Genomic DNA, 72,089 nt, shown 5'->3' on the forward strand with positions numbered 1-72,089 from the left:
TGTAGTTAAAGAGATCCAATTTCTCAAAACATTCATGGTATATTCTTATGAATGATCGCACCAACATACTGTCTAACCAATATAAAACTAAAAGCCCCCACCTAGATTACATACATATTAGTTCAAAAAGAAAATCCCAACATTTGAAACAGCTGTTCACTGTTAGATATGTTCATGGTAGGTCTATAAGTTCACACATGGAACTTCAAACTCTGCATATTCATAAACACTCCCCATTATGAGCAGTTCGGTATGAGGATAAGATAAAACAACCCATGTATATCGATAGATGGCAAATTCCTGTGCATCTCCTTCTCCAACCAAGCAAAAAGCCAAATCTCACGGCAAATCCGCAAGCATGCGGAACATGACAACAGACTAATGACCATTCAAACAAACGATGAAACAACAACCAACCAACTTGATACAGAAGCAAACGATAAAAGAGAAACAAAACCAACCTCACTGGGAGCAGCGCAGAGAACCCTCTTCCCACTCTCCATTTCCCAGACCAACCTAGCGTCCTCGGCTTCATGAATCCCAACTTTATCCCCCATAACCATGAAGAACCTCTCTCCACTCAAATCAAACCCCACCAAGCTCGCCTCCTTCGCCAGCCGGCAACAGAAGCTCCTCCTCCCCCTCACCAAGTTGACCATCGCCAAGCACTCGTCCCTCCCCACCGTCAGCGCCAGCTTCCCCGACGGATGCACCGAGAGGCTATTGACCCCGCCCTTCTTGTGAACCTTAACCGTCGTCAGGTGCACGAAGGGATCGGCGTCGAAGATGCACACCGAGCCGTCCGCCGAGGCGGAGAGGAGGTTGCGCGGGAACGAGAGGTTGGAAGGGGTGTAGAAGCAGAGGGCGGTGACCGTAGCGGAATGGTGGTGGAGGGAGCCGAGGGAGGAGGCCGCCGCCAGGTCGTAGAGGTGGATGGTGTCGTCGCCGGCGCCGGAGGCCGCGACGGGGCCGGCGGCGGCGACGGACGAGATCGGGGAGAGGTGGGAGGGGTAGCAGAAGAGCTTGGTCAGGGTTAGGGCACCGCCATCGGAGGAGTGCTTCAGGGGCTTGAGCTTGAAGCCCCAGATGAACTTCTCGTACGAGCCCGCGATTAAGCTCATGATAGCACCACGATTCGCGACCTTCAGAAACTGGGAATATTGGAGAGATATCTGCAGAGACGGTCAATTTATAATCCTCCTTGACGGCGGCGGCGATGGCGATGGCGGCGGCGGCGGCGGCGGCGGCGGCGGCGAAGTTAGGGTTTTAGGGCGCCGACACGGCGGTGCTATCAGGGTTTAGGATGGGTACAGGAGCGACTCCCGGCGGAAGAAAATTTGCGCATAGAAGAGAGGCAGGCAGAGTTGGAAATTTAAAAAGAAAACCTAGTCGCGAATTTGGAAATTGAATGATACTCGAACAAGTAAGAAAGAGCGTAAGGATAAAGAGAGATCATAGAAGTAATTGCAAAAGTAATCGCAAAAGTTAAGAAAGAAAAATGAATAATTATACGAATGTTTGATGAAGCTTAGCTCAATATATAATGTAATTCATAAACTTTAAATTTGTTGAATATGGATCATGAAGTTTGTTTTAATTTATAGTATCATTGCGAATTTTTTAATTTATTCAATGTAATATCTCAACTTGTAATATATAATTATGAAAATATTTAATATCATCCCTATAAAATAGTCAAAATTCAGAATCACATTAAATATTACTCATTACATTTGAGTTGAAGAATCATATTTAATAAATATAAAATTTAAGGATTGCACCAAAATTCACAAATAATATGTGTCGCTTACTTAAAGAAAAACAACAATTCATCAAATCCTAGTGTGATTTTTCAATTTTCTGTGGATATTATGCAGAAAAAGTCTCACGTCGTGGACATGGTGCAGTGCAAAGTGAAACAAATAATATATGCCAGATAGTGTAAATCTCATTAATTTAAGATTTTAAATGAATATGAGTCTAATTAAATATATTCGCAAGCTTGAATTTAGATTTTTTAAAAAAAAATCTATGAGTAAAGATATCATGCGCCTTCCATCCAAAAGCCACCATAGATTGTCTTATCTATCATCATCTTATCATCATTATCAGAAAATTTACATTGACGCATGTCATATGGTTAGAATAAATTTAGGAGTTTACTATTTAATTGCCAAGGAACCAATAACAAACATTATGATATTCTTTTTCCTTTCCCTTTCATAACTTCGTTCTATCACTTAAGTACAACTATACTAAATCATAATATTCACTATCTAGTATCAAAATGAAAAAAAAAAATAGAAATCATCAATAGTGTGATTACCCTATCCAAGCATCCGTGCTTCGCATTTCATTATAATACCAATTAATATATAAACAGATTTATTAACTTTTGCAGTACTCCAAATACTAATGTTTAATTTGATAAAAAGTAACAACAAAGTAAATGTAAGAAATGAGTGAAATATACAACATAAACATTAGAAAATACTCGATAAAACGCATAACTTCTCTCTCATTAAAATTCAATTTCTGTAGGAAAATAAAATGGCGTCCGTTCTTAGCAATGCAAGAAACGGCCCATTATCCACTGCTCATTTTTCTTAGTAAATCGTACTTGTTGTGTTGTCATTTTTTATTTCTTACACCAGCTAATAACAGATAAAATATTCGGCAGTGAACTACATAAAGTTTTCTGAACAATAATTTTGATTAACTCCATTTATTTCAAGAAAAATGAATAATTTAAAAAATACTTTTCAAAAAATTATTGCTTGTATTGATTGAAATAATTAGCTAATGAATAATATTCCTATTATTGATAACATCTTATGTTTAGATAATTTCATGAACAATGAAAACATTTTTCTTTCATTCATCATTATAAGTGATTAAGCAATCATTTTTTGGAAATTATTTTCTCTATCATTCATTTTTCTTGAAATAAGCAAACTGTACAAGCCTAAGTTACTGAAAAAAATCACAAAACCAAAATCCTGAGATGGTTGTCTATGTAATGCTAACATTTTTCTGGTTTAATTAGGTCACGTGCAAGAATCATCATTTTTTTTCCCCTTCTTCTGTGCAAGAATTCAAAGCTACAGTTGTCTATGTCAATTATGTTGTAAATACCAGGTAATTTATTTTTAGACATATGTGATGGGAGTGTGATTTATATTTTTACTTTTGGGGCTGTTAAATGAATTTTGGATCTACTATACCATGTGATAAGAGTGACTTAGCTTTAGCTTGATCATGCGCAAGACTCGTGTTCCTTGTTTGATGCAAAACAAGTGTCATGGACGAAAATCTCCTAAGGACCTATAATGTAAATTTTCAAGTATCACAGGATATTTACAAAATTAACTAAAACTTAATATAATGCAATTGTGGATGTAATTTCGTTGAGAAAATTACTAAAAGGTTATACACTTATTACACTTGTGTCAATTCAGTTTTAAATATTTCAATTATACCAATTGAGTCATCAACCTTTTGGAGATTTGCTAATGTAGTCCATCAAGACAATTTTAATCTAAATTATTGATGTGGATGCTGGCTATTTTACGTGGAACCACTAGTATTAATGTGAACAAATTTTTTTTTATAGTTTTTAATTTTTTTATGATTATTTATTTATTTATTTATTTTTACAACTTTGGGCAAATGAGGTCATCGGTAGACCCTCACTTAGTTTAGGCAAGGGGCTCATGGCCCTCGTTGGCCACAGTTGAGGGCGCATGAGGATGTGGTTCACAGGGTCACAAGTCTAATTAAAAGGGAAAGAAAAGAAGAAAGATAGATTTTGAGTAGTTTTGTTAGATCATTTACATCCAAAAAGCTTAATGCTTTGGAAAAAGCTTTTATAGTTTGGGAAATGGTTTTGATTGATCAAAAAGAGGAATCTACTTCAAGTGAAAATCTTTTGATAAAAATTGGATTCAAAATTGAATAAGTTCTTAGTGCTTTACTATGTAGATTTTTGAATGCTATTGTTTTTAGAGACAGTAGTAGGTCATGAGAGCTTGATAACTCCATTGTGAGAAGAGGTTTTCTTCCCGTAAGATTCTATCAAATACATCATTTTTTATTGGTTGCAATTCTATTTTAATAGAAAATTAGATGACTTTGAACAAGTCTTTCGCATTACTATTTGCCTTTTGTTCATAACAATTGAATAAACATGTGCTCCAAGTATTTTCTGATGTCATTTGTTTGGAAGTTTGATGAGTTTGCTCAAATAAGCATCCCAACTTTAGGTTTGCCTTCATGTTCAATTGTCTTGTCTTTGCCCATTCCACCAAGCAATATTTGCTCTTCTTCTTTCAACTAAAAAGGCTCATATTCCGTGTGCACTTGTTTAGGATAATGCCCGAAGATTTACTGTAAATATCCTCATATTGTGAGTTATAAATTAGTGGGATTCCCTATTGTTATTTATAGCCATTCATCTTTGACTAAATATTATTACATTGGATTTTCTCTGGCCATCTTAAAATATCTTGATAAATTATTCTTACAAAAGTCTAACTTTATCCAAACATGAATTGTTAAGGATGCATTTGATAATCATTCTATTTTTGGGAATAATTTCTGTTAAAAAATATTTTTTTCTAATTCTGTTCTCTAAATAAGTTTCTAAGCATTTAGAAGCGTTTAGTAACTATATAAAATTTATATTCCCCAAATAAAAATATGTTTGATACAATTCTCAATTTTTTTTGTGACTTAGAATTTCATTTAATTTTTTAATAATTTTTTTCCTCTTCTTCTTCTTCTTCTTCTTCTTCTTCTTCTTCTTCTTCTTCTTTCTTTAACCTTGTCGAAGTGTTGTCGGCCTTGATGAGACCAAGCTTGCCTAGTCACAATGAGGCTCGACCTCGCTAAGCCACCGTGAGGTGAGCATTGCCAATGAGTTTACTGGCCTTTGTCTTACCGGCGAGGCCGATGACCAGCTAAAGAAAGAAGAAGAAGAAAATGAAAAGTAAAAAAAGAAAAGGCTCGATTTTAGAATTGTTCCAAAGAATAAAGAAACAACTTTGTTTTACTTATTGATTTTGTTTTAAATCTATTCTAAAGAACCAAAAAAAAAAAAAAAAAATTTACCAAATGGATTATTTTGGGGAATAAAAGAATAGAATCAAGCATTATTTGGCATGTTAGCAAACAGGTGCTAAGTCTTCACTAATATTTTTATATTAAATGAAAAAAAAAGGGAATGGAAAATTTTTGGGTCGTACTAAACACAATTTTATTCTAGAAATAAAGATTTTGTGTAGTTATAAAATGCATTCTTCTGCTTAGAAACTTATTTAGGAAATAGAAATAGAAAAAAACAATTTCTAAATAGAAATTATTTTCGGAAATAAAAATGCTACCAAACGCACCCTTAACCTTTGAAATGGCTTAGGACGGCCTCATACTAATTACAAAGAGTAAAAATCATACAAAAAAAGTCATAAATTATGCCAACCAATACACATTTACCTAAAACTTTTTCTGTTATATAAGAGGTCTCAAACTTGTGTGTATGTGTGATATATTTACCCAAAATTTGTACTCGTATGACATATTTATCTTAATTTTTTTCGTGACACAAAAATCTTACACTCATATTCATATGACATATTTACTCAAACTTATTTGTCGTGAAACCCAAAACTTAGACTTGTGCCACACATTTATCCTTCATTGAGATCTTTTTTTCCCTTTTTCGTTTTTCCATCCTCCTTCATCTTCACCACCCTTGCCATTGCCATCGTCCCTCATTGTTGCTAAATCAAGAAAGAAAACCAAGGAGGAAGTTTAAAAAGGAAAAAGAAAACGAGAAAAGAAAAATATACAATGAGTTGGCGTATTTTTGCCATGTAAGTGCCACGTCAACATTTTTTACTTTCCATCATTCAAGTAGGCAGCCACATAAGACTTTTAGTAGTATTTTGTTAATGGAATTTTGACAAAACGTAAACGTGTCACACTAGACAAGTTTGGATTTTTATTTTTTTTTGGATAAATGTGTCATGGCGAGTATAGTTTGAAGTGTTTTGTGACTTTTTCTCATTAACGAATCGTGAATTATGGACTTGTACAAAAGAGTTCACCCAAAGGGCTCATTCAAGGCTATACTCATTACACGGAGAATATCTCCAATGTGTAGTACCTACAAAATAGCAATGAGAAAGACGATTCACGACATTAGTTGTTAACACCCGAATTTTGTCGACCGCTTGAGTGTCCTTTTCTTGCAAAAATATAAAAATGAAAAAAAAAAAAGATATATAAAGAAGAGAAGAAAAAGGAAAAGAGAGAGATAGGAAAATTTTAATTTATTTTTAATAAATATAAGAAGAAAAAGGGAAAAAGAAAAAGAGGATACCAAAATAAATCGGGTGGGCTGGCCCTGCTCAGCTCACTTGGCAAATTCGGCCCCTAAGCCCATTCGTCCTACCTAGCTTTGTTTCTTTGTTTCTTTGTTTTTAGGCCCACCTTTATTTCCTTTCAATGCCCATCAGAGACTAAAAAGAGACGAAAGCCCAGCCCATCCATTCCTCTAATCCTGCTTCAATAAGAACCAACGTGCTTGAGGAGAAGAAGGGGAGACGTGGCTGTGACGCGGGGAAAAGGACTGAACGAAGGGCAGAACGCTGAGGGATGGACTAAGGGAGTGCCTGTGACGCAAAGGAAAGTAACAGCGCGTGACGTACGAAAACTCAAGTGTTCTACAAGATGAGCTAGCGCATGAGAGGTCGAAGGCTGGCTCGAGGGGAAGCGCTCCGGAGACGAAGCACGATCTCACCTTCTCCGTTCATCTCTTCTCACCTCACGGTCCTCCCGATGGTCTTCAGCCCGTTCACCTACGATCTCTCTTCTGAAATTCAGCCACCTCCCAAATGCCATCTGCTCATAACCATTCATCGCTAGTGCCGTCACTCGCCTCATCCTCGAAGAATATTTAGACACGCTCTGTTCGTAGGGCTTTGCAGCGAAGACTCCTGGAAGCTCGTGGCGTCTCCTTCGAGCGGGGAGAGCTTCAACGAGAGAGGAGGAAAGCTTCGGCCATTGGAGAACCTCTTTGCGTGACACCCCATCCCTGGACGTGAAAGAAAGCTGTTCATTGTCTGTCAAGCTTTTGCTAGTGACTGCACGATGACTAAGATCCCATCCCTAAACTAATAAGTGACTTTCTCGGAAACAATCGGTCGTTACCAAGTCTACACCGTCGCCGGATGTCCATTCCCTCTGTTAGAAACCTCTCCCTAGCCAAGCCAGTGGTTCGATACCACCCCAATTAGGCTATTCTTTCCTCATATTAACATTTTCATGCTGTTTGTTTGATGGAAGGTTAGTTTTAGAAATTTAGGTGGCACATGGGAACGTTTCTGTTCCTCTATTCTTTTTTTCTTTTGCACTTCAGAATAAAAAAAAAAAAATTCATTTGGTAACATCAATTAATTTTTCTATTCCTCGAAATAGAAAAATAGTTGGAATAAATTTGGAACATCAAAGTAACTTCTTGTTCCCATGAATAATTTCTAGAAATAAGTCATTTTTTTTCTTCTTTTCTTTTCTTCTTCCTTGTTGCTCCTCGCAGGCTGCTGTTCGTTGGCTGTTGTCGCCACTCGCTCATTGTCCGTCGCTTGCCGTTGGCCAACCACCCGCCATTGGCCTATCGTTGCCACTGGCCCCGTGTTGCTGCCCACTACCGATCGCCACCCATTGCCACCGCCAATCGCCAACTATTGCCGACCACTGCCACCACTGTCGATTGTTGTTGCCTGGTGGCAATCCATGGTGGTGGCGGTCAAACGCCTTCCTATTCTTTTTGTGAATCATATCAAATGCATTCATATTCTTTTTCTATTATGAGAATAGAATTTTTATATAATTACAAAACACGTTATCTTACTTAAAAATTATTTCGAAAAGTAGAAATAGAAAAGAACTATGTTTTTAAAAAAAATTATTCTTTAGGATAGAAATGTTACCGTTTGCATCCTTAGGATCCATAGGATTTTACTGTGTTAAATTTTGATGTTGCCAGAACGAGTGACCGGAGTTGGTGGACATCGGTCGGGGCAGGTGACCGGTGGTTGGCGGTTGTCCAACGGTGATGTGTATGCCAAAGACCACGTGCGTATGTTGGTGTGTCGTAGGTAGCTCTAGTTTGGTTAAGTTGTAGGTTGAAGACCCCTTCAGGAAGGAGATGGGCGGAGGTTAAAACGATTGAAGAAAAGCACAAAATAGGAAAATAAAGAAAAGACAAAAAAGAGAAAAAAGGAATAAAAGAAAGGGAAAAGAGAAAAAAAAAAAACTGGAGATAAATTAAATGCTAAAAAAAATGAAGAGTGGGCTAGGGGGCTCTTTTGTTGTGGACTTGGTTCTTTTAGAATTTGGGCTAAAGAAAAAATTTAAAAAACGAAAAGTGTTCATAGGCTTATTTAATTAATTTCGAACAGGCTTTGGGGTCAACCTGGCCTTTTAGCCCAACCTGATCCAATAGGGTTCGAGTCGTTTTAGTTCAGTTGGGTCTCTGGACCCGGTTCAAATATAATAATAATAAAAATAATAAAAATAAAAATAATAACAATAACAATAATAAATTTTAAAAATTCAAATTTAAAAAAAAATTATAAATTTTTTTGAAATGTTTAGGAAATAATTAACATTTTATAAAATTTGAAAATCAATAAAAAAATTAGAATTTTTAGAAAATAGTTAAAATTAGAAAATCTGAAAATGATTTTTAAAAATTTTTTTGATGAAGAAAATCCTTATAAATTAAAATCTAAAATTGGTTTCTTGTTTTTTTTTTTTTTTTGTTCTCATTTATAGGGACGATATTAGGATATTTATGTGCTTTCTTTATGAGTATAATTAATTGCGTCTTTCAATATTTGGATGTTACTTTCTTGTTTTAGAATGGTTAGGATGAGCCATAGATTTTTTTCTTTTGATAGGATGTCATGGCATTAGTTAGCACATATGATTAGATTAGATATTAAAAGGGTGTTAGCCTTTGAGCTAATATAATCAAGTTTTTGAATTTAGAATCACTAGTTGTGCAAATAGTAAAACATCTTCTCGTATTTTACTTGATTTCTAACTCTAAAAAAGCTAGTGGTGATTCCTTAGAAAAAATTTGCATAGGTTTAAATCGATTAAAATTTTGAACGTATAATATCGCGTGAGGTAAGAACTTAAGAGAGTCTGAATTAATAAAAGGCCGTCGGCCCAAAGTTAACAATTTCCCTAAATCTAGCAAATTCTCTCTTCCGCCGGGGGTTAGGTCACAACTCTCGTAGAGAAGGAAAAAGAGGGCACGTAGTAATGCTGATCGACTATGACCCTATTATATTAGTTTTTCAATGGAATCATCTATAATTTTGGAGAGCATGAAATTTCCTTTTTTATAATATGGTTAGCTTGAGTCGATGCAAAAAGGATCACGCCATATGCATCGAGTCAAGTTCCAATCACGTAGCGACAAATGTGGATCCTAACTTTTTTGTAAAAGTATGACTTTTCTAACATAGAATATATCGTACGTTTAAATTGAGGGATGGACCACTTGAATCACGTGGATAATGAATCACGAGGGTAAGGAATATTTTCGAAAGTAGTGGCTGTAGGTGCTTTGAAACTTAGATACGAAAACTTGGGATCATTGACCTTACTTTCTACATCACGTGGTAACTGCAAACCTGAACTTTCCATGGCAGGCATTTCCCATTCGACTATCTTAATTCTTAATGTGGAAATCGAGCATTTTTTTTTTATTAAAACGAAATTGTAGATAAATCCTCGTGATGTGTTGTCATTTTATTGGAGGTCACGAAGTACCTTTCTTAGGTGCATTGGATGAAGCCACATCCTATGGACAAAATTTTTGCAAAAAAAAATAGAAAGGATGAGGAATGTTCATGCTATGAAATTGCACGCAAATTAATGGATTTTGCAATTTAAACTTAATATGAGAAAAAGAAATTATATGAGAAATCAACAAAGAATGATAATGACACTAGAGATTTATGTAATTCGATTGGTGCATTTTGCACTACATAAGTAAAATTTTTTGTGGACTGCTCAAAGCTTAGAATATATTAATTTTATTAGGTTGATGTGAAATAAGTTATTTCATTACTCTTCATATGAAAAAGGGGGGAGGCTACACCTGCTCAAAGCCCATGATGAACCGAGATAATGAGTTGTAGTTCCATAGGATACTCCACTTAGACGACAGGTACAGCCTAATTTCCTCTGAACTTCATTACAATATTAATAATCAGTCAGAAAACAACCCAAGCATCTGTTCATCCTTATACCTGCCCATGCAAATATGATAAATCGCACCAAACTACTGAAACTTTCGCAAAATACCGTGATAATTATCAGTAATTTTACTTAGTTTACATAGACGCCTGCTACTTAGGTCGATGTTTTTGGGATGCAATTAGCATTTTTAATAATCCTAGAACGTGGAATAAAGTGATGAGTAACCTACGTTATACGCTCTCATCTCCTAATCGACTAACATGATCAAGTTAGGTTTTGTGATGTTACCCCTGCTGTTCCAACACCATTTGTCGGGAAAACTTTTTATGTATTTTGAAGATGATAAAATATTATTCTCGAAAATTTGTATATTTGAGTATGCAAATGACATGTTCTTTACACATAGATAATGTTAACAATAAGACGTTTGTGCTAGTGGAGAGTTTCTTTATCTGCAAATGAAGAATAAGATACTAGAGGAAGATTTAGAAGGACCTTTTGGATTTTGGAGAACGAGCGAGGATGTGAGATGGTGAATGAGCTTGGATGGACAAAATAGAAGGAGCACAACTTAGATAAAATAAGCACATCGATATGCTTGAAAGTACCTACATACAACAAGTGAACATATTTAAACTTGAAAAATGATCAATTTTGGAAGGATCGCAATATAACATATATTCACACTACAAACGGAGTGCACGATCACCAACAAACCGGGAAAATTGTCCAAAAAGTCCTAAACCTATTGCACTTTTGCCAATTTAGTCCTAAACATTTTAATTTGCCAATTGAGTCCTGAATCTTTTACTTCTTGCCGATTCAGTCCATCCGGTCAATTTTGGCCGGAAAATACTAACATGGACGCCGGCAATGCCACGTAGGACTGCCAGCGCTAACGTAGACAATTTTTAATAATATTTTAATTTTTTTTCTGTTTTTTTTTCCTTTCTTTTTTTTTTTTTGGGCTGTTGTGCGATAGGAGAATGGAAACCATCGAAACTTTCACTCCCGATCGCCATTAACGCCCACCTTCATTCACCTCCACGGAACCCCCCTCGCCGCCTCACCTCCGCCGTCCTCCACGCCATCATCTGCCGCCGGCGTGTTCACATCGCACTGTGCAATTGCATTGTGCGTCCAATCCCCCCAACTTGCTTTCGATGACCTGATCGGGGCCTCGCCACCGCTTCTCGCCGTAGCAGCATTGTCGGGCCTCTAGGTCAGAGGCTTCTTCTTCTTCGATCCGAGCTGGCTGAGCCGAGCCGAGCCGGGCCGGGGGGAGGGTGGGGGCGTTGTTCTTTGGTTGGCGGGGGAGAAATGGAGGTGTTCATCGAGCTCTGCGACCTCATCACGCAGAATCCGGCGCAATTCGCCGATAAGTGGCGTGGATTTGCGGCAAATGCCCCCAATCCGAGTCCATCCTCGCCGAATCTCGTAGGGTGGTCTCACGTTCGCACCTCAATGCGGTTCTCGCCGTCGTCTTCTTCTTCTTCTCCTCGTCGTTCGTGATTGACGTCGTCGCCAGGAGGAGGAGCCCCCCGCGGGGAGCCCTCGCCCTAGCCTAGGCGAGGGCTCCCCTGTCGAGGCTCCTCCTCGCTCGGTCGGAGCCTCACTTGTGGGTGGGCAAGGCCAGCCGGCTATGGCTGCGGCCGGCCACCGGCAAATGCCAAGAAAGCCAAAAAAAAAAAAAAAAAAAAAAAAAAAAAAAATTAAAAAAAATTAATAAAATTCAAAAAAATTCAAAAAAATATTAAAATATTATTAAAAATTTCCACGTCAGGCGCCATCGAGTCCTACATGGCACTGCTGGTGTTCACATCAGCATTTTCCAGCCAAAATTAGCCGGATGAACAGAATCGGCAAGAAGTGAAAATGTTTAGGACTCGGTTGGCAAAATTAAAAAGTTTAGGACTGAATTGGCAAAAGTGCAATAGGTTTAGGACTTTTTGGACAATTTTCCCCCGACAAACCTGAAAACGGAGACAATTTAAATTGGGGCTTGGAGTCAATTTCCTGCTTTAGAATCTACGGAGAAACATTTCAGGAGAAGCTCAAAGGGGTTTTCATTTTTTGCCAAGTAGAGAAAGTATCCGACAAGTTAGGAAGGTAGTAGTATGGTTCATTTTGGGCAAAAATTAATTAATTAGCTCCATGTGAACGTTTTGAGTTAAGAATGGTCTTTACAATAGCTACTTTGACCTATGAAGACTCCAACGTGCAACCAAATTTAAAGGGCTATATATATATATATATATATATACATCGAAATGGGGTTGAAGTGTGGCCGGAATGATTAAAAATGCTTTCTAGCTTGTTCTTACTCCTCTTCCTTATTCTACGAGAGAAACCAAGTGATTCTGATTGTAATCTTTTGAGTGCGTTCGTGTGGTCATTGGAAAAGAGTGCCCTGACCGTGGAGTGAAGTGTATTTACTTATAGTGCAAGCTGAAGTGCTTCGTGGGGAGGTAGCTTCATCCGTAACCTGTCATAGGCTTCGATGGTTACACTAGTGGATCCAGTCTTGATTTTGGGTTGTTAGAGCTGGAGGAGTAGGCCGATTGATAGAAGATATTTGTTTTACATTGCATACTCCGTCACAAACCCTGTTTGATTCTCTACATGTAAAGTTTCTTTCGTCCCTGATAAAGATGATCTTCCTTTTATCTAAAGGACCAGATGTGTCTTTCACATGAAAAAAGTAACATACTTTGCTGCTTTATTCCCCGTCATAGGCTTGATTTCTCGCTTTATGTGGAAAATCAGTAACCTCTGGACTCGTCTAGTCGTTGTTTGATAACTTCATAAGGACAGGTGTGGCCAAGAGAATGACATGCTTCTTTTCGATCCTTATCTATTTAGATTTGTGAATATTATAGGATCTTCAAAAGAGGAGAGAAAATCATTAAAAACTACATCTTTACTCAATTGGCTTGACTTTAGGAGGGTATTTATACAGAACAATAAAGGAAAGGAAATTAGCTATCTTAGAGAATCACGGAATATTAAATAATAAGGAAAACACCACCAAAAATCCCAAACTTTGCTCAAAGTGACAAATTTACCAAAAATCTTTTTTTTTTTGTGACATGGAAACACCAAACTTTGCCAATCTTGATACATTTACTCTAAACTTTTTTTTCGTGACATAAAAAACCTTGAACTTCTATCCATGTGACCCATTTATCCTAAACTATAGGGCATTTTGGTCTTTTACTTTTACTTTTACTTTTTATTTTTATTTTTTTTCTTCTTCTCTCTTCTCTTCGCTGGCCATGGTGGAGGGAAGTTGGAGTCAAGCGAGGGGCTGCCCTTGCAGGGTCGCCCTCTCGGCATCAAGATGTAGTTTGTTAGATTTGTGAATATTATAGGATCTTCAAAAGAGGAGAGAAAATCATTAAAAACTACATCTTTATTCAATTGGCTTGACTTTAGGAGGGTATTTATACGGAACAATATAGGAAAGGAAATTAGCTATCTTAGAGAATCACAAAATGTTAAATAATAGGAAAAAAACCACCAAAAACTCCAAATTTTGCTCAAAGTGACAAATTTACCAAAATCTTTTTTTTTTTTTTTTTTTTTTTTATGATCCGGGAACCCTATACATTGCCAGCAAGTAAATTTTGGGGGACACGTAAGTGGGAGGAGCCACCAATCCTGGTATCCCACTTAAGACCCCAAGCGACTGTGAGGGGATTCGAACTCTTCCCTTTCATGAGGGAGAGAGAGCCTAAACCATCACGGCCACCAAGGCGGTGGTTCAAAAAAAAAAAAAACCCTAAACTTTGCCAATCATGACACATTTACCCCAAAATTTTTTTTTCGATGATATAAAAATCGCTGAAGTTTTATTCATGTGACACATTTATCTTAAACTATAGGACATTTTAGTTTTTCACTTTTTACTTTTTTTCTTCTTCTTCTTTTCTCTTCCCTCCATTGGCCATGGCAGATGGAAGCTGGAGTTAGGCGAGGGTTGCCCTCGTTGGCGTCAGGCGAGGGTCACCCTCACCAGCGTTGGATGAGGGCAGCCCTTGGTTGGGTCGGGCGATGGCCTAGCGAGGGCAGCCCTCATCTGACTCTGGCTTCCCTTTGCCATGGCCAGCGGAGGGAAGAGAGAATGAGAAGAAAAAGAAAAAAAAAAAAAATAGAAAAATTAAGACAAAAATGCTATTGGTGGGGTAAATGTGTTATGGTTTGCAAAGTTTAAGGTTTTTCATATCACAAAAAAAAGTTTGAGATAAATTTATCACTTTGAGCAAAGTTTGAAATTTTTGGTAGTCTATTCCCTAAGTAATATCCCTAAAATCTAATAATATCTCTAATTATATTCTCTAACAAGAAAATCTCTAATCTCCATAAATATACTTAATCGCTCCCCCTCAAGCTAGAGCATCCAACTTGCATATGATTGATGCAAATTTCTTTGAAGGTATGTGATCAAGCACCCAATAAGCTCTAGCTTACATTAAACAAACTGGAATTGACAAGTGCTAAAGCAACCATGCTTCAAAAGTTGACATATCTTTCTCATATAACCTTAATGGAATCGTGTGGAAACCCAATTTAAATTATGGCAAACTAAACCACATCATCCCATAACGCTCATCTTGGGCTACTTGATGAAGTGTGCTTGACTCTGATGCTCACAACTACCTAGATACTTTATGACATCACCCTGCAGTGCTCATCTTTAGTTGTCCATGAAGGTGTGCTTGACTCCAATGCTTAGAGCTACCTGGATATTTGACGATGACTTTGCTCGTTGATATTGCTTATGGTTAGAAAAGAGTACCACAATGAATAAGTTGCTGAAGATGAGATGGCTAAAGACAACATGAAGGAAGGAAAAGCTAAGGTTTGATTTAATTTATTCTGTGTTAGTGTCTTTGATACTATGTAAATATTATAGGACCTTCAAGAGAAAGAAGAGAGAAATCTTTACTCAATTGGTTTGACTTTACAAATTATTAGAGGAGGGTATTTATACCAAACAATATGCATAGGAAAGGAAATTAGCTATCTTAGAGAATCATGAAATATTGAATAATATGTTTAATATCTAATAATATCTCTAATAATATTTTCTAACAAGGAAATCTCTAATCTCCATAAATATACTTTATCGGGATTAATTGATCTTGTTTAAAACTTTATGCCAAGTCTTTTTGATAGCCAAGTTTTCGTCCATCCTTTATTGAAAAAAATTCCTCCAACCATACTTCCGATTGGTGATTTATAATGCCATTATGGACATTATTTCTTTTAGTTTTAGTTAAGCTTATAAATGGTTCAAAATCTTAACTTGCTGGGGAATCGTTTTTCTTGAAAGGGGATGCAAAAAGAACAAAAAAAACACAGACAAAGAAAGAGCAAAAGGGATTTCATAGGAGTATCAATTGCGTTGGCCTTGTTTAATAATTCAAGTTTCTTTATGTTTTATTTTCTGCTTTCCTTTAGATGACCTTGGTGTTCATGTCCGAATTAACTATTAAGTATGCAAACTAAGTTAATAAACGACGTTTGCACATCAATTATGCACCGTTCACGCAGAGAAACAAGTCCTTCAGACATGGGACATTCAGTGAAATATCAAAGCAGAATTGTTGGCTTCATGTGACAAGGGCAATGTTACATCATTGGCAAAATAAACGATGCTTTTTCTCAATTGCAATGGGTCTTTGAGCCACATTGATTGATTTCAAAATGAGTAGACTTCAGAACTAGAACCTGGAGCCAATCCTATAAGTCCCGATTCAGTCATCATGTCTTCTCATGTCCCCTTCTGTCCTATCCTTGAGTTACCCACGATATATCATATCCCCATCCTGCCAGCCATCTCTAGTCCTCATTCTCCTTTCATGTTGCGCTAGTAGCGACCTTGCGACTACCATTAGGGGTAAGCGGTTTAAGGTTCCTTAAAGGTTTCGCCTGGAACCTAGAACCTAACCTCAAGTATAAGTTCATCATATTTTGGAACCTGGAACCTACTTGTATGGGCTAAGAACCTGAAACTTATCTTGTCACAGGTTTAAAGGGTCGGTTCCAAGTTCCAACAGTTTTTTTTTTTCTTTTCGATTTCATTTTTAGTTAAAAAAAAGGGAAATGAACACAATAATAATAAACAAGTTTGTCATACATCAAAGAGAATATAAAATGAACAAAACTATCAACATAGGAAAAGAAATTCTTGGCAAGGAACGCACTCATGGTAAGGGATGACTTTTTTTCATTTTCATCACTAGACAATTCCAATTCTGTGATCGGAGTCATCTCCTCACATTCCTCCACCCCCATTAACATGTTATCTTGATATATTAACTTCACACTACAAAACGATAATAGAATATAGTTAGAAATTTTAAAATAAATATCAAACATTTATAAAATAGCAAAACCAACTATTACTCGTGCATTTGAATTTGGAATGATATGTCAAATTTCAATTTGGAATGATACGTCAAACATTAACAAGAAGGTACAGTGGTTTAAAGCCTTGAACTAAGCAAGATGCAAGAGCAATCTCTGTGCCATTAAGGGTGGATTTTTCTTCTACTTCTTTCTATGTACTTGTTCATCTAAATTAACATAAAAAGTGTTGGAATTCAAGTCGGCAGAAGACGACTTACCTTTATCCGATGTACAAACTTTAATTAGCCCCGGAACGAATGTTGAATTGCTGATGAAACACGAACAGTATTACCTCACGTTGGTTTGGATGTAATCATGAGGAAAGCACCCGATTTCCATGGCGTAAATGCAAACTGTTTTCGTAAAGATGAAAATGGAACACCTTAATGGAAATGGGAGAGAAATGAGCGTACGTTCTCTCTAAACGTACTTTTTGCCAACAACAACAATCAACGGTTGTCTTCTAATAAGTTTTTATATATCTCACTTCATACCCTTTCAATAATGTCTCGCACCCCATTATGGACGTACCTTTTAATTACAACAAAAAGAAAGGCACAAAAGGCACCATCTGGCACTGTTAGATCTGAAAACATTTGTGCCCAAACCGAGGACCCTAGTGAAAAACAAGCGAGTGCGATCATGGGACAGTAATAGTCAAGTGCAAAACCATCAAACTCTCACCTGGGGCTATCTCTCCTGCTCCTTCAAAACCTCATTTTTCCACTATGAATAGCACCCGCCCATTGTCACTTCCAATTCATGCAAAGCCTTCAACATCCGCAAGCAAACTTCTCCCAAGAAAAATATCTTCACCTTTCCTCTAAACCTAGTTCTTTTTCAATTGATTTTGTGATAATGGCGAAAAATGTAGCTTAGTCTCCCCTTGAGATATCATTCGGGCACTTTAAACTTCTCAACATTTTAGCCCAAAAAGCATGCTTGATTGCTTGGGCCATCACCATGAATTGAACAAATTAGTCAAGAAAGAACAGTCATGATCAAATCAAATATAAACTTTCTCTACATTTTCCCCCCTAAATGAGCAAGTAAACGATTCCATTGCTAATCCTATCAACACAAGCTCTAGATCCACAACTAGAAAATATGAAAAATCAAGAAATGCATATCCGACATTGAACGGGCATCATCTATCATATGGACGTAGACATTATCCCTAGTATTGCCCTGTTCCTTCTCTGCTTGCCCAACCTTCAGAATATTCTCTAGAGCTTCTAAGTAAATAGTTACAATCTTTGGATTAGGGCACACAAGCATGACACTCCCACATCTCAGAAATCGACCAGATAAAGCAGCTAAAATGTAAATCTAATAGTGAAGAGCATAAATGACAAGATGGCGAGATCGGACCTGTGATAGAGGCGGTGGTCGAGGAGGCAAGTTTTTCGAGGTTGAGGGTCGCGAGTGATGTTGGGGGGGCGAGTGGTGTCGATGTCGAGAGGAGAGAGCCGAGTCGTCGTTAGAGATTTTAGAGTGATAGAAAGGGGAGTCGGGGAAGGGAGAAGAGGGTGAAAGAAAACTTTGAAATAGAGAGGGGAGTCAGGGATAGGGAGAAGAGAGAGAACAAGAAACAAATTGAAAATTAGCATTTTCACTTTTTAGGGAAGGTTCGGTTCTGGTTCCAGTTTTGGTTCTTATAGGAACCGCGAACTGAACCGAGCACTGCCGGTTCTAAAAAAAAAAGAATCGGGAATTGGAACCTCTCTATTTGGAATTGAGAACCGAATCGGACCCATCAATCCAGTTCTCTAGTTCCCGGTTCTACTTGAGAACTACGATCACCCCTAATTGTCATGGCTGGTGACACCATGGCTAGTTGGAGTTTCATTATTGTGCAATAATTTCATTATAAATAAAATAAACATACATATCTAATATCGCTATCTTTTTTCTTCTTCTTCTTTTTTTTTTTTCCAAAATCGAGTTTATTGCTCATATAAGTTTTGAGAGAGACGTCTTTAATGCATTTTTTTTTTTGGCTTTTTTTTTTTTTCTTTCATGGCAAAATAAAAGGATACAACCCATGTGCTTTGACCTAAGAAGTTTTGACAATCCAAATCCGCGTGTTTGAAAAATGGTGACGTACACGGACACATATCCTCTTTCTGTTACATTGACTTCTAGTTGGAGGAATATTTCCCAAATGTCCGGTCAATGCACTAGCAACATCTCAGTGAAACTACAGTGACAACTCAATCACTTGAATTTTCAAACCATGAATGATGTAGAGCAAGTACAACTCGATAGGAAAATTCGTTATCTGGTGTGTAACCCTTCTAATAATGTTCGGAAATGATCATTAACGTCAATCGTGCTTCTCGATTATGAAGTATCACTGCGTATGGAATGTTAAATAGATTTAAGTATTCATGTTCGTGTATCACAGGGTTTGTGAAAATAAATGGCTACTTCCCTTCCGATCTAATGAGAATTGGGAAACTCCACATTCTTTATGTCTGCATCGAAGCAAGGTTAATGAAGAGTCTTTGCACTGCACATCCCTAGGATGAATCTAAGTAGATGAATCGAATAATTTGTTGCCTTAAATTATGGTCAATGGTGGAGACTTACTTTTGTCGCCTTTGGTGTACATAATGGTGACGGAAAAATAATAATCATTGTTATTCTGATGTAAATCAAAGGCGACAAATTAGTAGGTTTCTCGCCGCAGGATCGATTGTATCTAACCATCATTATCAATGTGCCTCGGATCAGAGGTGGTAGCACTCTAAGGACTCGTTCATTAAATTCATTTATTCCACCAAAGGAAGAAACAAGCAATACTTCAACTCACCAATTTAGACTATTGATGTAAACACATTTGGAAATCAAAAAAGGAAGCGAAAGACAACTTTCTAAGCACTTACACTGATGAAAAAAAGGGCCCTGGCTTAGATTTTACCAGACAAAGGTACCCCAATATTTGCGGAGGGCCCGTCGTCCCCAAACTTTAGTTGAATGCGGAACATTACATGTGAGTCTCCTTGTCGAAATGCTCCCCTCCTACAAGTTGGCCATGACTACTTTTGCTATTTTCTACAACAAAAAAAGAGTTAATGTCATGGAAAAACCCAAATTGGTACATCTATAATACATTTACCCGAAACTAATATTTTGACAATAAAAAACCCCAAATTAGTATACTCATGACAAATTTAAACCAAATTATTTTTTTGATCACTAAAAATCACAAAATGATATATTTGTGACAAATTTGCACTCTATTAATTTCCATTAAACTTGATCAATATCATGAAAAACTACAAATTGATACACTTGTGACAGACGAAGGGTGAAATTTCAAACCAGTATACCTGTCAACTATCACGTATTATCTAAATTAGCCATTTGACTATAAACTTTAATAGAAACTAGTAAATGTTAAATTTATTCTAAGTTTTGTGATTAAAAAAATAGTTTGAGGTAATATGTCACGAGTATACAAGTTTAAGATTTTTCATAATATTAACTAAAAAAAATTATCTATTAATATGGAGTTAATCCCACTTCAAAAATCATGGGTAGGCCTAGTCTCGTTGCGACGTGCTATCTCCACATGGTCCGATGTGTAATTGACCATGTGAAAATGGTTGGTCCAAGAAAAGAAAAAGGTTGCGGTCCGGTTTTTGCTTCTCGACTTTTCCATGTTAAAGCAAAGACATCCTCAAGCATTAGACGTCCCTCATTAGGATTCTCGCACATGGTCTGCTTGGTCATGACTTGTCAACAATTAGGTTTTAATCAAGCTCTAATTTAACTGTAATCAACGATATATAGCTCTCAAAGATGAGGGATAGAGCTGATAACTATAATCATTTATTTTATTTACTATTAATCATCAATTGGTTATGATAAGATTCAAAATGTACCCAAATCTTTTCCATATAGGACTTCTTTGATTCTTTTCAAACGAAGTAATTATTAATTGGGTTAATACCCTAAAAAATCCCAAACTGGTATACTTGTGACAAATTTACCAGAAATTATTTTTTTGACCATGAAAAACCCCAAACTGGTACATTTATGACAAATTTACCCCGACTGACCATAAAAAACCCTAAACTAATACATTTATGACAAATTTACCCTAAACTAATTTATTCGATCGCAAAAAACCATAAATTGATAAATTTGTAACAAATATACCCTCCGCTAAATTAGATTAATACCACAAAAAAATCACAAAAATTTTAAAGCGTGACAAACGACACATAAAATCCCAAATCGTATACTAGTCAATTATCACGTGTAATTTAACTTAATAATATGACAGTAACATTTAACGAAAACTAACAACGGGTAAATTTGTCATAAATGTACCAGTTCGGGGTAAATATGTCGAAAGTATACTGTTTGGGGGGTTTTTGGTGGTCAAAAATATAGTTTTTGGTAAATTTGTCACAAGTGTACCAATTTGGGGTTTTTCAGGGTATTAACTCTTTTGAAGAAAAAAAAGGACCTAAAATCAAAAGCCATCTCCATGAAGAAAAACAATAGGATAACTATTTTTCTTTGATTTTTTTTTTCAAATAATGCATTGAAACTGCTTAGATCTTCGGTCATGTGGAAGATGCATTCTTCGTCCGGTCATTACTTCAGAAAGAATTGCAAGAGTTGTCCTTACTTTCATTGACTTTGTTGAGGATAAGTTATATTGCATATCCTTGACATAGTTTTCATTTAGTGACAATTCACGGTGTCCTATCAGTACCACAACGACATAGAATTTCTTCGAGTTAAGTGGTTTGAGGTATCCCAGCAAATCTTGTTCTATGAACAATTATCTAATTTTGTACATTAGTATTCTTAAATGACCTACCAAAGTATAATGGTGATTGATGACTTTAAAGGTGAGAACAAGAGAAGTCAAATGACCTTAATGCATCGTCAGGTTGACTAACTAATTGAAGAATACAAGTTAAACACGCCCGGAATCATCTATTTATTTATCATAATCACCGCATATCACAATCATCCTGTCATAGCATCAACAAGAAGAATTGTGACTTTGAAGTCGTGTTGGGGGAACACGTGGACATATTTTCAGACATAGAAAAAATGGTATTTTCTTTTTAGTGGTTATTTTTATCTGTAATTTATTTATTTATTTATTTATTTATATTGTTGAGCTAATCCATGATGAGTAGGCAGACGACAAAGACTGAAAAAATTTCTGACCGACTTCATGAATATGTAGAGGGTGCGTTCTCTCTCTCTCGTCTATCTCAAAATCATTACCTCCGTCACTCGCCCTGATATATATGCTCATTCCAGCACTTGGAAATCCACATCACAAAGACGATAAAATTTCTGACCGACTTCATGAATATGTAGAGGGTGCGTTCTCTCTCTCTCTCGTCCATCTCAAAATCATTACCTCCGTCACTCGCCCTGATATATATGCTCATTCCAGCACTTGGAAATCCACATCACAAAGACAGTCGAAGAAGCCACCTGCGAGAGAGAGTATGGAAGGAGGGATTAACCCAGAAGCAGCAGACGCGACGGCTTTCAGAGAGTGCTTCTCTCTCGCATGGACGAATCCTTATATTCTCCGCCTCGCTTTCTCTGCCGGAATCGGCGGCCTCCTGTTCGGCTATGACACTGGTCTGATCTCTCTCCCTCTCCCTCTCTCTCCACGCTACTTATTTCAAAGAAATGAGGAATTTCAGATGATTTTATTAAGTGACGAAAGGCGTAAAATAAGGATATTAAGCCAGACCCAACAACACCCTTTTGAGGTTTAAACTCTATTGGGTGGGCCAAATGAGGATTAAAATTAGATTAATCACTGTTTTCCTCCGTTAAAATTTGCACAGGAGTCATATCTGGGGCGCTTTTGTACATAAGAGATGATTTCAAGTCTGTGGACAGAGAGACCGTTCTTCAGGTAAATACCAATATCATACGTACTAATTATCTTTTTTTTCTTTGAAATAATATCTGGTATATTCAGCTGGGGATCATGATTCTTCTTCTCTCGTAATCTGCTCATCTTTGTCAAATATATGAATCGGAACTCAAATCTCCAAAACTCCCAACTTTTAAGTTCAATACCAATTTTACTTCGAACTCTTCTTTATTTCAAAAGATATACAACTTTTATTCTAGTTCTAAATCCATCCATGCTTCCAAAAATTTATGATATTATTATTCCATACAGGTTTTGATGATAAATTACTAACTGGCTCTAGATTTTTGGATATATAGGCAGATTGATCCAAGTGAAAGTTAAGAATTATTTTGGATAAAAGAGAAATTCCATGATATGATTGAAATTGAATATAAAGTTGGGGGTTTTACTAGGAAATCAGGCCGTAAGAATCGTGATATACATGATCTTGATGTTTACATGTCGTTTTCAAGGCTCCATGTGCAAATACTGTCTTCTAGTAGGAAAGGTATTAAATTAATTATATACGTTAAAGCCATCTTCGTGTGTCTAGTGTTGACCGCTCAAATTTCCCTCGTGCTTTATCTTATCCTCTGCCATTATTGGTAGCAAGTCGGACCAAATGTAGCCATCACATGTAAAGATGATCTTGTCCGCGTACCAAAATCTTTTTAATGGTTTTTGTGGGGATAAGAACATATATGCAAATCCTTTTCTGGCAAAATACAGCATTGCACTATGTAAAATATTGATCTTTTGGCGAGGATTGATATAATGAAAAATCTCAATTTGGTACATCTTTTGATAAATTTACCTTTAATTAATTTTTTGACCATTAAAAAATCCAAACCAATGTACCCATGATAAATTTATCCTAACTTTATTTTTTTACTACCAAAAACCTCATGCTGGTTATTTGTGACAAATTTACACTCAATTAATTATTGTTAAATTGGATTAATATCATTAAAAATCACAAATTAGTATAGCTGTAACAAATAGAGGGTAAAACCCTAAATTGGTATATCCGTTAATTGTTACACGTCATCCAACTCAAATTTGATGATAAAATTTAATGAAAACTAACGAAAGGTAAATTGGTTAAATGTTTATCAATTTGAGGTTTTTTATGGTAAAAAAAAATTAGCCTAGGGTCCAAGTTTGATAGTTTATCTTGGCTTGAGTTTGCTGCATCTATTCTCATGCATGATCAAAGTTTGAAATGTAAAGCCGAAATGGGTTTCCATGTATATAATTACATTAAGTGTTCATGGATTAAATCCAGTGTTGTTTTGAGAATTGCACTTTTATAGCTGTCTTTTTCTCTCTCTTTTTAAAACTTTTCTTCTAATTTTTTTCTTTGAATTTTTCAATAGTAATACTGCAAAGTTTGGTTTATTTACCTTGTGGCATGACCCTCTTAAGGCAGGGAAAATCTCAACCAAATTTGCCTCCTTATGATATTAATTCATTGGTCATGGCACTAGCATTGAACTCACAACTGCACAAACTCAGAGAAGAGAAATGATTATACCTCCAAAATCAGAAATTAAGTTTCATACTAACAAATATGCTATTTTTCACTACCTCGGCGGTGTTACGAATGACAGGAAAGCATAGTGAGCATGGCGGTAGCCGGTGCGATCATCGGGGCTGCGGTCGGCGGATGGATGAATGATCGGTTCGGACGGAGAAGCACAATCCTGGTCGCGGATGTCCTCTTCTTCATTGGAGCGGTTATCATGGCTTCTGCTCCAAATCCGGCTCTCTTGATCATCGGGCGAGTCTTCGTCGGGCTCGGGGTTGGCATGGCGTCGATGACTGCTCCACTCTATATCTCGGAAGCGTCTCCAGCAAAGATCCGCGGGGCCCTTGTTAGCACCAACGGGTTCCTTATCACTGGTGGCCAATTCCTGTCTTACCTGATCAACTTGGCTTTTACCAAGGTGAGAAATGCATAAGAGGGACTTCTTCGATGAATTTCAACTTCAGGAAAGAATGAGGAAGATAGGAAAACTTAGGCCTAAGGTAACCCTTGGTTTTGAACCAACTTTCTGTTGAATTTTGACGATCCAGGCTCCAGGAACGTGGCGGTGGATGCTCGGAGTTGCCGGAATTCCGGCCCTATTGCAGTTCATCCTCATGCTTCTGCTCCCTGAATCCCCCGTTGGCTTTTCCGCAAGGTTATTTGATAATCACCTGTTTTTTTGTTACCCTGTTCACAATGTAATCTAATGTTCAGTTATGTCTGATCGACTCTCTCTACTTTTCAATTCAGGGAAGAGAAGAAGAAGCCAAAGCCATACTAAGGAAAATCTACCCCACAAATGAAGTGGACAGAGAGATACAAGATCTCAAAGAATCCGTTGAATCCGAGATCCAGGAAACCGGATCTTCCGAGAAGATAAACATCATGAAGTTACTGAAGACGAAAACAGTGAGGAGGGGGCTAGTCGCCGGGGTTGGACTTCAGGTCTTCCAGCAATTCGTGGGAATAAACACCGTCATGTATTACAGCCCCACGATTGTTCAGTTGGCCGGATTCGCCTCTAACCGGACCGCATTGCTACTTTCACTCGTCACAGCCGGGCTCAATGCATTGGGTTCCATCGTGAGCATATACTTCATCGATAGAACCGGGAGAAAGAAACTCCTCGTGATCAGTCTGTTCGGGGTGATAATATCTCTGGGACTTTTGTCCGCAGTTTTTCATGAGACGAGTTCTCACTCGCCGCTGGTTAACCAGGCTCAAACTTCTCAATTTGCAAACTATACATGCCCGGACTATGGTTCGGCGACGAATGCGGCTTCTTGGGACTGCATGAAATGCTTGAAAGCCTCTTCTCCTGATTGTGGGTTTTGCGCTTCACCTGCTGATAAGGTAAAACACCTATTGCTCACTCGGTTTTGTGCATGCACATTGCCTAGGGTAGTTTTTTTTTTTCAATCAGACGTGCATAATGTAGTTAAAATTGAAAGGAAGTTCCGGTCTGCGAGGTCTTATGCATTGAAGCAGCTAACCAGAACCACCTACATCACATTACTGCAGATGTCTCCGGGGGCATGTCTGATCTCGAATGACACCGTGAAGGATACGTGCCACGCAGAGGACCGGCTGTGGTACACGAGGGGCTGCCCGAGCAAGTATGGGTGGCTTGCACTTATCGGCCTAGCCTTGTACATCATATTCTTCTCTCCCGGGATGGGCACCGTGCCTTGGATCGTCAACTCCGAGATCTACCCTCTCAGGTTCCGTGGGGTTTGTGGAGGGATGGCGGCCACGGCGAACTGGATCTCGAACCTCATCGTGGCCCAGTCCTTCCTGTCTCTGACACAGGCAATCGGGACCTCATGGACGTTCCTAATATTCGGCGTGATCTCTGTTGTGGCGCTGATCTTTGTCCTGATTTACGTGCCGGAAACAAAGGGGCTCCCGATTGAGGAGGTGGAGAAGATGTTGGAGCACAGGGCATTGCAGTTCAAGTTCTGGGAGAAAAGCTCTAGCACATCAGGAAAAACCAAGCTATGTAAAGACACTACCAGAAGCCTAGGAATTAGCCCAAGGAACTTTTGGGGTTCAAAGTGGCTTCCAAATGCCACTCCCAAACGGAAGTACATGGTTTGTCAACACCAGGGATTAGTAGATTTCAATTAAGCTCGGGCTTAGGGTCTTGAGAAACGACCGCAGACGTTGTATTCATCGTTTCTATCTTACCTTTTTGGTGTACTAAGGAAATAAAATACAAAATTAAGTAAAAACTCTATGAACTCAAGGAAAACTACACTCATCTTGTCTTCCGAAGGCAAAAGTCGGACTTCAGGAGGAAATTGAACGAATTGCTAAAATGCACAGTTATGGGAACAAGGCCGGCGTCCCATTTCCTTCCCTGAATCTGTATGTTGGATTTTGTTGCCGCTGTAAAGAGTAGATGTGCAATCTTTTGAGTCAGTAAATCTGCATCTCTGAGAAGATTTCCATCCTTCAAGATTATGCTTTCCGTTGGTCAACAACCAACCAAAGCTCTATCTAATTTTTCGCTACTTTACCATATTCTGAATTCAATGGTTTCAATAAATCCCCTATGTCCATCACACTACAAGAATCCATTTCTAAAATGACATCGCGATATCTCAACTTCCTCTCTGACCAGTAGAAATTGCCCATAGGCTCGGCCTAGAACGAAAAGCATATATACAACAGGTCAATGTAACTACCAACCAGTCACCATCCTCCGTAGTGTCATGCGAGAGGTTTAGTAAATTTAGGGACCTGCTTGAGCGATTTGAAATGCCGAATCAATTTATCAAACATGCTATGCTTTCTATAAATAAAAAGGTGAAAAGGGGCGATGTTAACATTAGACTCTCACACTTGTTATGGAATATTCGATTTGAGTCATAATTACTTTATATCACCTCGAAACCCAAGCATCCAAGTTAACGAGCCAATCACTGCAGCCCAACTGAAATGTTACCGGCCATGGAATCTTTCCATTAAAGGTAGGCCAAGCTAAAAACACAACACGAGCTATTTAGAGGTTCATCCACGACACGAATCGAGTTCATGACCTCATGAAAGACAGGTGACTTCTTCACCACCAGTCAACAACTTTGATGGTTATGAATTGTTCCATTAAGCTTTTTTGTTTTTGTTTTTTGAAACATCCTTTCGTTAGATAATTATTCATGGAAGTCTTCAACCTATATTCTTTGCAGTACTTGTCTTCAACATGTGTATCTTAAAATGTGTAGGCATCCAATGACACAGGAAAAGCTCCTGAAGGAAACAGCAGTAGAGGTAAGTTTTAGCATTCTAGATGCATGGACGATTACTGCAGACGCTACAGAATTCTCTCTTTCTTATGAACATGTGCACCATTCACTTTTGCTTCATTGTGCCTATAACTTAAGTTCAGGGTATGGGAGAGAAAAAGAAGTTCAATGCAACAAAAGACAGCCATTTACTCAAGACAGAATGCGGCTCCAAGTGAGATGAATAGTATATAGCCCAATGTTCTTACATCATCAGTAACTTACCCATCTATTTGTATACCATGTTCACCAAACCACAGGGAGCATGAGAAATCATTCACTGTGACCAGGAACTAAATGCTGACCAACCCAGATGATTCGATTACCTGATGCTAGAAAAAGGATTCCAAAGTAAGGATGGTCCAATGAGAAAGAACCACCGACAACCCAGAGTTCACAGAATTGAGTACCAGTACTAAAAGCTTTGGACGGACAAAGTCACTTCTCCGTGCAGTATTCAGAAACCACTCTGGCAAAAGCCTAAAACATCTTAGGCACCATTTGTTCAGGCGATATGTGCTGTCATAAATTTTTTTTATTGGCCATAAAAATGAAAAAGCAGGACCACCCCACTGATAATTTTGGCAAATTGGTTGACTATCAAACGATCAAAATCAACATGCCATGCCGAGCCTGAGAGGTAAAGCAAATGAATTCATCAAAAGAAATGAAAGCAAAAAGAAATCCTCTTTCTCAACAAAATCAGTAGGAAACCATGACATTTTTCCCCTCATTTGAGAGGTAAAGCAAATGCATTCATCAAAGTCAAACCAAATGGACATTTTCCCCCTCATTTTGACAATAGAATGTCCAGGCCATATTTCACCAAGTCCGTTCACCTACGCCTACCCTATAAGGAAAAGGGAGCAGGAGCAGAGCAACTGTGAAACCTCTGCCTTCAATAGAGTTCCACCATCATGCCTTCTTCAAAAAACAGTTACATCTACGCTTGTTTTTGCTAAACTACAGTGAGCAACAACTCCTGTTCTCCCCTATCTACAAACACAAGCACCTCTGTTTCCATATAAACTGGTCTCTATTGATTTAGTGAAAGCAGCGACAATTGTTCTTCTATAAAGCAATCCACATGGCAAGAGGTACGGCAAGATGAAGGTATGAGAATTAAACCCAGGCAACGCTGTTCCATTGGAGAAGGAGAAGAGCGTCGGGTGCTGCGATACTCAACTGCATCTTGAAGAATAATGTTCCCTTGCTTGTCAATGCAGTGGAATGCACCCAAGAAAAACCGGCCGTCTTTTATCCCCACCAGCATTCGACGAAATAACAAATTCCTCACCCGGAACACATAATCTGAGCCAGAGGACGAAATACCAGATCCATCTAGGCTTCCTTCTGATACCAGTGCTTCAACCCTCTGCTCTTCCATGTTAATGTGCTTTTCTTAGCAATTACCTAGAGAATAATAACAGAGAACAACATAAGCACTTATGCGCAGTACTCAGGAGTCAGGCCTAAAAAGTCGGATCATCATGCTTACTGCTTAAACTGCTCTTTCATCTGATATCTAAAATACTCCTGAACCAATCATTGAAGTGTTTCAATAATAAATACATAACCTACCAGGAAAACAAGAACAGGCAATTCCTTATCTGAAGTAACTGGCACTAAAAGGCACTAAATTGCACAATGATCTTTGCAGTAAGGCACCAGAGGAACTCAGTAACATCAATTCATCAAAAGAAAAGAAACAGAGGATGGTGACAATGAACCCCACAAAGCAAATAAACTATTCCTCTCAATATTTCCGTTAAGTGAAATGGTTTTGCCGCAACCATAAATTACATGCTTTGCAAGAGTTCAGGCTGTCAGCAACTGAGTCCAGTCAAGTCGAGCTAATATGGTTGAAATCTCAACAGGATAAGACTCATGAACTCAAGACCTGGGAGTTTGACAAGAGCTCAAGCACAGAGTCTGGCGCAGGGTTAGAGGTCGGCTGGAATCAACATACCCAAGATTGACTCAACCCATATAGTTTCTTAACGGGACGAGTTCAAAGCACTTTGAAGCTCGACCAATCATACAAATCAGACAAGGATAAAAACCACTAAACCCGAAGTTTCTCACTGTCCACCTCGTGTAGCCCCCTTTCCTAAACCAACATTCAGAACCCAGATCATAGATTGCACTAATTGTATGAATGATAATGCTTTAATATCAATTACAAATCAGCAAATCGCCCAAAAAATGAAAGAACTCTGTAAAGGGGAGAAACACATTCGAACGCTACAGAAACAAAAGAACGAAATTCGAAACTATCCCCTCATGCGTTAGCAGCAAAAGCAGGCCAATCAACCACATAAGTTTTGAGTACCGCGTAGTATTCTTTGCTTTGCATCGAGAGAGAGAGAAAGGGAGAGATTCAGACTCCAAATGCAACCCCGAAACTGAAACACAAGGGCAAAAGACGAGTACCCACCTCAGAATCAATACTTCGGATTCGAAAGGCAGCTCAGATTTACGGCGACGGTCGCGATGGAAGAGAGAGAGTTTCGAAGCAGCGATCGACAGAAAAGACAGCGTTTATATTCGCGTCGAGTCCATGGGGAGGGTGAGCTGACTAGGGGAAAAGAAACGAGCGGCTTCAACGTTACAACGAAAGAAAGAAAAATATTTTTATAATTTACGAAACTATTTAGATATAAATTTTTATTAATAATGAAAACATTCTTTCTAGATTAATTACTTAGCTAGCGATTATTTTTTCGAATTTTTTTTAAATAATTCAATTTTCACCAAATAAATAGAATCTACATAATATAACAAAGTGCAACAAAAGTTGTGAAAATGAAATGTTACATTACTTCAATATATCCTAAAACCCTCCATATGATTTTGACATATATCTTATAGAGATAATGGTCGCACTTATTTTTCTAAGCAAATTTCAACCGATGAAAATTCAAAAGATTCACGCTCGATGGGTGAGATTCGCTCGAATATTAACCCAAAGAGTCTCATCCTCGAACGTATATAACCCCTAACCAATTGACTCTGCCGCCTTTGGTTTTGAGTTTCAGAGCTGAGAATTTACGTTGTACCGTTTGTTATGCACGGAAAAAGAACGTAAATATTTTGAAGGACCCTTTAACAACGTATCATATTCAATACGCGGATCACACAGGACACTAGAAAAAGCAATGAATTATATAAACTGCAACATTTCTTTAACTAATTATTTTATAAACATCTTGAGACACTTATGTTAACTTGTGTAGCATTCGAATTTGTAAATGTCTTTGGTAAAACATACCTCTAGAAGACATGACCGAATTAAACGAGTTCCATTTTCTCAAACTTTTCCATTTTCTCAAACTACAGTCTTGTCGGAACGAGTAGACAATCATATGCTTAAACGTTGTCTTGTCGTAATATCAATACAATGCCTTTCAATAGAATGAATATAGACCACGGCAAGGTGGAATTTGCCACCAAACCCTTCTCCGATTGCTATGTCACGTTCCCAATCATTCTCCCACACCCCGGCAGACGACGGCCCTGGCACTGGCACTGGCACCGGCACCGACATCAAACAAAAATGAAAACATTTTCCCGTAACAACGGCAGATCATCCCTTGAGATGCCTACACCCACATCTCAGAAATGGTTCACGAGGCACGTCTTCCTATCATTCCATTAAGTTTCCGAAAACTTTCAGCAAACCATGAAGTTCGACGGGTTGAATCATTCACAAAATCAAAATGGGACCAGGAGAAATAAGCATAAAAATCCCAAGTTTAGGTTCAAGAAAGGTGGTATATTCCCTTTTTCCTATATAGGATTGTCCATGGCAAAGCACCACCACATGAGAATGCAAACTTGTATCGCTGATGTTCTCAAGCAGAGAGCCCCTGCCGGTATAAGAAACATGAAAATCCATGCTACAACAAACTTCCCAATTATATCACTATAAGCACACAACCAAGTCTAGAATGAAAAAATCATCTAGGACAAATGTCTAGAGAAAGAGATATTTGGTGTGAGTACTGTGCGCATAATATTCTTAACTTGAATGAAACCAGCAACAAGCAACCACACTGACAATACATAAGAATGTTCTTCCTTCAACAACTAGGCCTCTTATCTCTCTTGCAGACATAAAACGGCACAGTTTCAAGTTTCAACTGACCACCCTGTCTCCTAAGGACGCTTCTAATGAGAAAGAAAAGGTATAAGATAGAAGAACACCACCAGCTAAGCAAAAAATGAGTATCTGTTTATAACATTAAAAATAAGATCACCACTTGTAGAAACCTAACCAACCCTATTTTGTCACTGCTCCAAGAAAAGAATCATACAAAGGCTAGTTCCACATGCCAGATGCAGAAAACTTACATCTCAAGATCTGACAGCAACAAGCAAGGACCAAGAATTATGCAGAACATATTCCACACCTCATATTTCTCGAGGAAATATTGCAAATAATAAACTAGAATATCTTCTTAAAAACCACCACCAAGTCCATCAACTGCTATTGCTGCTCCACATCTTCCAGCAGGCTGTCCTCCTCCACCCCATGCTCACCACCCTCCACAAACAATTCCAGAATAGGGGCAAGACGACACGAATGAACCCAGAGAGAGAGAGAGAGAGAGATTCACCGAATCCAACGAAGAACACTTAGATGCACATGAGAAGATTAACCATGGAACAGATGCTAGAAGAGAATAAAGACAACTAGCCACGTTAGAAAGGAAAACCAAAGAGTTTGCAGTTTGAACAGAGTTTTATGCAGAGATACACATTAGTCCGGAGCACGACCAGAAGAACCCTAATATGCCAGGGCATCAGATTATACTTGAATATGATAATAAATGCAAAACCAGATGGTGAGCAATGCTCAAATGACGCATATCTGGCACAAACTCAAAATAGAAAGTTGCTGAGTTAACAATGTAACTAGGAAACAATACTCTTGAAAGGGAAAAGGTAAGTTATTTCTCCGAGTTCAACAGTTTAGGTTTGCTAAACTATAGTACATGTAGACAAATGAACGTGACATTTTTTCCTAAAAGGAATCCTTCAATGTCCGAATCTGCAATCAGACTTGACAAAAGATGTGCGATAGATGACCAGAAAACTCCAGCACATGTAATGGACAAAAAGAATGTGTAAACCTTGTTGAAAGAGCATGTTTAAGCAGTAGAATAAACGTCTTCTTACATTGCCTTTCAATTCAACTCCTATGTCCAGAATATTAACTAACATTATTGATTCATACAACTATTCACAAATTCAACCTAAGCGAGTGGGCAGGCGAACAGGAAGGAAAATAAAGGAAATAGAAAGAAGAGAAGATAGAAATTTTCCTCATTTGTTTGGATATGCATTGAAAGGAAGACATGGAGGGAAACAAAATTAATCGAATCTTTAAAGTAACCTCTCTCCTATTTGTGTTGAGAACAAAGTAAAGGACAACGTTCAACCGGGAAAAACATATCTAATAGTTAATTTGCCTCCAAGTCTTCTGGTGTTGGAAGGAAATTAATGGTAGCCAAAGAGAAATAATTCTCCCCATTTCCTTCTCTTTCCTCTTCGTTAAATCATCCAAACAAGTGAAATCTTTTCCTTTTTTTTTCAAAGTAACCATTTCTTCAATGTCCAAATCTGGGAAGGAAAGTAAAATGGAAAGAAGAGCAGCAAAAAAAATTGTAATTTCCCTCACTTGTTTAGATATGAATTGAAACATAGATGTGGAGGGAAACAAATTTAATTGAATCTATGAAGTAACCTCCTCTCTCTTATTTGTTTTGAAAACAAAGTAAAGGACAACTTTTGGCAGAAAAAAAAATGAAAAAAAAAAAATCTCTGAAAGTTAATTTGCCTCCCAAGCCTTCCACTGTTGGAAGGAAATTACTAGTGCCCAAACAAAAATAACTCTCCCTATTTCTTTCTACTTACTCTTTTATTAAATCATCCAAAAGGGGGAAATATTTTTCTCGGTAATGATTTTCCCTTACTTCTCTCCAATTCCTTCAATACAAACATTTAAGCGTTTGAAAAATGATTAGATTTTGATTGAAAGCGAATACTTTGAAATCCAATTGCTCTTGTTTTAATTAACCTAAAACAAAGTACATGGAATCCAAATTCAGTCAAAGAAGAGATTTATACTACCCGATAAAACAATGAGACCTAGTGGTACCAAAGAAATTCTGACAGTTAAGATTCATTTTAAAAAGGCTAGAAAAATGGGTGGAGATATCGCTAAAAGAACAGAAGCTGAAAGGACAAACATATCTAATGGTAATTGGAAAAATGCCATTCATTTACAATGGAACTTCTGTAGGACAAAAATGAGACCAGGATGCTTTACGACATGAAATGTCACACGAGTATAATAAGTGTAATGGAGATTAGTGTACTCAGGTAGAAGAGTAAGCACTCAAGACAAGATCAAATTAGAGAAGTATTATTCAAGGAAAAGTTGGAGGTTTGGACACGTGAGAGGAATTTTGCGAAGAAAGACGCTGAGTTTAGATATACAACAAACTTAGGACTAAGCAAGAAAGACAGGATAAAAGACTTTCCATAGCTGACCCCACTCACAGTAAGAAGAGCATGACAGTATAAGACTACGTATAGCTGATTGTACTCAGTGAAAGAACAGATAGGAATAGTTTTCTTGTGGAGAAGTGAGTACAAGCAATCAATAAAACAGAAATTGGGTAGAATGAGTCCATGGAAGAAAATTGACCAAGCTGAAAGATAGACCAATGAAACAAACCAAAGCATCGCTCCTCGGGTGCTTCAAAGAATTAACTAGGTACTAAAGTTGAAATTGTAAGAAGATTGGTTTAACTCATGTTTGATGGATGTTATAATTTCAAGTGGTCCCATATATCTCTGTGATCATATGGGAACCAAGAGTCTCCTCAAGACTGATGTTGTAACTGGGTTGGCATCAGCTTAACATGTTCTTGCACTGGTGCCTCAAGCACTCTGGCACAAGATAAAAAGGTTTACCATCACGAAGCTTAGTGAAGCCACCAACTTCAAAAGATGCCTAATTTTTTTTTTTGGGTTAACTAAATCCAAACATGGAGACAAAAACCTAGCGATTCATGGAACAATTCTTATTCGAGGTATGCTAAAAATTTTCTTAAAAAATAAGTCACAAAATCAGCAAACTGCAGGTAATTGGGAAAGTTTATAATCCTCCAGAGAAAGGAAGACTTATTGAAGAAAGATCTAAAGCTGCAAGGTCAATACTAGACTGACAAGGTACTTTTCATCAAAAACTCAATACATGTCATACTCCATAAACTTCATCAGTGGAGAGGATTTTTTTATTCCTAAGAAGATTACAAAGGATGAAAAATGTCTCAAGAAAATGCATAAAAGAATTTGTTATAAAAGAAAGATGTCTTGAAAAAGAAAAAAAAATTTCCTTAATCCATTTATCACTTCTGTGGAACTCATCATGATGAACCTCAAGCTGCATCCGCTATAACTCAATCACTGAAATAGTTTTCTGCTTACCAAAGGGTAGGATGTAAACTGATATGTGTAGACCATGAAAATACTTGTTGAAGAGCACATCCTTCAAGCGTTGTACCCATTAATCAGTTTTGTTTGAAGAAATAAAAGACAATATATACAAAATAGCTTTCCAAAAGAAAGCAGGCAGGAGGGTTACAATGTGATAATGATAATTAAGCATAAAGGTGCTATGGTTGATAAGCTTTTGGATGGACAGACAACCGCGTCTAGCAAAGACAATGACAAAAGGACAAGGATGAACATGGTCCAGGAAATACAATCTAGAGACTTTCGCAGCCTAAAAAGTGTCTAGAAGGGAAGATTGCATGAAGATCTTTGTTTAATGAATCATGAAACATGGATTTGACAACCAAATATCATTTTTTAGATGGACAGAATAAGGATATGAACTAAATTTTTTAAGACACCGGTCCAGAATCAAGAAGTGAGAGAAAGTTAATGCTTTTAGAGACTTTTGCAGCCGAGATGATTCCTCTCCTCTGAGAACTCTTCATACAGCGGCACCTCTCCTCATCATGTCAATAGAGAATATCCTTCCATCAAGGAGCTATGGATAGAATTATAATAAACGTCTACATGAATATCAACAGCACCGTGGATCACAGATGGAGAAGAAAATATCCTTCCTTGAAAGCAGCTAAGAGTAAGAAGATGGTTACCAGAACAGTGATGAATATATCTATAAATGACCCTCGGATTGGAAATCAGTTAGCAGAGTACTAAACACTGGAAAAAGATGCGAAGTCAACAAGTTACCGACAAGACCAGACAAACTCAAAAGAAATGGAAAGGAAGATCCTGATAAGTAGCCCGAAACCATGGCTGCCAAGTAGATTAAAACAGCACAGAAGAACCTATATCCTCTAAATATAGAGCAAGCTACATTTTCTTCCCACAGGATATTGGGCAGAGCTAGGAAGTAACAGGAGAAGAGCATTGAGGAGATAGACTAATCCTCTGCAAGAACCACCTAAGGGAACTAACGAAGAAAACATTCACAGAAGGTAACTCCCATCACTAAAAGATACCAAGAAGAGCTTCCACATCAAGTGGCCATTATAAATGCTTGAATCAGGTTTTCAGCAGTGCGCCTCTGGTCTGGTGTTCCAGATATATGAGCAATGCGATCACCACGAGATGATTTGGGCTCAGAAATTTCTACCATTGCTCCGGATATCTAGAAAAAAGAGAGAGGTTTCATTAGGAAGATCTTACATTGTACCCTAACACTAATTTCACGCTGTAGGTCCAGCCTTCAACAGAAAGGCCATGCAGAAGAAGCACGCCATCCATATAAGAATAAGAATGACACGTATACATCTTGTATGACATTTTCAGACATACTAAGCAAAGGACAGAACTAAATCTAATGAAGATGAAGTGGATATAACTCATTTTTACAAGGGTAGTGCCATGTACATAGGCTTTTCTCTAAGCAGCATCACACAGTCCCCTTTAACAAAGTAAAATCATATAGTCACCAACCAAAAAAAAAAAAAAGAGAGAATAAAATCAAACATAAGCATGGCAACAACACAAACTTAATCACTTACCTTGCGAATATTGGCTATATTTGCTCCTCCTTTTCCCATCACCTTACCCACTGCATTTGCAGGGACAATTATTTCGAGAGTTGACGGAGGAGGTAATCTACAAGGCACACAGAAAGAAATGTAAAAGCTGATAAGATGTAATTCTCAAATGAAAGGACAGAATTCTTACCCGCCATACAGCTTTGATGAATAGGAGGATAAGGATCCATAGCCACTTTCATTCATCTATAAACAGACAATTAAGAAGCTCATTAAGACTGGAAACGTAGAGATCCATCAGCTTTTAGAGAATAAACTAGCTGCTCTCACAACTAGAAGTTAATATTGGAAAGAAATGTATCATATCCAACATAACCACTCCTACTATTAGAAGCTCCAAATTTCTCTAGCAGAGAACAGCAGACTTTTTTACCATCACAAGGAAACAATCCAAGGAACAAAAACAATATCCTCTATCTCATTAGTAGGATAGTTTCCATCCCAATTAAACACTATAACGAGGACTTTATATTATTCAAGAGAAGCAAAAGAAATTCTGTTAATCTCTAAGAACATCCTAACACCTCAAACAGACTATCATACACAGAGTAAAGAATTGTACCCATGATGCCTGCTAAGAGGCCGTGCAAATCTATTCCCAAGCTTGAAGAAATGTGATGCGGTGCATATAATGACTTGCATCACTCAACTAATTCTTAATACCCTAGTAAGTTCCTCAAAAGATAAAAAACCACTAATAGTTTCAGAAGTGGAAAATTGAGCATAATAATTAGCAATAATTATTCCATACGTAACAAAAATGCCAACACATACCGACAAGGATCCATATCCATAAAGGCTACTTGAAGAGAGCATGCCCAAGCCACTTCCCATATCAGCCTTTTGATCATAACTCAATGAAGGAACAGGACGAACTGAAGGCAAGGCAGAAGGCACTGAGTGACCACTACCAAGAGAGTCAGCGGCCACAGAATGGTTATGACCTCCATCTTTTTCTTTGAGAACATCGTCCCGCAACCTTAACACAATTTGGACAAGTGCATCTCTCACCTTAACTACTTCTCCCGATACCTATGAAGTCAAAAAGGATGAATACGGAACATTTACTAAATAGAAATTGAATAAAAAGAGTACGCACAGACTAGATGCAAACCTCAACAAGTTCCTCACTTGAATCAGCACTTTTTGGTTTCTGGCCTTTTGAGATTCGGATTTCTGCTTTAGTTCTCTTCCGAATTTCATTTATAATTGATCCACTTTTTCCTATTATACATCCAATCACTTTTGATGAAACGAGGAGTCGCATGGTAATAGTATCATCATCTTCATCATTGATTTTCCCTTGAAGCAATAGAGTAGCTTCAACGGCCATGGATTTCAGATCATCAGGTGACTACAAGAAAATATACAATGGTTATAACAGGGGGAAGTTAAAACCTTGCAAAGCATAGGAACTAGCAAGCATTCTGAAATCAAGAATATATGAATCACCAAAATGAAAATCACAGAAAGCTGACGAAAAAAAATCAGATTTCAGACCATGTCAAGAAACATTTATCATGAGTATTGAGGACATAAGCATTCATTATTCATCCAGCAAGGCAGAAACACACCAATTTATTCAAGTAGCTCTAAAAAGAGCATCATTTGACAACTTTGTAGTGAAATCAAGAGAAAATAGTTTGTTCCCAAGCATCCTAACCATCTGAGCACTTTTACAGATTATGACATTTATTGATATTTGATGGAAAGCTTTCTAGATTTCCTGTAAATAAAACAAAAAGCATGAGAAACTAGGCATCATAAATCTGCGAAAAAATATCAGGCAATTCCGCAAGTAAAAGAAGGAAGGAGGTACCTCAGTTGCTATAACAGTGATTATGCACTCATCACGGTCACCCTTAGAATCATCAACCTCAATACGAGCACCACTTGCCTGTCTTATGCTTTTAATTGTGCCTCCTCCCTTGCCGATAACACGTCCAATTTTGTCAAAGGGGCATAAAACTCTGATAATCAGTTCCTCAGACAGGGAGCCACCACCAAAAGAAACCATTGGGAGAGAAGATGAATAGGTCGGCCATGTGCTTCCTGGATCCCCATAACCTTGAAGTTCCGACAAATGTGCAGCACCCAAGATTGGAGGAACTGATCCTGGAATAATAGGATCAGTGCTCCCATATCCACCGGGGGGAAAGATGGGAATATCTGAAGGGATAATTATGCTTGGAGGGGCTTCAGGCACAGATGTATCAAGAGGAATCTCCTCCTTAGGAATGAACTTGTACATGATTGCAGATATTGCATATAATGCTTTCTTCACTGAGTCTGATTCCCCAGTTATCTATTGAAAATAAAAAAACATTAAAGGTGCCAGAAATAATGTCTAAAACATTAAAAGTACCAGAAGACAAATCGGAAACTAGATATAATTGGATTGTAATCAAGCAAGCTTCAAGATATGATGAAACATCCCAAAAGGTTCTAACAAAAGATATAAACCTCAAAACAAAAGGTCTGACCTTGTAATGATAACTATGCAGAGAAAAAAGAAAGCTTCTTCTGAAAAGCTTCTCCAAGTCAAAGCAACTTAAAGTTAGAACTAAATAACAATCAAGTAGAAAGAACTGAAGCGGCTCTCCTCATAGTATGACTTCTCAACAACAGAAGACAAACTGCCAATTGGAACTACATTGAAAAGATTTTACATGGTTCCAAATATATCCATGACTAAGCTTTAAGTTAGTTCTCATTTGACTCTGAAGTTGCAAACCAATAATCCCCAGATACATCTTGAGCAGTTCCCAGAAAGTAATTATGTAGAGGAACTCCTACTATAATGAAATATTTGTAATAAATATATTCATGTCCACCAGGATGCTTTGCTGGCTTTCAACTTTTCATGTTCAGCCATTATTGAGTCTACGCTGCAGCAGCATATGTATTTACCATTGCCAACCCTGTAGAATATTCTAGACCATAACATATGGATATTTCCTTGAGATAAAAAAATAAAATATAAATGCATGGATATTTCCAGAATTTTATGCGATACTATAACAGATTATTTCATCTGTCTACACTCAATAGGTGCTGCCCTGTCACATCTGTGATTCAGGCATTGCAGCTCTCCATTAATTGCTTAGTGCGTGTTAAAATGCATCTTGAGGACAAGTTTCACAAGTTTCAAGTGACAGCAACCTAAAACCATGCCATCTGTCAATGATCCAGAGCCAGAAGGATCAAAGGAGGTCTTCATGATAATTCTGGGATTTAGAACTGCTGAACCTCAACAGTTTACCACCGCCAAAAACAGGAAGGAGCAATGCACAATGCTTAGCTTTTAGAATATAACACTGAGCATCCACATTACAGATACTTTATTCTCCAGGACATTCACTATGTGCAGTACAGAAAGGAAAGATTATGCTCATGGCACGTCATCTGCCATGAACACCAGAGGCAGAACATGCTTAAGATTGATATGCCAGATACTCACATATAAATTGGTAAGATCCTGTTCAAATCATAGGCAGAAAAGCAATCAAAATCTTAGCTTAAGTGGGCATAAATGTAGTATCCATATTAACCACTACAAACTTGAATTCTTTTAGTCATTATGAATTTTTGTCATTGAATGAGGTTCTTCAACACTTATCGATCTAAATATGGACCTGTTATTGATTTAGGAAATTTGACGAGAGAGCCTACATCATATATTTAAGCCCCACTATTAAAGATGTTTATCGATCATATAAGTCAGTTCAAAATCAATTATTGAGAATAAAATAGACATCTAATAAAGACTGCAATATCGGATTTCACAAGAGCCCGGTACCTAAATCAAGGCATTAATGCTATATAAGAGCGAGTTCAGTTGGATCTTGCTCCAACAACCAATCCTTTTCTAAACATTTCTTACATTTCTCATTGATGATAACTATGTAACTAAGAATTTTTGGAAAATTTTGATCATCTCTTTTCTGTTCCTGCAGGAACATAACGATTCTAGACGTAAAAAAAACTACCTAACAACTAATGCACGTAAATTTATGTGTCATCCTAGAGTATTATCCTTAGGTGTTCAGTCATTTACCATGCAGCAGGGCTTCAAAGAGATGTATATGCATGCGTGTATGTACATACATTGTAGTACGGAGTTCAGTTTATCTTCCTCTTCTTTTCAAAAGATAGGTGATTTCCTTTTCAGCCAGAATCAAGCCACAAGCCCCCGGATTATTATAATTGACAAAAAGTTGTGGCAACCATTCAACAGCCAGCGGGGCATGCACTCATCGAAAAAGGGATAAACTCCTGCTGACTCGGCATGAAAATAAGGTTTCGAATTAACTAATGTCCATTTTCTACATATCGATTAACGCTAGCATCTGTAGTATATGGAATCATAGCAAAATGGATACAAGAGAAACGAGCATCAACTTGGTTCAGAAGTGGATACAAGCAAAATGGATACAAGAGAAACGAGCATCAACTTGGTTCAGAAGTGAGCTAACCGTAACGAAGTTGTCGAACTCCAAGGCACAAGAGTGAGTCGGATCAGATGCATCCTTCGCGGTAACCTTGACATTCGCCCTGGTCTTGCTCCTCAGCCTCTTAATAGTAGCTCCGGCCTTACCGATGATGTTCGCCGACTGACTCGAAGGAACCAGAATCCGGCATTCGTCTCTGTCGGGTCGCTTCTTCTCGGACTCCGAGAAAGCCGCAAGAGACCTGACAATGGCAGTGTGGACTCTAACGAGCGCGTCTTGCGCAGCGCACAGAGGCTTGTCATCATCGAAATCGTCGTCTACGTCCACGTCCTTCTTGTCCTTGACATAGCAATAGACGAGGATGACCCGATCCTTAGCACCGGGAAATGGGTCGACCACCTTAACCTTTGCCCTGCTCTCCTGCCTTATGGTGTTGATCACCTTCCCACTCTTGCCGATCACACTCCCAATGACCCCATCGGGGCAGAGTATTCTGTAGACAACCACTTCATCCCCGCCCTTCTCGTCTCTGTCCATAGCCCGTCTCTTCTGGTTCTTGTTCTCGCCCTCGTAGTCTCTTTGGAAGCGGGATCGCTTGCCGTTCTCGCCCATTATTAGCGACGAAAAACCGCCGCCCAATTCGAACAAGGGTCTCCCCCGAATCGCTCGTTGTCCTGCGTTTTGCGATTTGGAGCGCACTTCGGATTCTGGGTCGCCGGGATGTGGCGATCTTGAAGGCGAAGAAGAAGAAGAAGAAGAGGTGCCAAGGAAGAGATGGAAGAGACTGATTGAAAAACCCTAGCTGAAGAAACCGGAAGACCACCGTACGGGCAGGCTATCCTTTCTTTCGAGATTTTAACGAGAGGCTTATGCCCGCGCTCCGCTGCGGATAATAGTCTTTTCTTGATTCTTGCTTTTAGACCATTTTCCAAGATCTACAGTGTACTAATTTTTTTTTTTTTTTTTTTGTAGCAACCATTTACTCTATTTAACTTGCGAAAAATAGGGAATCATTTCGACCAAAAAAAATTCAATAGTACATGGATTAATTTAGGAAGAAAATCACGAATGTGATTATAAGCCCAAAATCAAGAAACTTTATAATAGTGTCGAATTTAATTTCCTTTACTCTGTTTATTTTAATTGATTTCCACAACAATTTTTGCATTCTAAATTATAATTACTAGCATTGAAAATCCCGAATGTGATAATGGCCACGAGATCTTTTTGAGCAAGGAAGCTCAAGGCCAATATGGCCGCTACAACCATTATGACTGCTATGGTCTCCGTGGCCACAATGGCCATCAAAGCCCAATGCTATGATGACTGCTATGTTATATAGCGCTTCTGTGCCCTTATTACAGTTTTTGTATATGATGTCTTGTCATATTCTTTTATGAGATTAATTCCATTGCAATCATCTTCATTGGTATCTCCACTACTGTGCGGCTGAGAAGATCCTCCTTGGCTATGGTATGATTTGGAAGATTTATATTATAATTCTTCAATTTCTGAAAGTATTTATCTCACGACTTTTAATATATATATATATATATATATATATATATTGCTATAATATTATTTGTTTTGTTGGTTAGCTAGAGTTATTGAAAGTCCTAGAATCTTATTTTTTTCCATCAAACTTTTAGGCCCTATTTGGTAACTATCCAAATAGGGCCAAATTCTGATTTTTTGTTTCCAAAATCGTTTTGGCCTAAAATCGCATTCGATAAGATTTTTGTTCGCGAATGCAGATTAAGAGTGGAATCAATAATAAAATAAAATAAAAAAAGTTGATTCTTGTTAGGGGAATAAATTTGAGAATCAAAACCAACAACTCTTCTTCTTCCCTTCGGTCATCTCGTGACCGCCGTCCACCATTGCCCACCACCATCCGTCGCCGTCAGCCGCCGTTTGCCGCCGCCGATCGCCGTCCGCCGGTCCAACGAGCTCGCCGGAGGCAAGCCCAACCATCGACGAGGCTCGACCTCCCTAGATTTGGCGAGGCCGAGCCATACTGGTGGCTAGGCGGGTCTCGTCCAGCCCCGGCGAGGCTTGCCTAGCCCCAGCGAGGCTCGCCCAGCCCCACCGATGGCCAAGCAAGGCTCGCGCAGCCCCGCTAGTGGCCAAGCGGGTGAGGCTCGCCCAGCCCCGCCGAGACCCACTTGGCCACCAACGAGGCTCGGCCTCACCAGATTTGGTGAGGCACACCTAGCCCTAGCGAGGCTCGCCCAGCCCCGCCGGTGGCCGGGCAGCCTCACCCGGCCCCGGCGGGGGCCCGGCCACCGGCAAGGCTTGGCCTCATCAGATCTAGTGAGGCTGAGCCTCGCCCAGCTGTCGATGAGGGCCGGCGACCTCACTGACCGACAACGCTCCGATGAGGTTGCCAGCCCTCGTCTAGCCGGTTGCCGGTCCGACGACCGGCCACAAGAAGAAGAAGAAGAAGAATTAGAGAAAAAAAAAAAAAAAAAAGGAAAAAAAGGAAAAAAAAAAAAAAAAAATTATTTAAAAATTAAAATAAATTGATTTGGAAATTAATTAATGAGCACAATACTAAACGCAATTCTGTTTCAGAATCAAAAATTTTGAACAGTTATAAAACGGCTTAAAATGCTTAGAATCAATTCCTAGGAATAGAATAAAAAGAATCATTTCCGATCAGAATCTACTACCGGGAACAGAATCGTTACCAAACGAGCCCTTACTAATTTTGTGATGAAGTTATGGAAAATTTAAATTCAAGATTTAAGATTTGGTTAAAATTGCAAGAAACTGAAACTAAATATGATATTATTAAATGGAATGTAAGATATTGAAGAAAAAATGATTTATGTGGACCATGCATTGTGATAACAAGAACTAATATTAGAATATTACATAAAAAATGACAATATGAAATGCATCCAAAGAAAGATATACTTCAACAACTAATATATGAAATTTAAAGATTAATAAAGGCTAGAAAAAAAAGAAGCCATCTTTATATTTTATTTTTAATAAGGGTTAGGTTGGACTCACGAGATTTTTTTGAACTTGGAACACTCGAGGATTCCATTATTTTCTATAGAAAAATAATTTCATTTCCCCTTATTTGCATCATGCGAAGCCAAATGTATAGAAGCTAAACCGTGGGCTCGGCAAAGTCGCAGTCGTGAGGGGGCTTCGACCGCGATAGTCCTCTCCTTTTTTTTTCTCTTTCAATGTGGCTATGTATCTCTCGATCATCAAGCCCGTCTACCCGTGAGTGTGAAAACCACCTTTTATAGTGCCTTATTAGTACTGCAAAAGAGGATATCTGATGTGTGATGGGGTGAGTGATTCCAAAACGAAAATTTTTTTGAAGGGGATTTTTCTAGTTAAGTGTATGGAGTAGTGTATACTAGGAAGAAACAAAAATGAATAAGAAAAGATAGAACAATCTCCTTCCATGATATAAAGGCCATGCCACCAATCGAGGATGAGAATCGAGATCTACAAAGTTCACCACCAAAGCCTAAAGCTTCCACCAGCCAAGGATAAAGTACTTCGAGATAGGAGAAGCTCACCACCAAGGCCTAAGGATTCCACCAGTCAAGGATAAAGGGCTTCTTGGCTCACCACCAAGGAGTGATCTACACTTCAAGGATAAAGAGACCGAAAGAAGTTATCCACTCTCCAAATGAGTCACTCAAGTAGAGGCTTGTTTATAGGAGGATTTAGACTTAGGAAATATAAAAAACATACTTTAATGACCTAGGTACTTAAGAAATGCATTTATTAATACAGGAACTTGCATTCTTGAACCTTTGACCTTCCGCATTTTTAAATCTTTAGCCTTCCAAAATTTGTGCTCCTCCTTTGACCAGAAAATAATCCTCCTGAAGAAAAAAATTCCATTTTGGATCACTCACCCCATCACGCATCAAAAGATTGGTATCAGAGCTCAAGGTTCAACTCGTTTGAGTGGTTCCTTTTTTTCTTCTATCACAAATTTCTTATGCCTGATCAAGTTCCAAGAGGCTTGACTCTAGAGCAAGCGCACAACAAAAGGCGAGATCATGCAATCCAAAATTTTCAGCAACAAATGGAGCGAGTCCTCAATCTTCTAGAGAATCCAGCGAGACAAGGATAGCCAGCAAGGCATCCCAATGAACGACATTGGCGTGACTATTCTAAATCTCATCATGATTCTAATGGTGATTCCGATTCAACTAGAGACAACTCTAGCGATTATGAATATCAAATTTGAAGACGAAGAGGGAGGCATAAGGAGGATGAAAGAGACATTAAAGTGGAGGTCCCTGAGTTTGACAGTAATCTCAATCTTGACGACTTTGTGGATTGGCTACACACAACCGAATGAATTTTTGACTTCAAGTCCTATTTGGATGAGAAGAAATGTAAGGTTGATATCCTAAAGCTGGCAAAATATGCTTCTCTATGGTGGGAAAATCTAAAGCATCAACGAGTAAGGGAAGGAAAAGGCCGAATCAAGTCTTGGGAAAATCTCAAAAATCAAGTCTTCCGCATTCTTGAACCTTTAGCCTTCCAAAATTCGTGCTCCTCCCTTGATCAAAAAATAGTCCTCCTGAAATTTCATCAATTGGTCATGCAAGATATCTAAAATTGCCTCTCATTGATAGTTATCGATATTAGGAGTGATCGGGTCCAGGTGGGTAGGGTCTAAACCTGGACCCTGTTCCCGACCCTGTTATAACCGGTTTTCTTTTTTTGGACCCTGTTCTCTACCTTGTTTGTATTGGACCCTGTTCCCGGCCCACCCTGTTTTTCCAGTCCGGGAACAGGGTTAACCCTGTTTATATTGGAACTTGTTTTGCAAAATTTTTCTGTCATCTCCAACTTTTTTTCCTTGGAGAAGAACTCCAACACGTAACTCACTGCCAAGAACACCACTAACTGCTTCCATAACTGCCCTCTGCACACAGACAAAAGAATTTAAAGAACAGAGAATTAACGGAGATTGGTAACCAAGAATGATGGTGTGAGATGGATACAAATTCTAGAAGTACCCACTGGAAACTCAAAATGAGCTTACTCTAGCAGATCTGGCGCCCCGAGGCATGGCAAGCACTTGATAGCCATTGAATCCATATTCTAACCTCCTATTCAGCACCATATCGTAGAAATCATACTAAATAAGATCAACTAGATACAGGGAACAAACTCTCTTCAATCCATTTTATAATTCAGCTATCATTCAATGCTTGAGACACCATACCAGAACCTGAAAGCATAAAAAGTTTGCAACATTAAACTAAATGGAGAGTAGACATTATGATCCAAAATAAAAACACATAATTTGCTACATTATATCTAGGGTTAATACCCTGAAAAACCCTAAATTGGTACACCTGTGACAAATTTACCCCAAACTATTTTTTTGACCATAAAAAACTCCAAACTGGTACATCTGTGACAAATTTACCCCGACTGACCATAAAAAACCCTAAAGTGGTACATTTATGACAAATTTACCCCAAACTAATTTATTCAACAAAAAAAAACCTCAAACTGGTAAATTTGTGACAATTATACCCTGCAGTAAATTGGATTAATACCACAAAAAAATCACAAAAATTGTAAACTGTGACAAACAGAGTGTAAAATCCCAAATCGATATACCAATTAACTGTCACGTGTCATTTGACTTAATTAAAATTTAACGAAAACTAACAGATGCTAAATTTGTCACAAGTGTACCAGTTTTGGGTAAATTTGTCAAAAATGTACCAGTTTGGGGTTTTTGGTGGTAAAAAAAATAGTTTGGGGTAAATTTGTCACAAGTGTACCAGTTTAGGGTTTTTCAGAGTAATAACCCTTATATCTATCCAAAGAAAAAAACTTGCTTGATTAATTCGCAATTATCATGATCACACGCATGCATGCACAAAAGCAGGCACCCACACACACAGAATACCACTCCAATCTTTTGTGTCGCAATGATCACAAGACATAACATTTAAACAGTAAAAATCAATTCACGAAATCACATTTGGTGGAAATTCCAATTAGGAAGCAGTTTTGATCGGCAATATTACTCTCCCCAACAAAAACTCAGAACAATGTCACTGCTTAGGGTAGTCGTCAAGAAGTGAAAAGACAAATTAATAAACCCGTTCTAGCCATTATGATATAATTCCCACAATTAATGCACAATTTAACAAAATTTAAAAACATTTATCCGTGACAAGAGTTCAAAGTCCAAAAGTTCGCAGATCCAGCCAAGCTTGACACTCGGAAAAAAATACATTAATTTGGGAAAACTTTAAGGGATATGCAAACTGCAGAAAAGAGAGGAAAAGATTGGGTTTTGACGACTCGCGTAAGGTAAGATCAAAGAAAAATACCGATGGACGGTCAGAAAATGTCAAGACTTGAAATTCAAGAACGGAAAAGCGGAATTACGAGTAATTCCCAGTTTAGAGAAAGGTACAAGGAGAGGGGAAAAGAAAACCGCTTAAACCATCACAAAACCCTCATGCAAAGCAAGGAATTGCCAACATTGGTTCTCCGGCGGATTCGAAAGCCGCTCGAAACTTTGAACAAGGTGGAAACAGGGAGATCCAAAACACTCATCGAACGCCGTCACGTTTGTGTTTGAGGCTATGAAGCACAGACACTCTCCGGGACCCTTCGTGTCGTGTCCGACACTCCAACATGTGTCCGACACGTTCCGACACGCTCTGACGGCGTGTTGGAAAAACCGAGACGCGGTCAACTTCCTTCGACACGCTCCGACACGCGAGTAAAAAATTCTGACACGTGAGTCCGACAAGCACGGGGTTATTTTTATAAATTTTCAAAAGTTTTGGGCTCTAAATATAAATATATGAAAAAAATAAAAAAATAAAATAAAAGTTAAAACGTCGGTCGCACTCGCACGCACGGGTTCTTCACTTTAGTCTTCTCTTCAGTCTTCTTTGTCTTCTTCAGTCGCAACGAACGAGCCTAAGCGGTGACCAGACCACTTTGGTTCTCTTCTTCGCCGTGAGTGTCACTGGTGTTGCTTTGTCGGCCGCGCGGCCCACCCCACTAGTCACCGACTCGCCATAGCCCCCCGCACCTCAGGTTAGCATCTTGCGATTTGGGATTTTTTCGCAAACCCTAGTTCGAGGAAAGGGGGATTTTCGGACCCTCTTTCTGTCTCTCTGTCTCCGGCGCTCTTGTGCCGTTCTTTTGCTGATTTCGCTCCCTGGGTTGTTGTTGTTTTTGTTCAGTGGACTGCTCGTTGACTGATGCTTCGCGTTCTCCTTCTTTTTTCAAATTTTGGTGCTCCGTCCGTTTTTTTTCACTTGATTGTGAGATTTTCCGTGAATTGTCTTTTCGCCGACACGCTTGGAAACTCTCTCTACCATCGCGATCGTCATCATAAATATGAGCTGCCTTTCGAATTCGAAGTATTGATTCCGAGGTGGGTACTTGTCTTTTGTGCTTGTGTTTTAGTTTCGGGGTTGCATTTGGAGTTAGAATCTCTCTGTTTCTCTCTCTCTCTCTCTCAATGCAAAGCAAAGAATACTCCACGGGACTCAAAACTTCTGTGGTTGATTGGCTTGCTTTTGCTGCTAACGCATGAGGGGATAGTTTCGAATTTCATTCTTTTTTTTTTGTAGTGTTCGAATGTGTTTCTCCCCCTTACACAGTTCTTTTATTTTTTTGGGCGATTTACTGATTTGTAATTGATATTAAAGCATTATCATTCATACAATTAGTGCAATCTATGATCTGGGTTCTAAATGTTGGTTTAGGAAAGGGGGCTACACGAGGTAGACAGTGAGAAACTACTGGTTTAGTGGTTTTTATCCTTATCTGATTTGTATGATTGGTCAAGCTTCAAAGTGCTTTGAACTCATCAAGTTAAGAAACTATATGGGTTGAGTCAATCTTAGGTATGTCGATTCCAGCCGAGCTCAAGCGCAAAGTCTGGCTTAGGGTTAGAGGTCTTATCAAACTCCCAAGTCTCGAGTTCATGAGTCTTATTCTGTTGAGATTTCAACCATATTAGCTCAATTTTTAAGGCGATATGGATTGTGCTATGTTCTGATTTCTTTCTTCTTGGGTGTTTGATTGGCATTGATGTTGGTTCACTTGCTTCCGACTTGAAATCTTATAGCAATTGATAATAACATGTTTATTTTTTCTTTTTCTTTTTTCGCAGAATGTCTTCAAGTTCAAACATGGCTAGTAGTACTTCAAGTACACAAGCTACCTCTAGCAATGAAGTTGTAAAACAACAATTATGGAGGTATGTTACTAAGTTAGTGCGGGGGGAAATTTGTCTTGGAGATGCAACTTTTGTGAAAAAGATTTTAAGAGTTTATATACAAGAGTGATGTGCCATTTGATGATGATAAGTGAAAAATGAATTGGAAAGTGCACAAAAGTAGAAAAAATGATCTTTTGGAGATGGAAAGATTAGAGGAAGAGGTCAATACTAAATTAATGAGTATTGCACCTAGAAATGTACCTTTGCCTCCTGCTAGTTATTCACTTAGTGGTGGTGGTGGTGATGGAATGGATTTATCATTGAACTCCAAAAAAAAGGAAATGTGAAAGTGGGAGTGGAAAATCACTTGAAAATGCATTTAATATGACTCAACGAGAATGTCTAGATTGTGAGATTGCTAGGATGTTTTGTTCGGCGAGCTTGCCATTTAACCTAGCAAGGAATCCTTATTTTCAATCCGCTTTTACTTATGCCGCTAATCATAATATTGCGGGTTATGTACCACTGAAATATAATTTGTTGATGACCACTTTGTTGCAAAAGGAGAAGGCAAATATTGATAGGTTGTGTACACCTATCAAAATCATGTGTAAAGAGAAGGGTGTAAGTATTGTGAGTGATGGATGGAGCGACTCACATAGAAGACCGCTTATTAATTTCATGGCAGTATCGGATGGAGAACCAATGTTTATAAAATCGGTTGATTGCTTGGGAGAAACAAAAGATATGCATTTCATTTTTAACTTGCTAAAAGGAGTTATCAATGAAATTGGGCATGAGAATGTGGTCCAAGTAATTATAGATAATGCTTCAAATTGTAAGGGTACGGGACAACTCATTGAGCAAGAATTTCCATCCATTATGTGGACGCCTTGTGTGGTGCACACCCTTAATCTAGCTTTAAAGAACATTTGTGCCGCAAAAAATATGGAGAGCAATCAAATAGTTTACGAGGAATGTAGTTAGATTTCAGATATTGTTAAGGAAGTTATGCAAATCAAACATTTTATCATGAACCATTCTATGAGATTAGCAATATACAATGAGTTTGTTAGCTTGAAGTTGCTTTCTGTAGCGGATACACGTTTTGCTTCGATGATTGTGATGCTTAAGAGATTTAAGTTGATAAAAAGTGGTCTTTAAAACATGGTGATTTGTGACAAATGGAATATCTATCGGGATGTTAATCAAGAGAAAGCTAAGCTTGTCAAGGAGAATGTGTTGGATGATTTTTGGTGGGATTTGATTGATTATATACTTTCCTTCACGGCTCCTATCTATGATATGCTTAGAGTTTGTGACACCGATAAGCCTTGTCTTCACTTAGTTTACGCTATGTGGGGTTCGATGATTGAAAAAGTGAAAAAAGTTATATATGCACATGAAATGAAGAGGCTAGATGAGAAGTCTACATTTTATGAGGTAGTTCACACAATTCTTGTAGATTGTTGGACAAAGAACAACACTCCACTTCATTGCTTGGCACATGCCTTAAATCCTAGGTAAGTTCTAAAATTGTACAAGATTATTACTTTAGTAGTTATTCTTTTTTTAACATGATAATATAATACTCCTCTTATTTATTATTGTTTTCTAATTTTATTTCATTTTATTAAATAAAGGTACTATAGTGATCAATGGCTTGATGAAGATCCTACTCGAATTTCTCCTTACAAGAATAAGGAGATCAACTAAGAAAGATTGAAATGCTTCAAGAAATACTTTCCTAACTTGGATGAGCGCAACAAGGTGAATTTGGAGTATGTAGATTTTGTAAGTAAAAATGGGGATTTTAGAGAATTTGATTCCATTCAAAATTGATATTCAATGGATCCTAAGGCTTGGTGGGTTAATCATGGTGCATGTGCACCGATACTTCAAAGCATAACCTTAAAGCTTCTTGCACAACCTTCTTCTTCATCATGTGCTGAGAGAAATTGGAGTACTTACTAATTTGTGCACTCGGCGAGAAAAAATAAGATGACCCCAAAACTTGCATAAGATTTGATTTTTATTCATAGCAATCTCTGTCTTCTATCAAGAAAAAGCCCACAATACGCGGAAGGAGAGACTAATATGTGGGATATTGGCAGAGATGCGTTTGACTCATTTAAAGATGTTGGGGTGCTTGAAGTTGCAAATCTTTCACTTGATGAGCCGGAGATGGAGTCTTTTTTTTTTTTTTTTTTTTTTTTTTTTTTTTTTTTTTTGCAGAAGAAGTGGATAATGTAGATGAATGACTTTTTGTTATATTACTTGATGTAATGTTGATTGTGTTTTTTTTTTGTTTATTGTTAAATTTTAAATTTAATAGTGGAATGTGGATTACTTATTTTTTCCTTCAAGTTTTATGGTTTATTACAATGAAATGTAGTTGAATTTGTCAAATTAAAAGAATGAGTGATATTAACAAATGTATGATTAATGTTTTTAGTATAGACTAATTCTAGACTCTTTTTATTATTATTTACTTATTTATGCATTTATATATAAAAATATTTATTTAATATTTAACGTGTAGGAACGTGTCGAAATTATCTACTTTTTTTAGAAATGACGTGTCACGTGTCGTGTCGTGTCGCGTGTTGCGTGTCGGTACTACATAGGTCCGAGGTTGACGGCACCGAGGTGGTGAGGATGGCCGGGACCAGGTGGGCGAGCGGAGGCAGCGTCAGCAGCACAACGCTTGGATGGATCGGCAGAGGTGAGAGGCTGAGAGCGACAAGCGGCGTGAGAGTAAAGACTAAAGATAGAAAGAAACGACTAGGGTTTTGGTCTTTTGGAATTTTGGGGCCCAAAAACTGGTTCTCAAACCGGTTCTCGAACCGGTCCGGTCGATCCGGTCCCTGGGTGGGTATTCCCTCGGAACCGGTTTCAACCGGAACTGATTCCTGACCCTATTTTCCGAGTGGGCCGAACCGAGAACCGGGTTGACCTGGTCCGATTGCACACCCCTAATCGATATACCACAAAGTACTGATAAGTAATTAACATTATTCATTCAAAATGATCCATTGAAGCACATAATACCCACTTTCTTTTTTGGCTTGGATAAGCATCGATGGTTCTGAGTTGGTCGATGGAGCTAAGTTGGATGCTCCCGCATCAATATCTGAATAAAAAAATCAATAAAATCCCATAATTCCTCCATTATCTTTTTACTCTCCTGCTTATGAGTGTATGTGTACCACGCATTATGCTTCACATTTTCCTTGCGTAACAGAATTTGAAATACAAATAAGGCATTATTTGGTAACCATCAAAATGGTGCCTGATTATGATTTTTTGTTTCCGAGATTAGTTTGAGAACAGAATTGCGTTTGGTAAAATTTTTGTTCCTGGAACTAGATTTAGAATAGAATCAAGAATAAAAAAAGAAATTTATTTTTGTTCCGGGAACAAATCTAATAATCAAAATCAACTCTTCTTCTTTCCTTTTATCTTCTTCTTCTTCTTTGACCGCCATCCCGCGGTTGCTATCTGCCGTCGTCAGTTGCCGTTCGCCACTGTGGCCATAGGTTGCCGGCAACCGGTCTGGCGAGCTCCACCAGAGGCAAGCCCAGCCACCAGCGAGGCTTGCCCAACCCTGGCGAAGCTCTTCTAACCATCGGCAAGACTTGGCTGACGAGGGTCGGCCTCGCCGAGGGCCGGCGACGCTCCAATGAGGTCGCTAGCCCTCGTTTGGCCGATCGCCGATCTAGCAATCGGCCACAAGAAGAAGAAGAAGAAGAAGAAGAAGAAGAAGAAGAAGAAGAATAGGAGAAAAAGGGAAAAAAAGAAAAGAAAAAAAAGAAAAGAAGAAAAAGGAAAAAAGTAAAAAAACATTATTTAAAAATTAAAAGAAATTGATTTAGAATAGAATCAATGAGCACAGTACCAAACGCAATTCTATTTCATAATCAGAAAGTTTGGACAGTTACCAAATGGTTTAAAATGCTTAAAAATTGTTCTCAAGAACAGAATAAAAAAAAAATCATTTCTAATCAAAATCTGTTCCCGGGAACAAAATCGTTACCAAACGCGCCCTAAGAGTGCGCCAATAATCTCGCAATTCTACCCTTGCCTTGCTCTTCCTTCATATTTACGAATCCATGTAGATTGCTTTCTTTTCTATGGGACAAAAAATCTTGATAATATAAAACTTAAATTTTGGCCACCGCGGGTTTAATGGGCTTAGTTCAATTAATCTCAAGACCATATGTTTAAGTCTATCTATCATTGGTTCAATGCAAGTACAATTATATAAGCCTAATACTGTCAATGCTCTTAAAATTGAAATACAATTTTAATTATTATTTTGTCTCGGGTTGGATTCGATCATTTACTATATATCTAAATGAGTCGTCAAAATTTAGGAGTTAACACAATTCATTGGTAGAAGAAGACAAAAAGTTAGCGAAAGGCTGTGGTTGTTGTTCTTCTTACAAACCAAAAACCTTAAAGAACTTTTTAGGCACTGCTTAGTGAGAACTAGCTTCACCCGTAGGGTGGAACTCGTTCTATTGACTTGACTAGCGTTTGGACTTAAGCATTCTTTGATTGTGTATTGTCTTTCTCAACAATTGCTAGTGGCATACTTCCAAAATGCATCTTTAGACTTTAGTCACATGAATATCTCAAAGAAGGAAAATCTTGAATCTGACTCCTTAGAAGGTGGTAGATGGTGTCCTTGACTTCCTACCAAGCTTAACTGGGCCAAGTCGATAAAGGGGGAGTACAAAGGGTAGATGTTGCTCTCACCAAACTTTGGTTTGGCGAAAGTGGAGATTCTTGAGTTGAGATAATATTGGTGAGTAGGCGTAATGCAAGTGGCTTACAAATGAGAGAAGATTTATTAGGTGCACGTGAAAGGGTGTTAGGCTAGAAAGTCCCACGTTGGGATGTGGTGTGTGTGAGTGAAATAGATAATACATCCAAATTGCTTCATAATTTATTAACTTAAACTTTTGAATAAAAATATGTCAAATTGATATTGATCACAAGCTAGGAGTTAGGTTCCCTCTTAGTGATTTTCCTTATGAAGGTATCTTGCCTCCTATGTGACCCAATAGTTGTTAAGCACCATGGTTGGTAAAGAAAAGCATAGCGATATAACTGTTATTTTAAGACAATGGTGAAAGTATTGCCGTGGAAGATTGAGGGTTCGGCCCACTTTTCTTGGTTTGGTGCTTGTGAATGGACGGAGTGAAATGTGTCTACGGATTCCTTTGGAGTTAACCAATGGGATGGAAGGATCTATCGTAGCATCAGAATGGAATCTTGAGGACGATCTTACTTATCTTACTCATCTTATAATTATCTTTTGCTTTTGCAATCCCCTGAACCCTTGCTCAAGAGCCATGTCCATTTAGTTTGACAATCACCGTTTTTCTTCCTATTTTTGTTCAGAAAAGAAATTTTCTGATGAATTGGTTTTCTTTTTGAGGCAGGCTATGTCAGTTTTTCATTCGACAGTTGACCAATCATCAGTGGGGTGAAGTGTGGTTTCATTTTCTATTCTACGGTCATGCGTGTATTTCGTAGAAAACAAATAATTTAAAAATTAGTTTCTAAAAAATCCATAACTTGTATTATTTATGAAATATCAATAAACAAAATATATTTTTTTATCGTCTAAGAAAATATTTAGACATAAAATATTTTTAATCTTTGAATAATTTTTTCAAGCAATATAAATGATCATTTTACAAAAAAATATTTTCCAAATTATTTATATTTCGCTGAATAAACAAGCCTGAGAAACATATTTTGTAAGACTTCTCATGTAGATCTAATCTATTTGTGGGAGCATTTGCTAAGTGTAATAGGAAACGGCCATCAAAGTTCTCTTCCTTAAATATGCTTGCTGTGTCTCATCGGACAACTGCATGTTTATGTTTAATCAGTAGACAGTGGAGATATATGAGAGCTGTTTTGCCAAAGTTCGTTGTCATTGAACTAAACGGTTAGAAGTAGATACAGCTAGGATTAGATAGCCAAGCAATGAGAATGCGACAAAGGTAGTGAACATAGCGCTCCGAGCAATCCTGTTTTATCGGTGATTGCTCGATTTAAAAGCGCATTCAACTGAATTTTTCTGGAGGATCAAATTGGTTAACAATATCACGGTCACTTTATATGGGTACGTCTCCATCCTATAAGAGTACCACCATAAAGAATTTGATCTTTGACCATAGAAACATGTGCCCTCAATATACTAAATAGGACAGGTCTCAAGCCGGCCAAAGAAGGTTGCACTTTGTCCTGCATCCATTAGATTAACAGCGCTGCAGTTCAGCGTCTTTTACTTAAGAAATGACAATTTTTTAATGACTTGCCATAACTCTGAGAACAGCTACAGTGAACACTTTGAACTGAGAAATGACCAGTAGATACGATCCCAACAGACTAGAGATCAGAATCTGTTACTATATGGTGTTCCATAAACTATCAAGTAAGGAACTGTTCGGACCACGGCGTCAACTGGAATTGCGAAGTTAACGCCGGAGGACAACCCCGTCCCTGCATAAAAGAGGGAGAAAAAACACTTTTTAGAATGTTAAGACTGTTTGTCCCTGTATTATGTGTCTGTTTATCTTAAATTTATTCAGGCAATGGGAAAAGGCAGATCTCTGGGCAACAGAACTTCACCTATGCGAGTAAAAGTTGCTGTGTTGACTCCTACCACATGGCCAAACGAATCTATCAATGGCCCTCCTGAATTCCCTGCACAAGCAAGACAGATTGGAGCTGAGGAAAAATGGCCATCTAGTTTATATCACAGGTTTTTGGTATTATCACAGATCAAGTTTCCCCAAAGAAGACCACAAGGAAAACATAAACGTACACATGATGAAAAAAAATCATTATCACGTGTGCACCAAATAGCTTTTGCTATTTCTTGACAAAAGCAATTAATAAAATGGGATTAAAACTTCACCAGAATTAATTGCTGCATCAGTCTGTATAGCTCCTCGAATAGCCCTTCCATTTGGTGAGGGGATCTCCCTCCCCAATCCACTAACCACCTGCTTCAATTAAAGCATCAGGCAGATGCACAACTTTTTTATATGATTGAATCAAATCTTGAAATGTAAAAAGCACTGACAAGGGTGTCAAAGATCAAAGGAACTATCAGGAGAAGAGAATCATCGACCCGACTTGACAGCAGGTTAATACTTCACACAGTGCTGTCTGTCAGGCTAAACTTAATTTTCTGTTGAGAATTACCCCAGTTGTGAGCGTGTTTTCATATCCAAATGGATTTCCAATTGCAAAGCAGCTCTGACCTACGCGAAGATCACGGGAAGTCCCAAGAACAACAGGTTTTACTTGATGTCCATCAATGTCGACCTGGATAAAAGGGAAAGGTCAAGCAGATTGTGACAATCTTTTTGCCACAAATTAAATTATCTCTAAAGGGCTCAGCTTAGTCAGTTGATTATAACTGATTCCCAGATAATTCAAGGAATTGCGGGAGATTTTTCCTGCACAGTTTGTAGGTTTTGTGATAAAAACCTTCACTTCTGCCCAATCCTTGCAGAAGCCAAAACTATCAGAGAAAGCAAAATACAAAACAACTCCTAAGAATGAAGAACTTATAGTTCCTGATGAAGAATTCATTGAGATTATAAGTTGTGAATGAAATAAAGAGAGCAAATCAAAGGTATGGTTTATCCTTTTCCTACTTCCTTTATTTTCTCTTCTCCAATAAGGTTATCTGCAATCTCACTTGACAGATAGAGATCCTTCACACTGGTGTAATGTTCAGAATTGGCAAACAGTTCCCCCTATGTCGAATGTCAATAAGCATATTATCTATCAAATAAATAATTTGGCCTCCACAGAGCATATAGCTTTTCTACTTTGTCTGATAAGGATAAAGACGTAATGTACAGTCCAAAAGGCACCTATTTCCTTCAACTAACCTTCAAGACAGCCAGATCATTTGCAGGATCAAACCCCACAATTTTGCCTTCTCGGACAAAGCTATTGCCTGTTGCATCTACTAGGAACACCTACACTAGGAAAGCATTTAGATGTTATCTATTTAAAGAAACGCTTAATTTAACAGCTCAAGAAAAAAACTCAAAGACGAGAGTATGATGAAACCTTACAACGCTGTAACCCACTTTGATCTGTGGCCAACTTGGCGATGACATGGTAATTAGTAACCTGCCATGAATGAAACAATAGCTCACTTCAGAAAGTCACAGATTGAACTTTTATAAGCATTTTGTAACAGTTACTGCCGGAAACTTCTTAAATAACAGTGCTGCAGCTCACATTGACATGAGGTCTTGGTTGTCAATTGTGCATAAATCATCTTATATATTCTTTAGGAGCCTTACAATCTATGAGGAGAACAATTCATCCCTCTCTGAAGTTATTCATCATTCACTATGGTTTATCTATTATTGCTCAAACAAAAGTAATGAATTTCAGCTGTACAGTGACAATTGTTCTTTTCAGATTTGTCAGTCCATATCTAGCACGTTTGGGCATGCACAAAAAGAGAATGCAATCAAGTTTTTCAATGTCAAGAAGACTGCCTTCAATCATTTTCTTATCTCTCCATTCCCATGTATGGTATATGATGCACTCGAGCTAGCTTTCCATATTGTTACATGAATTGATCTACACTTCAAACGCAGCTTTGCCCAATCAAACTAAAGAGTCCCCTGACCAGGCTCTCAACAAATTCTGCACTAACCCAATAAAAGAGAAAACTGCAATTCCAATATTTGGCAACAGCGAGGACAAATTTCCAAGAGCTGTTTTTCCCAACAAGCACGATCTCTGTTGGACAAGATATCAAGGGACTGAGCAGTACAGAGATGCAAATTCCCATCACAATGTGTTCCCGAATGCCCGTTTTCATATTGCCATGTGTGTGGTATATCTTGGGTATGAGCAACATGCATTGACATCAGCATTCTAGCTAGCCAAGATGATCATTCCAATTTACGTAGTTAAGATATATCTATACTTAAAAGAAATGAGATTTGCAACAGTATATCAAGAGAAGCCAAACAGAGGAAGTTAAGAAAGAAGAAAAGAGTACCTACAATGTGACCAAACTTATCCCAAATGAAGCCAGAACCTGTGCCCTCAACTTTAGCATCTTTATCCTCAATAGGCATGGCTTCGCCTGAAGAGCCCTTGGAGCTTTTAGCTATCTCCAAGTCCTTAATGAAAACGACGGAGGGCGAAGTCTCCTACAAGACCAAATATACAGAGATTAGTTTCAGAAAGAGACTTACTCAAGGCATTTGGAGATTCAAATTCATGATGTTTTGGGTCCGATACCGTGCTAACTTTACACGAGACCCAAAATTAGCTCTTCCCAAAAGACAAGTCCCTAGAATGCAGGCGACCATTAATTTTATAATCAATAATCAACCTATCAACGTAGCTGACTTCACCAGGTAGTCAACAAAAATCTTTCCTTCCGATATCACACTTCACAGTCAAGCTCAGAAAGAACAGAGAAGCGACGGTGACAGAGCATTGCAAATTCAGGAATTCGTAATTGAAATCGACGAATTGAACGAGCCTAAACCTGAAAGATGCTGACGACGCGATCCTCTTCTTGCTGAAGGTCGTCCTTCGGCTTCTGCTCGGCCAATGCCGGACGGCACGAAGGATACTGGAGATGGGAACTGCAGAGACTTAGCAAAGAGGACACTCCAACTCCAACTAGGGGACTGATAATGGTCGCTCTCCGTCTCGTCAGACATGGAATCGCTGTCGAAGAAGAAGAAGAAGAGGCGGAGGAGGAGGAGGAGGAGGAGGTGATGATAGCAGAAACGTCCGAGAGAAATGGAACGGTCTGAGCCTGAGAGCCCAACATCATCCTCATCACCCTCCCTTCCTCCGCTTCGACTGAAAATTTGCTTTTAACCGGCATGGGATAAGGTAGTCCGTCCACGTGGCTCCTTTTATTCTATTCAAGGCTCCCGGGAAAAAGCTGAACATTGGGAGAAAGGTAAAAATCTCAAAAAATTTAACTGGCTCGTTTAAATGTCAAATCGTTAAAAAAAAAAATAATCATTTAAGTATCCTAATAAGAAATTTCAATCGAATTAATTATGTAATTTTTATAATTATTTTTTTAATCAAACTTAGCGTACATCTTAAAAAATTCAGTCCATGTGGACATCTAAAGTCATGTCGCACAAACTTGCATGACTCAATTAAGCAAAACGACATCGCATGGGAAAGATCAAAATAGTGCTGGTGCCAATATTGTTTGGGCCTACGAACTCTTTCTCGTCTTTCACTCATTGTCGCTTGCTCGGTCATTGTCATCGCTTGCCATTACTTGTGTGTTGTCTCTACAACCTTCAGTCATTTTGTTTTGTCATCTTCTCCCACTAGCTTAATTGACAGAAAAATTAGGGTTCAAAAGGCAAAATTGGGGTTCTTGGTGTAGTCGTGCGGAAGGCACTACCGGAGAAGGATTTGTGAAAAGGTGAAATTGTGCTTGTGGAGGCCTCAATTTGTTTAATCAATTTGGTGCTAGCGTGGTTCCTTTCTTTCCACTAAAATGACAACCGCTAAGTATTCTTTAATTAATTAGTTGCGATTATTGGTACCTCCATGTGAACTTGTTGTTTTTTCTATGTTGTGGTCCCAAGAGCAAATTAATTTTTTTTTTCTTGAGTGATGTTGGCATAAGGGACAATCTTAGCTATCATTGTTTGCTATGGTGGAGAATTTGTTATTGGCAAGGAGTAGTAGGAATATGTTGGTGGAAATGAAGGTACTATCTTTTTCAATGTAAGAAGGCCATCATATATTGAATTTGTGAGGTATATAGCGCATTATTTAAGATGCAAAGTATATAAATTGCATTATTGTGTTCCCAGGAAGAGCTTGAAGGACGATTTGGGATACTTCAATGATGATAATAACATTAAGGATATTATTTACCATTATATTTATGGTGAGGAAGTTAAAGTGTATGTTGAGTATGATAGTGACGATAAATATGATGAGAGCACTCAAATAAAAGAAGTAGAAGATGGTATTGAACCTAATACTTAGGTTGGGGATGAATTTATTCTAGATGAAAGACAATAGGAAGGGGAGGAGAGGAAGGCAAGTCAATAGAGAGAGTTCAGCAAATGAGTAGATGTACTACAGTGTTTGGTGAAGACATAGATGATGAAGAATTGATTGGATTAGATGGGAAAGTTACTTTATCAAGTGAATCAGATGATGAAACTTTAGCAAATGTTAATTTCCCAAGTGATGTGATAATGAAGAATTTGCATAGTAAGACAAAATAGAGGGAATTTGTGAGAAATAAATTTGCACTAGAGAATTGCATAAATCTCAACTAGTAAAGGGATGAAGGGACTCTAGTTGATAGTAATCAAACTTAATATGAAGAAAGTGGAGGTAATGATGAGAGTGTTAATTCTGAGAATGAGCTTGAAAATGATGAAGTACCTATGTGTAGAAGGAAAAATAAGACTCATTCCTATGATATGACTGTTGCATGTTATGTTTTGTTAGTGTAGATATGAAAGTTGATGATGAAAAAATAATTTGAAGAAGCTATTGTTAAGAGCTCCATTATTGAATAAAGGAATGTTGAATTTATTAGAAATACAAAGGAAATTTTTGGCATTAAAATGAGTGATGTACACAACTTTTGATACTTCTAGTATTATTCTACCGAACAAAAATATAAACTTCAAAAGGACGAAGTCATTCATTAAAGAGAAAGGTAGTAGAATGACTGAAAAATCGAGCATCAAAATGCTAAAACTTTTCCGTAAAATGATGCATGTTTGCCATTATAAGAAGAGCATATATTAGCCATTTGTCTGCAACCTCCTTCCACGTTCACCACGTGCATAACTAGTTTTGACGCCTATCTATTGTCTAAGACTAAAGTGTTATGTAATAAATGTTAACAAATTCAGAATACAAATGAAATTAGAAGAAAAAAATTGAGAAACTAAAAATGAAGGAAATTTATAGAGAAAAGTTACGTATGACATAAGGCACTTCGGGTGCGTTTGGTTCGGCATTTGGAAAGCCCATTGGGAAAATACAAAACAGTTTAGCCTAAACGGCTTTGGAGGGAATGCAAAGACTGTTTGGTAAATTCTGCTTTGAAAAGCAACTTTGAGATAAATGTTGTTTGGTAGAAAACACATTTGCAAAGCCCCTTTGGTGATTAATCTAAATATTTTTATTTTTATTTGTTTAAAATTAAGAAAATAATGTTTGTAACATTTTTAATTTATATTTGATAACAATTTTAAAGATGTTGTGTAAACAATTTTATTAAAATTAAAATTCATTTTTTTTACTAAAAAACATCAAATGGAAAAAATTTACGTGCTCTCTTTCTCAATTAAAATAAAAATACTTTCATTACAATAAAAACATGATAACATATGCTTTGAGGAAAGAAGTTCATTATCCTTAAAAATTACAAATATCCTTAATTACTTCATAAATTCATAGCTATTTGATCACGTAAACGTGCCATATCAGATGCTACATCATCATTTGAAGCATTACCCTCCCCATTTACATTATCAAGATCCATTGTATATAAATTGGGATCCAAATCTACTCTAGCAAAATGTGTATCATTCAGGGCATTTCTTCGTATATAATTGTGCAAAGCCATTGTTGCTATCACAATTTTCACTTGCTTTGTATATGGATAACTTGGCATACCCTTTAAAATTTTCCACTTCTTCTTCAATATGCCAAAAGCTCGCTCAATTTCTGATCGTAGTGAGGAGTGAGCACGATTGAACACTTCTTTATAACCTGTCGGTTGAGGACCTCGTTGAAACTCAGATAAATGATATATAACTTCTTTATATGGCCCCAAATAACCTGTGGGATTTGGATATCCAGCATCAACCAAATAATATTTACCTACACAAAAAAAAAATTGTAAATTTAATCAACATATAACACATACATATATTAATGCATAAAAACTATTAATTAACTAACCTTTTGGAGGATGAGGAAATTGTAAATCATGTTTCCTGATGGCTTCATAAAAGATATGAGTGTCATGAGCTGTTCCCTCCCAATCGGCCCACACGTAAGTAAATTCCATGTTAAAATTACACACGGTCATCACATTTTGCGTCAGTGTTCCTTTTCGACCAATAAAACGAAGCTGCTCACTCGTAGGTACCACCGCTGGAATATGAGTACCATCTATAGCTCCAATACAATCCTAAAACAAGAAGAATAATATTATTTGATTTATATTTAATTAATATTTTCTATTATATAATCATAACTTACCTTAAATTGTGGAAAAAATCTTGTATTATTCATGATCTTCTTTGGAACTTCCTTGAATTGTCGATCGGATGGTTGGATAAAATTTGCTCCCATTTCACATACTTTATCCAAAACTAAGCTAAATAGCCTGGATATGGTTTCCTCAGAATGCTGAAAACGCTTTTGTGCTAACCTATTACTTATATTATGTCCTAAAATATGAAGAAATAATCCTAACATTTCTGCAACATCAATATTTCTAGTTCCTTTCAAACCATATCGTGTCACTAAATCATTTATTAAATTCTTAAACACAATTCTTTCAATTCTAAACATTCGATAAAACCTTTATGGATTAGCATCTATATCCATCAACTCTCTCAACCATGCATTTCTTGTATATGATGAGGTCATACACGGTATTTTTTGACCATATATTGCCTGATAAACACTAACACTGCAAGTATGTGTAGCTACACAAAGTTGCAAATATTCTTCTTCCTCTTTTTCATGGTTTTCTCTTTCAGAAGAGTCATCCATAATTGATCAAAGTAACAAAATAGAATTAGAATAAGATATATAATGAATTATTTAAATCATTCATCAACAAAAAACACATTATCATATATATATGTGTGTGTGTGTGTGTGTGCAAATTCCATTCGATAAAAAAACACCAATTAAAAACAAGTCTGATAACATAGCATAAATATGTCTCACCAACTAATACAAATAAGTAGTGCAAATATATATTACATTACAATAACATTACACGTGAAAAATATAAATAGCAAATATCCTAGTGAGCCCTACGTTGTCCGAACTTATACTTGAGCCACGTGACTTTTTCTTGATCATCATCTAAGTTCATAAAGATTTGCCTATTATCTTTCTTTTCTGAAAAATAATCTAGTGCAAAAAAATATAACTCTTGATTTTGCTTTATCTCAAATATAGCTTTCAACGTCTCCATGAGTTCCTTGTAAGGATCAATCTCTTTGGCATAACTTCTACTTTCAATAGCTGAACAAATCCTCTCCATTTGCGTTGCTAACTTATCAGCCGTACTTTTCTTTTGTTTCTTTCCTTGAGATTGTCTCACCGAACTGTGCGACGTTCTTTTATCACTTCAATGTTGTTCACTGCTCTTTCCACCCACATCATCCTCTATGTTATCATCAGTAAATCTTGCTCCTGCTGAACCACCAATGTCAAATTGTGTGGCGACAACATCCTCATCAATATGTAAGCCTTGTGCAGGATTCCATGTGATGCTCGCAGTGGCAACAATATCTCCAAACATTCTATCCAATAAAACTTGAAGATCTGGATGTATGCCTTTCATTCTAAAAGGTCTAACCTTAGGATTTTCCCGTTGTAATAAACATTTTCATGAGTTTTATAGTAAAAAGATGAACATTAAAAAAAATTAATAAAAGAATGGAAAAAACCTGAATTTTCCTCTCCCACCATTCATCACTTGTATCAATGGTATTTTTTTTTGGATCCCATCCTAATCCAATTTTCTTAAGAACCAATGTCCTCAATCTTTTCCAATCTTCCTTAAGATTATCCCACTTACTCTTCATTTGACCTTTATCATACTTTTTGCCCCTTACATCCTCAAACTTCTTAATTATAACCGTCCATCCATCTCTTTTGTTATTTGTAGGACGATTGCCATTGTCAATTTGTTCAACGCATAACTTACAAAATGTTTCAACATCTTCAGGGCTCCAAAATGCTTTTTCCTTTGATGAACTTGCCATCTACTAATAAATGCAATATAAACAAATGCAGGTGAGACATGTGGTGTGGACTTCATACTTAATTCACCATTTAAGATAGCTTTCAATTACTAAACAACAAGTAAAACCGACACCAAACATCAAGGAATATGAATACACAGCATAGATATTGATCATGTGGCTGTAGCACCACACACAAACGAAATATGATGAAGAAATTTACTGTTAAAGGTTGGTTTTAAATAAATATCGGTGAGTAGTCAAGAGAAAATAGCTTTAAAAGATGTCAACTTTGAACTTATGGGTCAACATTTGGAGCGAAAAAGCAAATGTTTAATTGATAAGTTGTGCAGACATGAAAAAAAAAAAAAAAAACAAAAAAACAAACTTCAGGAACAAGAGCATCTAAATATAGCGAAAATCATTCACTGATGCCATTTTTGAACTACAACAGATTGCTGTTCAGAACTCTTTAGAAACCCCAGAAGAAAAAGATCGAATTGGGACTAACCTTTTTGGCTCTAGAAGAAGAGATTGCTGTTCAGAATCCTAGATGAGCTTATCTCCACCTCTTGAGCAATGTATCTGTTTTTTTGAAAAGTAAGCAATTGAGTTCAAATTACAAGTATTCGGGCTAGCAATAACTACATAAAAGTAATAAAGATGATAAAGATCCATGGGAAGAAGAATATAAATATCCAAAAGAAGAAAAGCAATAAAGGTGATAAGGAAGATCAGAAGAGCATCAAACTCAATTGAGCCAGTGTTATGAGATACGAAAGGGAGTGTTGCCACGTGAAAGAGTTATTATTGGAGATCATGCTAAAATAAGTAGGACTCAATAGAGTCAGGCAAAATTGATGTCTGAATGACAAAAATGGATAGTAAAGGTCGGTGCAATTTCAAGAAATGAATCTTGAACATAATGAGAATGCTGCAAGAAAGGTGATGACAAGTTTAGGTGTTCCCATCATACTCATTTGAGGGGCAAGCATCAACCCCATAACAAAATTAAGAATCAAAGAATCAGACAAGTCAAAAGCTTGTAAGGAGACAGCCATGGTGCTTGAAGGTAATAAAAGATTATGAGACAATGTTAATGAGATAAGTCGTCAAGCGATCGAACTTAGATAACAATCATTATATTTTTATCGCACTCATAATAATGAAACCGAAAACAAATGGTGCAAATCCAATGAATATTGGAAGGATAGAAAAAAAAAAACGAAGATTAGCATGATAACAAACCAAAAAAACCCAACTGAAGAGACATGAAACATGTGATGTGTAATTTGCCTACATTAGCTATTTACTTAAGTGGCAATCAGTTGAAATTTGGAGGAAGTTTAGGGCGTGCATGGAAACGTTCCAAAGAAACGTTTTTGGAACACTTCTGTACGGATTTTGTTCCCGGGAACAAAAAAAGAACAAAAACGCATTTGGTTGCGTTTCTGTTCTTTTTTATTTTTTGTTTCCGGAACAAAATAAGAACAAAAAAAAGAAACAACAATGAAGAAACGTTTTTCTCTTCTCTCTCTTCTCTTCTCTTCTTCTTTTCTTCTTCTTTTTTTCTTCTTTTTTCTTTCGCCGGTCGCCGGCCTCGGCCATGGCCGGCGACGCCGTCGAGGGTCGGCGACCTCGCCGGAGCGTCGCCGGCCCCCGGCGAGCCCGAGCGTCACCGGCCTCACCTTGGCCGGGCGAGGCCAAGCTCGCCCGGCCAAGGCGAGCCGAGCCTCGCCCAACCACGGCGAGGCTCGGCCTTGGCCGGGTCGGCGAGCCGTGCCGTGGCCGGGCGAGGCTACCGGCCCCGTCGGCCGGTCGCCGGAGGTCGGTGGATGGCCGAAAAAAAAAAAATAAAAAGAAAGGAAAAATGAAAAATAAAATAAAAATATTTAAAAAATTAAAAGAAATAAAAAAGAATAAAATTTACCAAACGTGTTTCTATTCATTTTTATTCCCGGATTCTTTTGTTCAAAGATTGTTCCCAGGAACGAAACACTTTTTTGTTTCTGTTCCCTGGAACAAAAAAAGAACAGAAACGTTACCATTCGCACCCTTAATAACTCCTCTCCCTTATGCCCAAAATCTTTGCCTAGATCCCAACTCGTGCAAAGGAGAAGAAGATGATGACAATGATGCAATCAATTGGGGTATGGGCAATAAGAACAGAAACAGAAACAAACACAAACGCTTTTTCTTGTTGCGACTCATGAAGTGATTATGTCAAAGGTTTGGCGGTTTCATGGTTCCTTGCCCCCAACAACCCCTCCTCTCCTTCAACGATTAACAACCTTTTCCTTAAATCCTCCCCCCACCGCATCCCTCTCCCCATCCTCGCCATCCATATACGCTAACTTGGTTCGGCCATTTCAACAAACACATGGTAAGCAGCAATTGGGATTAGTAACATCGCATCAACAGTCCAGAGGTGCCTAGACTCTCAAAATAGGAAATTGCGCACCGTCATCCATGATTAGGCTCTGCGCTCAAGCATGCGATTCAAGTCGAAAAGAAGTTAAAAAACAAAAAACCCAAAACGGGAAAAAATCATCAGCGCAAGCCGACGCACGCAATGAAGCATCAAATTGGAACTAAAGACTAAGCGCAAATCAGCAATTCCAGCGACCGTGAACGTCACGATAGACGGCAAAAGACAAAAAAAGGTAAACCTGAAGCATGGCATCTCCAGTCCCCAGCCACCGGAGCCCGGGCAAAAAAATGCACTCAACGACAGGGGAGGAGAGAAAAACCACGAGAAATGAAGGAGAAACCATACGGACCGTGAGAAACACTGGATTTCTTCGGCGATTTGCGATACCAGGAGCTCTTTGCCGGCCGTAGTCCAAGACCTCCCTCCTTTCTCACCGGGAACACTGGGCTTTGGGAACGGGGGGGATAGAGGAGAGACGAACTGTAGAGGACGAGCAAAGAAAAGCGCAGTCGAGCGAAGAGTGCCAGTCAAGTGAGAAGAGATTGTCACAAGGGAGAGAGCGACTGAAGGGTCAGAGCGATGCAAGAGAGGAGCGCATATGAGATCTAGGGTTTTTTTGTTTTCAAAATGGGCAACGGTGGGTTTTCAAGAAAGTTTTGGGGGTAGAATAGGCAACTTAATATTTTCATTAAATGGAAGCCTTCAGCATTCCCAAGGGTAAACTTTCACTTGAAAGCCCCTTGGGAATGGTTGCCAAACACCCCTATTTAGGGTGAAAGGGCTTTAGGGCTTGGATGGGCTTTCTAAATGCCCATCCAAACGCACCCTTCTAGGTACGGATGGATCCAAAAGATTCTTCTTGGGGCGGCCGGGTTGGCTGACAATATGTAGTACAAATGATTTAAGTCCTTTGAGATATTATATTTAATCAAAAAAACTTGATTGACTTCTTGTGGACAACAATGAATGAGGACATTTTCTACTCAGGTATGAAGGTTCATGCAATCCACAAATAAACTTTGGAGGGCCCATGGGCTTTGTAAGATACCTTCAAGGCACTTTTTTTTTTTTCCGGAACCTTCAAGGCATTTACACGTAGGTAATCCATTGCTCAATAACTAGTAACTACATCTTCAGAGCAATTCTTGAGTTTAGTTGAAGTACACTTCCTTCCCCGATCAGAAGCAGCAGACCTTCCTTCAAAGCAAGGGTTTCGACGCCCATGGTGGATGCGGCATGTATAAACTTCGCAAAGCCAGCGACAAGCGTTCCCTTAAAGTCGCAAATGACACCATCAATCGAGCCCACCAGCAATCCTTCCAACCACGAGCCGTTCTACGTTCAACTTCAAGCCTCCTTTTTCGATGGATGCCATCTACCAGGTTCGATTATGCCTGCGATCCTCTGTTTTGGCAAACTGGGTTCCAATTGGGCAAGTTCTTGCTTGAACCCAGTGCATCGTCCACCAAGAATCTTGAATTTGGCCGGTGCGATTAGAAGAAGAACATGTTTCGAGCTTTCCATATCCTCCACAATAAGTCCCCGATCACTTCTAGTGCATGTGAGTTGAGATGAGAAGACATTATGTCGTTAACCCACTTGTCGATTCTCATTCAATGCTGTGGGGAATATTATAGTTTAACCTCGGGTCTAACTATATTGTGCTAGTCCACTCACAGAAGAGGAACAGGTGCTCAGTCGTCTCTGGGGCTTTATGGCACTTAGGACAAAGTGGGTCAGGTAACACCTTCCTTATGTAAAGGTTTTCGCTTATTGGCACGCACCCCACATAAAGAATCGAACCTTAGGGGGAACGTTTAGCTGCTAGATCTTGGTCCATAATGCTAGAGGCTAGTAGGATGAAAATGTTTGTTTGTGTTTTGTTGTGTTTCACTAAGAACATTCGATTGTATGTACTCTTAGGGTGCGTTTGATAACAATTTTGTTTCCAAAAATAGTTTCTACTCATAAAATGTTTTTTTTTCTTACTCTATTTCCTAGATAAGTTTCTAAGCATTCAAAGGCATTTGGTAATTTTAAAAAAATTATATTCCTAGAAAAGAAATACACTTGATACGATCTTCAATTTTTTTATTATTTATATATTATAAATTTTTAATTTTTAAATGATTTTATTACAGTTTTCATTTTTTTTTTTTTCATTTTTGCTTTTGTCTTCTTCTTCTTCTTCTTCTTCTTCTTCTTCCTCTTGTCGGTCGCTAGCCCTAAGGGAGCCTCACCGACCCCTAGTAAGGCCGAGCCTCGTCAAACCTCGCTAGTGGCCAGGCGAAAGGAAGAAGAAGAGGAAAAGAAAAAAAGAAAAAAAAAAGGCTTGATTCTAGAGTTGTCGGTAGGAACAAAGAAGCAACATTTTTTTTACTTCTTGATTTTGTTTCAAATCTATTGTCGGGAACAAAAATATTACTAAATGGATTCTTGTTCTTTTTTTGTTCCGAAGAACAAAAGAAGAAGAAGAGGAAAAAAAAAAAAAGGCTTGATTCTAGAGTTGTTACTAGGAACAAAGAAGCAATCTTTTTTTTGTTACTTCTTGATTTTATTCCAAATCTATTCTCGGGAACAAAAATGTTACCAAATATATTTTTGTTCTTTTTTTGTTAAAAGTAGAATTGGGTATTGTTTGGCACATTAGCAAATAGGCCCTTAATTGTATAGGAACCTAACTTGTTACCCAACCACACTAGCTTAGCCACTACTGTTTACTAACGATAAGGATGGATAGGATTTCTTGCACAACATGTTCTTAGAATAGCTCATTCGGCAAGTGTTCTTTCCATTCATTTCTTTCTTGATCAGTAAGTCCCTCAACTATTAGTGGTTCATTTTGTTTTGCTAGGCCACCAATTGTTCTTATTGTTAGCAACTTATCATTTAGGATCTACTCTCCTTTCTAGCCGCCCAATGAGTGTTCGCACCAATCGCCTCTCTTCCCATCAATATACTTTGCCAACCCTAGGATGGACGCGAACCTTTCCTAGCATTCCCAAAATCATCATTCGCAAGATAAATCCCTTTCAAAAGTTAACTCCATAAAGTCATTGGGGATTGTGCCAATCTCCATGTTGTTTGCCTAACATGGTTTTGTTGAATGTAACAAGGTCCTTGAAGCCCAATCCGCCATTGCCTTTCCATGTTTTAAGAACGTCTCATTTTTTTCAATGAATTCTAGATTTAGAGGAGTTTTATTTCAACCAGAAGGAAGTTACTCTCTACTCAATATCTGTGCAAATTGAAATGGGGATCTTGGAAATAGACATTGTGTACTAAGGCAAGGATTGCATGATATTTTTTAATATGTATGGTCTTCTTCCCTGCTTTGGACAATGATTTGTCTCCATCTTCATGTTTACCCTAGCAAGGATCTATGCAAAGTTTCTTCATTTGTCCTCAATTTGATGGAATGCCCAGGTTTTTGCCGGTTTTCTCTATAATAGGAACCCTCAACTCATTAGCCATATTTCTCTTAAGCATTGGCGGGCAACCCCGAATAAAGTGCTAAAAATTAAGGAACCATGAATGTTAGAGATTCAATTTATGTTTAAATTACAGTTTTGTCCATCTATTAATATTATTTCATTATAATGTCACCATAGGCTTTTGATGGAACTTAATGAGAAAAGTTCTTTGAGTTTGTTTTATTATATATTAGCAAATGGGAATACACATTGCATGCGCATCTACAAAAAATGGAAATTTGAAAGATGGTAAAGATAAATGCTTTTATTCCTAACATTGCAAAAGATTTGAGAGACTACAAATTCCCACAATAACAATAATGTTCAGCTTTTCTTCACTTCGTTAGAACGAATTTAAGTCACTCATGAAGCCCTTGCTCTCTATTTGCATGATTCGGCTATTAATTTTGAGGGCAACTTGGATTAGAGTTTTGATTCTTGGTAAAATGGTGGTGAGGGTTTCAATTTGAGAATTTGATTTGATTTCGCAAAATAAGTTTCTTATTTTGGGGTAAACCTTCTACATTGGGATTATATATTGACTAGGCCAACAGTGAGCTATGTAAGACTAAGAAATTAATAAAATATAGTCATGTTGGATTTCCGATGACATAGATCAGAGTTGGCGCTAGTGTCCTTATCCCACTGAATATATATCAAACACATTTTGACAACTTGTGAATACTTTGAGAGAGAGTGCTTCGAGGCATGCAAAATGAAAGTGGCAAGTAATGTTTCCAGCCATTATTATAATCATTCCCTCTCCATATATAACCTCAGTATTTGCCTCGATACATTTATTTGGAGATTCACCATCCAAAATATCATAGTTGTTTGATGACATTTGGATGACCAACATCTCATCTTCTTCAATTTGTTCTATTATCTCATCATGCTCCTTAGATTTGGACTCTATACGGTATGGATACTGTTGAGTCTCTTGAAGTTTCAAGTCACTCTTTCCAATTCTTTGAAGAGTCATGGATCTCCGATTAGGACAATCGGCTTTGAAGTGACCATAGCCATGGCACTTGAAGCACTTTCGAGCACTACCACCATCGATCTTGTTGAAGAGTTACTCTACAGATTCTGGGGCTTTCTCTTTGCCTCTGTCCTTCAACGAAGTATTGGCCTTGTTAAAAGAAACACCCTTGAAGAAGGTTGTTCCCCTTGTCGATGATTTGGTCGACAAACACTTGCCATGCCTTAGTTGCTTCTCTATCTTCATGCCGAGTTAGCAAACATTTTTGAAAGATCAATAGGTTGAAGCTTAAACAAAATCGGTAATCTCCTTGATCACGCTGCCAAGAAAATGCGTGAGGTCTACTCTAGCAATTCTGGGATATCACACCTCATAAGGAGTTGTCAAAATTCCTAATGTATTGTTTAATGCTCATTCCACGTTGATGGAGGGAATTCATTTCAAGAAACAAGTCTTGCTTGTAGTTGTCAGGCAAGTACCTCTTCTTCGTTAGCTTCTTGAGTTTTTCCCAAGACTTGAATTTACTTTTTCCTTCCTTGATACATTGACGCTTTAGGTTCTCTCACCAAAGAGAGGCATATGTCTTATACTTTAGGACATAAACCTTACATCTCTTCTCATTACAATATGAGTAGAAGTCGAACACTTGCTCAATATCATATAACCATTCGATAAAGTCATCTAGATTGAGGTTACCCTCAAATTTTGGTGCTCCTTTTTTACTTCAAGGTCATTCTCATCACTCCTTTTTCTCCTAACTCGATGACCTAAATAACCAAAGTCACCTCCAAGTGGATTATCAATCAAAATTTGTATGAAGTTCTAGATCAATATGGCAAGGCCGAGGAACTCAAGCTCTTTATGGTTGCTATTGTTGTGCTTAATTCTCTAAGAGGGTGGGGAATATTTCCATTTTCATTGGAGATTCTCTATAGCACAACCATATCTTTCATTGTGTACTTGCTCCAATGTCAAAGCTTCTTGAAACTTTATCAACC

General features: G+C 37.9%; 5 protein-coding genes across 7 annotated transcripts in view; 1 reads left to right on the top strand and 4 right to left on the bottom strand.

Annotated features, from left to right (window-relative positions):
* Positions 1-1,407, bottom strand: part of LOC104444851 (p21-activated protein kinase-interacting protein 1-like) — a 4,154-nt gene extending 2,747 nt beyond the window's left edge. Inside the window, exon 1 of the mRNA XM_010058615.3 lies at positions 462-1,407. Coding sequence (XP_010056917.1) covers positions 462-1,121 — 660 coding nt within the window. The 5' untranslated portion in view covers positions 1,122-1,407. The remainder of the gene's footprint in view (positions 1-461) is intronic.
* A 20,496-nt stretch (positions 1,408-21,903) lies between these two features.
* LOC104444849 (probable inositol transporter 2) lies at positions 21,904-26,489 on the top strand. Its single transcript, XM_039312950.1, is given in 8 exon segments — positions 21,904-22,047; positions 22,124-22,317; positions 22,530-22,600; positions 24,214-24,549; positions 24,680-24,761; positions 24,764-24,786; positions 24,882-25,484; positions 25,653-26,489. Coding segments are annotated over 7 exon segments (1,860 nt in total). The 5' UTR covers positions 21,904-22,047; positions 22,124-22,178; the 3' UTR covers positions 26,259-26,489.
* A 1,594-nt stretch (positions 26,490-28,083) lies between these two features.
* Positions 28,084-30,007, bottom strand: LOC104444848. 2 transcript variants are annotated; one of them, XM_039312165.1, is made up of 2 exons: positions 29,853-30,007; positions 28,084-28,828 (listed from the first exon to the last, which is right to left on the bottom strand). In XM_039312165.1, exon 2 carries the CDS (start codon positions 28,800-28,802, stop codon positions 28,452-28,454), a length of 351 nt encoding a protein of 116 aa, XP_039168099.1. In that variant the 5' UTR covers positions 28,803-28,828; positions 29,853-30,007; the 3' UTR covers positions 28,084-28,451. The 2 variants fall into 2 exon arrangements, with proteins under 2 accessions (XP_039168099.1, XP_039168100.1); XM_039312166.1 differs by lacking the exon at positions 29,853-30,007 and adding an exon at positions 29,701-29,742.
* Positions 30,008-31,628: 1,621 nt separating this feature from the next.
* Positions 31,629-41,858, bottom strand: LOC104444847 (KH domain-containing protein At4g18375). Its single transcript, XM_010058606.3, has 7 exons — positions 41,004-41,858; positions 38,348-38,833; positions 37,643-37,882; positions 37,303-37,560; positions 36,659-36,714; positions 36,490-36,586; positions 31,629-36,113 (listed from the first exon to the last, which is right to left on the bottom strand). The coding sequence occupies exons 1-7, from the start codon at positions 41,589-41,591 to the stop codon at positions 35,982-35,984; spliced, it is 1,857 nt and encodes a 618-aa protein (XP_010056908.2). The 5' UTR covers positions 41,592-41,858; the 3' UTR covers positions 31,629-35,981.
* Positions 41,859-55,292: 13,434 nt separating this feature from the next.
* LOC104444846 (protease Do-like 5, chloroplastic) lies at positions 55,293-59,077 on the bottom strand. Of its 2 annotated transcripts, XR_725684.3 has the most exons (9): positions 58,745-59,077; positions 58,251-58,400; positions 57,295-57,357; positions 57,111-57,200; positions 56,413-56,535; positions 56,123-56,210; positions 55,834-55,908; positions 55,521-55,704; positions 55,293-55,446 (listed from the first exon to the last, which is right to left on the bottom strand). XR_725684.3 is itself a non-coding variant. In XM_010058605.3 (8 exons), exons 1-8 carry the CDS (start codon positions 59,042-59,044, stop codon positions 55,598-55,600), a joined length of 996 nt encoding a protein of 331 aa, XP_010056907.2. In that variant the 5' UTR covers positions 59,045-59,077; the 3' UTR covers positions 55,378-55,597. The 2 variants fall into 2 exon arrangements, 1 of the variants encoding a protein (XP_010056907.2); XM_010058605.3 differs by having other exon boundaries at positions 55,378-55,704.
* Between the last annotated feature and the right edge of the window lie 13,012 nt (positions 59,078-72,089).

The sequence above is a fragment of the Eucalyptus grandis genome, chromosome 5, assembly GCF_016545825.1.
Source record: "Eucalyptus grandis isolate ANBG69807.140 chromosome 5, ASM1654582v1, whole genome shotgun sequence".
NCBI classification, from domain to species: domain Eukaryota; kingdom Viridiplantae; phylum Streptophyta; class Magnoliopsida; order Myrtales; family Myrtaceae; genus Eucalyptus; species Eucalyptus grandis.

Excerpts from the sequence above, each read along its gene's own strand:
- LOC104444846 (XM_010058605.3), bottom strand. The coding sequence starts at position 59,044 with ATGAGGATGATGTTGGGCTCTCAGGCTCAGACCGTTCCATTTCTCTCG. Across the intron at positions 58,401-58,744 it reads GCGTCGTCAGCATCTTTCAG|GAGACTTCGCCCTCCGTCGT; the intron begins GTTTAGGCTCGT and ends TTGGTCTTGTAG. Across the intron at positions 55,705-55,833 it reads AGCAACTTTTACTCGCATAG|GGACGGGGTTGTCCTCCGGC; the intron begins GTGAAGTTCTGT and ends TCTTTTATGCAG.
- LOC104444848 (XM_039312165.1), bottom strand. The coding sequence starts at position 28,802 with ATGGAAGAGCAGAGGGTTGAAGCACTGGTATCAGAAGGAAGCCTAGAT.
- LOC104444847 (XM_010058606.3), bottom strand. The coding sequence starts at position 41,591 with ATGGGCGAGAACGGCAAGCGATCCCGCTTCCAAAGAGACTACGAGGGC. Across the intron at positions 36,715-37,302 it reads ATGGATATGGATCCTTGTCG|ATGAATGAAAGTGGCTATGG; the intron begins GTATGTGTTGGC and ends GTCTGTTTATAG. Across the intron at positions 36,587-36,658 it reads TCATCAAAGCTGTATGGCGG|ATTACCTCCTCCGTCAACTC; the intron begins GTAAGAATTCTG and ends TGTGCCTTGTAG.